Source organism: Ambystoma mexicanum, chromosome 3p (assembly GCF_040938575.1).
Source record: "Ambystoma mexicanum isolate Mex_15411 chromosome 3p, UKY_AmexF1_1, whole genome shotgun sequence".
Taxonomy (NCBI): Eukaryota; Metazoa; Chordata; class Amphibia; order Caudata; family Ambystomatidae; genus Ambystoma; species Ambystoma mexicanum.
The window spans coordinates 174,444,282-174,516,370 of NC_090925.1; the positions used below are offsets into that span (position 1 = coordinate 174,444,282).

At 47.4% G+C, this 72,089-nt stretch overlaps 1 long non-coding RNA gene across 1 annotated transcript; it reads left to right on the top strand.

Moving 5' to 3' along the window:
• The first annotated feature begins 14,635 nt into the window (after positions 1–14,635).
• Positions 14,636–54,418, top strand: LOC138579514 (uncharacterized). The gene is made up of 2 exons (XR_011304032.1): positions 14,636–14,903; positions 53,628–54,418. It is a non-coding gene; the product is annotated as an uncharacterized lncRNA (long non-coding RNA).
• Positions 54,419–72,089: the final 17,671 nt, after the last annotated feature.

Consider the following 72,089-nt stretch of genomic DNA (forward strand, 5'->3'; position numbering starts at 1 on the left):
TGCCCCACACTGCTGGGGGCTGGGTGTGCAAGGGGACATGAGTGGGGGCCTGCTGGCAGGTGCCCCGCACTGCTGGGGGGTGGGGGTGCAAGGGGACATGAGTGGGGGCCTGCTGCAGGTGCCCTGCACTGCTTGGGGTGTGGGGGTGCAAGGGGACATATGTGGGGGCCTGCTGGCAGGTGCCCTGCACTGTTTGGGGGGTGGGGGTGCTGGGGGACATGAGTGGGGGCCTGCTGGCAGGTGCCCTGCACTGCTGGGGGTTGGGGGTGCAAGGGGGTAATGCATTGGTGATCACTAGTGCAAGGTGACATGTGGCTTGGCTGGGGGGGCATGCTCATGGTGGATGGGCTGCCTGCGGGACAGGACCAGGGGTGCAGGGTAGTCCCCTGTGGTGTGGTCTGCCTGCAGGGGCCGTGGAGGGTGTAGAGGGAACACCTGGGAGGACCCACACTGCCAATTCACGTGTAGGACTCCCCTGCACCCTCGAAATACACCTACCCCACTCGCACAGGGTCTATCGCGTGTGAAACTTGCCCGCACCCCAGTAATACACGTACCCTGCTGAAATCACATGTGGAACTTCCTGCGCACCCCAGTAATACACGTACCCTGCTGAAATCGCTTGTGGAACTTCCTGCGCACCCCTGTAATGCACGTACCCTGCTGAAATCGCGTGTAAAACTTCCCTGCACCCCCGAAATACACGTACCCTGCTGAAATCGCGTGTGGAACTTCCCCGCACCACAGAAATACACGTACCCTGCTGAAATCGCATGTGGTACTTCCCGCGCACCCCTGTAATACACGTACCCTGCTGAAACTGCGTGTAAAACTTCCCCGCACCCCAGAAATACACATACCCTGCTGAAATCGCATGTGGAACTTCCCACGCACCCCTGTAATACACGTACCCTGCTGAAATCGCGTGTAGAACTTCCCCGCGCCCCAGAAATACACATACCCTGCTGAAATCGCGTGTGGAACTTCCCGCGCACCCCTGTAATACACGTACCGTGTTGTAATCGCGTGTTAAACTTCCCCGCACCCCAGAAATACACGTTCCCTGTTGAAATCGTGTGTGGAACTTCCCGCGCACCCCTGTAATACACGTACCCTGCTGGAATCGCGTGTAAAACTTCCCCGCACCCCAGAAATACACATACCCTGCTGAAATCGCATGTGGAACTTCACGCGCACCCCTGCAATACACGTACCCTGCTGGAATCGCGTGTAGAATTTCCCCACACCCCAGAAATACACATACCCTGCTGAAATCGCATGTGGAACTTCCCGCGCCCCAGAAATACACGTACCCTGCTGAAATCGCGTGTGGAACTTCCCGCGCACCCCTGTCCCCTGTAATACACATACCCTGCTGTAATCGCGTGTTAAACTTCCCCGCAGCCCAGAAATACACGTACCCTGCTGAAATCGCGTGTGGAACTTCCTGCATACCCCAGTAATACACATTCCCCGCTCGGCGTTTTCTGTTTGGCAGCCCTGTATACTGGTCCAGGGTTAGCGCAGCCCTTTGCGCTGAATTGGGAATTTTGATGGCTTTTCCTTGTGCGAGGGCGTTCTGGGGGGCGTAACTGGCACTGCTGCAGGGTCGCTGCGCCACTCTGCGCCACGGCTGGTTTTGGAGGCTAAAATCCATGAATATGCTGTGCGCGGAAATCGATTCTAGCGCACGCGGCTGGCGCAGACATTCCCACGCACACACTGTGCGCCAGCCGCGTGCGCCACTTTTGTGGGAAATTCTATGAATTACCCTGTAAATTGTGGCTAAGATTTCGACTCAATCCTATTGTAAAGTTTGACTTTTTTAGCAACACTTATAATAATGTGTGCGTAGTAAGCAAAATACAAACTAATTGGTAGAAAATCTAGTGAGGAAACCACAGATTATACTTGCATTTGTAATTGTCCGTATGTGCAACCCTAGTGGGAAGACATGTCTAAGTACATCAATTTGACAATCTTTATGTGTGGGAATATAAATGTGCACGTGGACATCCTCAACGACTTTGCAAAACTGAAGATAGATGGTAAATCCAAAAGAGCTTGGGTCTGTGCCAATGAGAAAAACTGGAAATGAGTCACTGAAACTTGACTGAATGAGATGTTATCATTGGATTCTTTAGAACGGGCTAGGCACAAAGCTTAGGACAAGGACCACTTTATCAAAGTGGAATCAAATGCATTTGGGAAATAATATTCATGTTCTTAATGCTGGGTGGTTGCATTGGTCTTTAGAATGTTACAATCATTTAATTTATGGTAATTCAGTATTGTACGTATAAGCACTGATGGTATAAGACAACAGCGAATCATTCCTAAAGTCTTCAGTACCATTGCATTTGTGTATAGTATGGTTATTTTATTGAAAAACAGTATGACGGTGTTCGTTTAAAATGTATAGTTGCAATCTTACTACGAAAAAAGAAAAAATCATCGAAGCAATGTAATGCAGAGGACTATAATTTGCGTTCAAGATGTGTAAATCTTGGGGGGGATGTTAAATCCAGCTATTAGGCAACCCCAAAAGTTGATAAGATATCTCAGTGGGTTCATGCTTCTTATACTGTTGAATGTAGCCTCAAGGTCACAGGTTTCTGTCCCAAACAAGGGCCTGATTCATGGAATTACGTGCAGAAATCGTTCAATGGCCACGTACCGAAAAGGCCACTGCGCGACCCTGCGTGATTAAGTAAATATGCGCCCAATGGGTATTCATGTTATTGTTTGCGCAAAGTAACCGTATTCACAAATCCCGGCTGGAACACCCCCGATACACCCACCAGCAAAGCAGGAAACTGCCAGATCAGCTACATTTGCACGCTCCCACAGATGCGAATACACACACCCTTCAAACAGCGTGTGGGGTCCCCCGTAACCAGGCCTGCGACTCGGGGAGAATACGCAGGGTCCCCTGTAACTGTATCCAGCACCCCGACATCATGCGTATGAAAAAGCGCAACGGAGCAAAAACTTGGGAAAAGTGCTTGCAAACCCATGTAAAACATTCCTGCACCCCACGGCACAGCGTACGTGCACCCCTACATTAATTCAGAACTCTGATTGTGTACACGCACTCCGATATACAACATGCACTCCCACCTGCGCGCTGAAAATGCTATGTGCAAGTGTGGTGGCGATCCAATGAAGGTCTTGCGTTGGCAATTCCCAGCAGGGACGTTGTGCAATCGATTCCATTAATTCGTCTCTTGCCGTGCAATAGTGGCCATGCAAGGGACTGCCTGCAGGCCATCCCTTGGAACGCCCACATCTTCGCAAGTTATTCCCTATTTCTGGTGCTCAGCTCCCTTGCCTGCCCTATGCGCAGGCCACGGCCAGCCAATGCTCGGAGTCTCACGCAAGGGCCTCGACGGCTCGCACAGGCATGCCAGGCCAGCGCAAAATCCACGCAAATCCAGGAAAAGTCCTGCGCATTCGATTCCATGAATGGACAAACAGAGTTGCTCATACAGATTGGGCGCAAGTAGCGTATTTTCTGAGCGAAAAGTTCCATGAATCAGCCCCCAAGTAGTGAATATTCTTTTCCTTCTAAGAAAGATTGGCTGGGATTTGTCAAGTTAATAATAATAACTATGATACGGTTTATCAAACAACTTAGAACCTTAAGAGAGGTTAATGCTGTATCAGTAAATATCACTCTTAACCCAGAAACCTAATTGCTCAGACATTACTTGTTAAGCAATTCTTCAATGTGGTTTAGTGCTACCGGCATAGCAAGGACGGTGTTGAGGTCTGCTGTTCTGGTTAGATTGCAAATGCTCCCTAAATCAGAAAGGAGCAAGCTGTGCTGACGATTGGTGTGTTCAAAAGATACAAAATGATAAGATGTCTTGCGTCTCATATGTTCCTTCTCTGATGCTCCATTTCTTCCTCCCCTAATTGCTTCCCTCCTGTATTTATTTCTTCCATGTCTCTAACTTTCGTCACTTCTGTCTGTATTCTGATCACTCCATATCTATCCTGATTCATCAGTCACTCAACCACTTTCTTCGTTGTTGTTCACTCATCTTCTCTTTTTCCTTCCCTACTCTATCCGCGCAAAGCACCTTTTTCCAATGCTACCCCTCTCTTCTATGTCTGTATCCCCTTCATTGGGCCTCATTAGGACCCTGGCGGTAGTTGTGCCCTTATTAAGGGCACGGCTGCCGCCGGTAATATTTTTTTTCCAGGGCCCAGAAAAGGGCAATAACCGGGTCATGCCGACCTTGGCGGATCCGGTTATTGCCCCTTTCTGGGCTCCGGAAAAAAACATTCCCCATTCCCATTAGAGCCCCGTAGGGCTCAATGGGAATGGGGAGAATGCTAACAACTGGCCCGTTAATGCCGGCCCGTTGTTAGCATTCTGGACTGCTAGCGGGACCCGCTAAGGATGCCTGGCCTGACCAGGTGTTCCTTAGCAGGTCCCACAGCAGTCCTCGTAATAGGGTCGCCCGTAATGAACGGTGCCGGTCCCGTACCGGCACCGTTCATTACGTGGCCGACTGCCTCCTAATGAGGCCCATAGTCTCTCTTCTGTATCTATCCTTGTCCACATCTGTCATGATGCTTCCTTGTGTGCTCTCCTTCTTTCTCTCTCCCTCTATTCATGATTCTTTCTTGTCTGTCTTACTTCCTCTGGTTCTCTATATTCCTCTCTCCTCAATCTCTTTCTTTCCTACTTTCTACCTAGAGCTGCTTTTTCCTCCTACCTCCCCGTTGCTGACTTTATTTACTGTCGTTTTCTCAGATATAAAGCGTCTCATGTTTCCTCTGCAGCTTACTACAAGGTCTGTCGCCAAAACTGGACTTGTCTGTGGAACAAGTGCTATTATTTTGCAAAGGACAATGAAAAACGTACCTGGTCTCAGAGCCAAGATTTCTGTTCGAAGAACGGCGGAAGTCTTGCAATCGTTCATGATTCGGAGCGATGGGTATGCCTTACTTTAACCATTCCAAATGACGAGGATAATACCTTGCTTACAATTTCATGTTATTTCTAAAATGGTGGGGCTTGCTATTTGTGAATTGGGCTTACCAAAATACATTACTCGGAAATTGGAGTTGATCAAATTGGTTTTCTGTCTTGATTCTTGATAATCTGTTTAATTGAAAAGTGAGCCCATGACAGCTGTTTGGATTAGGATGAAATTTAGAAATGCAAAAATGTATAGTTTCTATTTGTTCCTGCAGGATCGCGTCACTAGCAGGACGGACAGTGAAAGCTACTACTGGGTGGGTCTTCGCCTTTTTAACCGAGAGGACTGGCAGTGGTTGGATGGCAGTAAACACTCAATGGCGTGAGTATGAAGAGCTGATTAATTTCACGTTTTCAAGCTTGTGAGATCACCATCATTGCAGTGGCCAAGCCAAAATTACAGCCTGAGAGCATTACTCACGCCACTGCAGCTTTGTGCATGCCTTTTCCTGATAGGGATACATTAAAGTTGCAAGAAAAATGGAGGTGGAATTCCAAGTGTTGATCTGCATTTGTGTTAGGGAGAATTCTCATTTATGGCTAATTTCCCTTACTTAGTGAGTCCCTCAGCAGCTTTGCTGGATTTCTGGGGTTTATTTTTTCCAGCTGGTAAGAGTGTGAACCTTTTTCCCACTCTTACATGTGTTTTGCCATGTGTATTTCTACTTTTTGTGTGATCTTGGGCTCTGGAGCCAAACCACTCCATGAGCCCAACCTTTTGTGTGTGTTACACAGCACCTTCAGTGCAGTGACACAGGGTAGTCTCTGAGACTTCCCACTGACTCCATTTTTCTGGGGCTGGCTACTGTCCCCCATAAACAGGTAAAGTTGCCATTTACTTTATGTATTCACTTAAACTACAGACCAAGTACACCCCATCTTACATGGAGTATTGGAAAGGGTTAACATTGACCCCTTTTCTGTCTGTACCTCCTGGAGCCTTGTTTCGGTCCCTTAACACTAAGGGCCTCATTGCACGGTAGGTGGTAACCATGGTGCTATTAGCGCCATGGTTGCCGCCGGTATTTTACCGTGTCCGCCTTGGTGGATTGCGGAATTACCGCCCTACTCCAAGGTGAGCGGGGGCGGTAATTCCCCATTCACCAAGGCCCTTCCCCAATCCCATGTTTGCCCCCATAGGGCATAATGGGAATGGGGAAGGCGCTAATTATGGTACCGCAAATTGCGGTACCATAATTAGCACCAAGGTCCCTTTGCGGGTTCATTTTTTAACGCCTGCTAGAAGCAGGCGTTAAAGTACCAACCCGCAAATGAACCTCGTAATAAGGCGGTAAAGGTTAACGGTCACCGGTACCCTTACTGGTGACCATTAACCCTTACTGCCTACCATGTAATGAGGCCCTAAGACTTGGCTGGTGGCAGTGGTATCTACCCTAACTATTCTACCGCGATTATAGTATATAAACGTGGTGCTGTTTTAGGCTATTGTATCAGCCTCAAACATAAATCCGCTTGACCAAATACATTTTATTTTGGCTCTGGTCGGGTTTAATCGCCATTTCTTTTTGTTAACATCCTTCTTGTGTTTTACTTTTCGCGCCAAACCAGGTTTGCCTTCTTTGTTCGCTATCCTTTGGCGGGCTTCTGCGAAGAAGCCCTTCTTTGGCGTCTGGGTGTCTAGGTGGGCTGAATGTGAGGGAGAGGTTTAGTAACCCTCTGCACAGGGTCTCCTTGGAGACCCAAGTCGCACTTTGTGTCCTTTGGCTGAGGTGGTTGTCTGGGCAGGACAACCCCCCTGCTGTGTGAGTGACAGCCAGGCTGTGTGAATGGGGGATTTTGACATAAAAGGCAGGACTATTGGACTGGATGTCAGAGTCGCCACTGGAACTGCAAGAACCAAAGAGAAGCGGAGAAGAAGACGGCTGCTGCAACTCCTGGGTCCCGGTGAAGCCCTGCTGCAGTCCTGAGCTATCTACCCTTCAACAACAGAGAAGATCCAGTCCGGAGTCTTCTTCCCTTCAGCCTGGTGCGATCAACCAGCTCACCTTATACAGCCAGAGAATCCTCTTCTGGTTCGAAAATCGCTGCACAAAGCTGTAGTGGTCCGGATAGCCATCAGAAGAGCCCTCTCCTGTTTTAAAGGAGCGCACCTTTTATTCACCGTTGCTTTGCTGACTCTGGCCTCATCCCTGGGTAGTACAGATCACTCCAGACGTCCTCCTTCTTGTCCCCACGACTGAAGCTCCAGGAACCGTGAGTCTGCAGGAACTATCAGGAATAACTGCCGTAGCACCAGCTTTCTTCATTCAAATAAGGTACTGTGTCCATTTGCCCGTTCTCTCCGTCCGACCTGGAGGAATCGGGGTGAACACTTTTTCCTTGCCGAAGGCTTGTCCTTTCTTCCTTCCCTCTTATAACTTTTGCCTCCCTTTGACAATATCCAGTATTCCTGGCAACGTTAATCTCGAACTGTTCTAATCGTGTGATCCTCGACAACAGAGCCCTGCTCCCTTTGACACTGGCACAGGCCTTTTGACTTTATCTGTCTCTTAGAACACGTCCTCTGATGCTATTCCCTGGTTTTAATTCAATATGCTGACTGTGTTTGACTACGGGTATAATTCTTCCCGCGGGTACGCTTTTCTTTCGTAAGACCGAACTGTCATTACTGTCAAAAAGTGAGCGCTGCTTAACCCCCGGTAACGTCTTTTGTTTCACAACACCAGTCTGTGAAATCCTAATGTACTTACCCTGAATTGACCTGAACCAAAGGAATTGGTTGTGTGTAGTATATTTAGAGCGTGGTTTTGTGTAATAGAAGTGAAGTGTGTTGTGAAATGATGGTTTAAAAATAAATGTACTTATATTTTTTAACCAGAAACCTTGAGTCAGTGTTTGTTTGAGTCACAGTGATTGTAGTGCTTTGTGTAATCCCTATTACTGCTCATTTGCTCTTGAGATAAGTCTGGCTGCTCAGCCATCGCTACCACTTTACTGCATAGTACAGGCTTGTACCAAAGGTGAAATTGTACTACCACTTGTAGTCTTAATTGTCTGTAGTGTTCTCTAAGGGTACTGCAGAGGATTCTGCCTAACAATTGGCCAATGAAGTTAACGTTGCTCCCTAAACTAATTCCTGACTAAAGCTGCTGGTAGAGGAAATGGCCACAATTCGTTCTGCAGACATGTCGTCTAAACCCGGCTTCTCCAATTTTGCCCGCAGAACAAAATTGTCCATTCCATGTGTTTTTTCCACTATTAGCCTCTTTTACCTAAAACAGTTGACCTAATGGACAAATTGACCTTTTTGTGTTTGTTCCAAATGACCTTTTTTTGTGTGGCCTTTTGTTGTGCAGCCCAAATTGTCCTTTTTTCCTCCAATTACCACAATATTAAATAATAATAAACCAATGGATGCTCTGAGAAACAAAATGCAATTCATGTTAACGCTCAAATTTAACATTTAAAAAGAATTCAAAAAACATTTCTTCACTAATAATTAGTTTCTGCAACTTTATTTTCTTCATTCAGTATTTGTTGTAATGAAGTTCACTGCTATTTTTTGGAGTTTTCTCATGTTTTGCATGCCATTTTGCCTAAATAAATTAAATTAGATATTCTTCGGTCAGGTCGCATATTTCAATTGCATTATTTTTCAATCATTTTGTTTTACAAATTTTGCATCACTTACCTTGCTTGCTTTTGTTCCAATAGTATTTTAATTCCATAAACTAGAAAGACTGCAATGATTTTTTTTTTGTCTTCACACTTTCTGCGCAATCACTGATTCATGGAATAATTGTGCACCGAAATCGGTGGCACAAGCGAGAAAAATCCAGCGCACACTTGCGAATCGCACGCAAGCGATTCATGGAAGTCTGTGCGTGTGTTTTTCCTGAGAGCTGTGCCGAAACATGCGTGGCGCACACGTCACTGTGACATCCCAAACGCTGTGCACGACGTGCACTGCGAAAGCGCTCAACGTGTAGCGCACACAACAAAAAGGGGGCGGAACTCGTGGAATGAGGAACAACATGTGAAAATGAGGGCGTAACTGGGGAAGTACTGCTGGGAAATACACGGAACGCCCACGCGCTCGCAAACAACACGTATTCATGGAATCGAAAATGGAAAACCTGCGCACACCAAAAGACACACACAGGCTTAAACACGTCCACCACACAAAGGCAGGTGGAAGCGGCCCGCGCAGTATAAAAGTGCACGCAAACAACAAACACGCATATACAGCTATGATTAAAATGTCCCATTTCTCGCAGCAGTGATCGTGGGACACCGTAGGAGGAGGAGAATAGCCAGGACCCACATTTTGTTGCCCAGGACCAGCCTTTTTGAGATGCCTGATGACGAGGTCTATGGCAAGTATAGGTTTTCACCTCATATCATCCTAGACCTGGTCACTGAGTGGTAGGATGACCTCACATCACCCACCTTGTGCTCCTAAGCACTGAGCCCCTTGGAAAAGGTGCTCAATGTCCTGCAATTTTTGGCCACTGGGTCAATTCAGTGGACAACTGCCATAGTTGGGGGCGTCTCACAGCCCACGCAGTCACGCTGCCTACACCAGGTGTTAGCAATCATGACTGCGCGCCCCTCAGTCGGCAGGCATATATACATGCCCAGAACACCGGCAGAAAGGCAGGCCGTGGTCCAGGACTTTTACAGGGTGGCACACTTCCCCAAAGTGCTTGGTGCCACAGATTGCACCCATGTGGCCCTACGTCCACCTAAGGCCACTGAGAACATCTACCACAACCGCAAGCACTGGCATTCCATCAACGCACAGGTTGCATGAGATGCCCATGGAATCATCACATCTGTCTATGCAAACTATCCTGGGTCTACCCATGACAGTTTCATATACAAAATGTCTGCCCTGAGCCGGGACTTGGAAGCTGCAAAGCATGGCAACACATGGCTCATGGTGAGTAGAAATGTCTGTGCACATGCATGCATGTCACACACAGACAAATACACAAATCCAACTAATGACAACCATCATCACCTCCCCAGGGGACAGTGCCTACCCTCTGAGCACCCAAATGATGACGCCAATACAGAACCCCATCACACCACCCCAGGTAAGATACAGCGCTGCCCATATTGCAACCAGGGTCATAGTGGAGCGCACATTCGGAGTGCTCAAGTCACGCTTACGCTTCCTTGACCGGTCTGGCAGGCAGCTACTATATTCACCCCCAGTAGTGTGCCGGATCATTGTGGCAGCATGTGTCCTGCACAATGTTGCAACACGGCGGGGCTTACCGGTGGACAGGCGCTGCTCATAGGAAGGGAAAGGGCATGTGGCAAGGCAGCCCGGACCCAGCTTGTGGCCACATTTTTCACCTAAACTCTCACCTAGGGTTGTAACGGTATACCGGTATACCGGTATAAACACCGTGAACAATTTAATTATCTTTAAATAACCGTTACCTTGTTTGTAACGGTATACCGAATCCCGATATAAATGATGTTTTTGTAGTGCACTTTACAATGAATGCAAGCAGGGGTGTGAGTCACTGGGCTGGGCTGGCTGGCTTCTGTTCAGCGAGTCTGGGGCTGGAGGCGGAGTTTGCCCAGGCCCAGGCTTCACAAGTCCACTTTGAATCACCTTCCCTGCTAAAAGGATTGTATTTTTAAAAACGCCGCCGTAATTCGCCGATTCCGGTAATTTTCGTTCAGTTTTGCTTTAAGAAATCCCATTCATAAAGCTATTAGTGTGTTTTAAAGATATTACAATTACATTTTATTAACAGTGTGTTTGCTGGTCAGTACTGTTTAAATCTGCGCAGTTTGACTGCATTTTGATTGTTCCCTGCCAGTGCTACCTGGGTTGTGGAACTACACATCCCAGCAGCCTGGTAGTTTTAGGCTGCCTTATTAGTTTAAACCCGGCGCGAACGCGCCGGCGCGAAGGGGGCAAGCCGGTCTGTGCCGGTCCGTGGCCGGACGTGCGGGCGCTCGGCGCAACCTCACGTTGGGACCTCTATCCCTCCCAGCGGACCCACGGGCTCTCCGAACTCACCTGGTGCCCTAGTACCTCGGTAAGTGGGGGCTTGAGACATGCATGTACCAGCTGTAGTCACACATGGGAGCCGGGCGGAGGGGGAGGAGGCCAACAGCCATGAAAGGGAGGGGAACACGTCCGCAGACACCCTTAGGGATGGTACGGAGAAATGGACGTGCCTGAATATTGGTCTGCTTAATACACGCTCCCTAACCAAACATGCCATCAACATTAAAGACATGATATCCTGCCATAATTTCGACATACTCTGCATAACAGAAACCTGGCTCAAAGACCCTGTAGGGCCCACATGTGAGCAGGCCGTTCCAGCAGATTACACTATTTACTACGACAATAGAGTACGGGGTGGGCGAGGTGGAGTAGCAATTATTGCCAAGAACAGTCTCAAACTCTTCAAGGTATCTATAGGCTTTAGCGGGTGCGAAGCATTACACCTCAAACTGATCTTCTCCCCCAACAATTGTCTCAACCTAATAGCTATCTATAGACCACCATCATTAGTCTCAGATTTTTCATCGGAACTTTGTTCCCACCTAAACACCTTGAGATCGGTTAACGCGTCCACGGTCGTCATGGGAGACTGGAACCTCTGGCGTGGTAATAAGAGAGACAAAGGGGCCATAGCACTGGAGAAAGCTTTGAATAATCTCGACTTCAAAGTCCTTAATAAAGATCCCACCACCCCCCAGGGAAACCAGCTGGACTGGCTGTGTGGTCACAACATCCTCTTACAAAACTGCAGCACCACTCCCTGCATATGGAGTGATCATCACTTGATATTAGCCAATCTAAAGTTGCCATGCTATACACACAAGCAAAATCCTCATATTAAGGCAGAAATCAGAAACTTCAAAAACTTAAACGGACTTCAGCTCAAGCCTTGCTTGGAGAAAATTTGGCGCTCTTTTCAGGATCAGGACGCTTGCACCGAACTATTAGATAAATATAACAAACACTTAGTCGAGTTAGTAGAAACTGAGGCGCCACTCACCACCAAACTAACCAGGGGGAACAGCAACAACCAAAAATGGTACACACCTGAGCTTCTTCTACTGAAGAAGGAAAAACGGATTCTGGAAAGAAAATGGATCTTAGATAAATCGGTGGATAGTAAAGCAAGCTGGAAAAGGAAGGATAGGGAATATAAAGAGAAAATCAAGACAGTTAAGGCTAATTTCTTTAATACCGAAATTGAGCATGCCGATAACAACACAAGCAAACTCTTCAACATTTTGAAAAGCATAGAAAAACCTGTATCTCTTACTCCCCCATTCACCCCATCCAAGGAGGACTGCAACATGGTGCTTAGTGCACTCCAAGCCAAAACAGAAAAGGCGAGGCAAAACATTATTAAGGCCAGATCCGCCCCTAACCAGGAGATCCGCCCCACTGAAGGGAATGCACCGGTCAGGGAACAACTCTTTAAATTTGACCCCATCTCAGAAGCAGATATGCTAGAGGTATTGAACAACATGAAACCTACGACCTGTGCAGAAAATGTCCTGCCCCCCAGCATTATTCTTCAACACAAGGATTTATTTGCTCCCATCCTCCGGAGAATAGTGAACGCGTCTTTTCAGGAGGGTATGGTGCCTAAAGATCTGAAGAGAGTTACCATCACTCCTCTCGTCAAAAAAGCGGGACTAGATCCCAAGGATCCCGCAAATCTTCGCCCCATTACCAATTCGAATTTTGTTCTCAAACTGTTGGACAAGGTAGCCACACAACAGCTCCAACACTACGTTGAAGAACAGGAGATTCTGCACCAACAACAATCCGGCTTTAGAGCATCTCACAGCACCGAAACAGCTATGCTAGATTTGCAGAATCAGATGTTGACGATGCTAGACGACAACAAACTGGGGATGCTGATGCTTTTAGACCTCAGTGCAGCATTCGATCTAGTGGATCACAGTCTTCTTATGAAGGCGCTTAGGGAGAGCGTTGGCTGCTCGGAGGGAGCTATTGACTGGCTCTTATCCTTTCTTTCTAACCGCCAAGCGAGAGTTCACTGGGGTAATAGTTTCTCCGACTCTTGCGACATCCTATTCGGAGTGCCCCAGGGTGCTAGCCTATCCCCAATGCTCTTTAACATTTACATGCGCACTCTGTGCACCCTTCTGGTGAATGCCGGAGTGTCATTTACTAACTACGCAGATGACACCCAACTCATATTGGAGTTGGGGGGTAGGAACCACGCCACAGATAGTGAAACGCTCACCAAGGTTTATAAGCTAATTGACGACTGGATGCAGGCAAACTGGATGTGCCTGAACGACTCCAAAACAGAATTGATGTTGTTTGGCTCCAGTCGTCGGTTGGAAAAACTGGGAGCAGAGTACAGCTCTTTTCAAATTAAAAATGCCACTATCCAAGTGGTTCCCAAGGTAAAGACCCTAGGCATGATGGTCGATTCAGTTGTCGACTCTCACGCCCAAACCAACTTCCTTCAAAAAAATTCAGCTTATTATCTTAGGCTCATGAAAGCAATCAAACCATTGCTTAATGAAGCAAACAGGGCAACGATAGCCAGAGCCATCATTCTCTCACGGCTCGACTATGGGAATGCCCTGTTGTTGGGGGCCGCTTCCAAGGATCTATCCAGTTGTCAGGTGATCCAGAACAACGCGGTCAGAATAGTAAAAAACCTGAAAAGGAAAGACCATGTTACTGAAGAGAGGCTAGCGCTGCATTGGCTCAGGGTAGAGGAGCGCATTAAGTTCAAAGCCCTCTGCTTGGTTCACAAATGCCTGTATGGCTCAGCGCCTCCCTATTTGAAAACACACTTAAGGCCCTACAATCCCACCAAAAACCTTCGCTCGGGTGGAAAATGTCTTCTGCTCGTGCCCAAGTTTAAGCTAAAAACAGGGCTGGGCAGATCCTTTCTTGTGCTGGCTCCCAAACTGTGGAACAGCGTCCCTGAATCACTTAGGTCCGAAGTCAGTCACCCAGTTTTTAGGAAGAGGCTGAAAACATACCTCTTTAGATAAGAACCCGTGGGCACAGGTCCTTAGTTAGAGATCGCGTCGCTCATTAGCTAGCTGTACCGTTTGTCCGTCCCATACGTGTTGTCTGTCTTCGGTCTCGCAGTATCGGTGTTCTATGTACAAGCGCCCTGATGCCTGCGGGCTATCGGCGCTATATAAAAACTAAATACATACATACATACAATACATACAATGAATGCAAGCAGGGGTGTGAGTCACTGGGCTGGGCTGGCTGGCTTCTGTTCTGAGCCTGGGACTGGAGGCGGAGTTTGCCCAGGCCCAGACTTTACAATGAATGCAAGCAGGGCTATGAGTCACTGGGCTGGGCTGGCAGGCTTCTGTTCAGTGAGCCTGGGACTGGAGGTGGAGTTTGCCCAGGCCCAGGCTTCACAATGAATGCAAGCAGGAGTGTGAGTCACTGGGCTGGGCTGGCTGGCTTCTGTTCTGAGCCTGGGACTGGAGGCGGAGTTTGCCCGGGCCCAGACTTTACGATGAATGCAAGCAGGGCTATGAGTCACTGGGCTGGGCTGGCAGGCTTCTGTTCAGTGAGCCTGGGACTGGAGGCGGAGTTTGCCCGGGCCCAGGCTGCTTGGAACATTCCTGACGCATGTGTAAGAGAGACACGGGCGGCCCATGCTATCTGCAGCAGAGAGGAGGTTGCAAAAATAAGTTTCTGAAGTTTCTATCAACACAGCATGACTTCAGTCACCAAGAAGAACTCTGAAAAGCCAGGCAGCTATTAGACTGAGCAGGGAGCAGATTTACTTCAGACAGTGCCCTCCTGGATTCTGGAATGGAGGCCCACTGGACCTGCGCAGGGTTGTTCAGTGCCAGAGTTGTGGCCTGCTCCTTGACGATCGTGGTTGCAATGGCAGCACCTGCAGGAGCCTATATACCTACGTACGTGCAGCAGCAGGTAAGGTACCCCTACCTACCCTTCCTTTCCCCCTTCCCAACCCTGTTCGCCAACCCCAGTTACAAACCAGCCACAGGTGTAACTGTAATTCCTATCCTCAGCTCAAACAGGGCTAGGCGCGAGGAAGGTATTGGGAGGGAAAGGGGGCACGAGACAGGCATAGGCAGCCTCAGCCGAGAGAAGAGAAAGTCAGGATGCAGCTTTCCCCTTGTAGTCTGCCGCATTAGACAGAAAATTAATAATGGGGATCAATTTCTGCACTCCGCCTGCAAAGCCCTGTGTGTGTGTAGTCTCTTCTGTCTTAGGGGGCATGGTGAGGGGTAAAATATGGGGCACTGCACTTCTCTCTGATGCCAGTTAGCATGAGAGGAACGGACATGGTGGCGGCACATTATGCGAATGCGCAGGGTTCTCACTCATGTACTGACTCAGTTTTAAAAACTAGCAAGCACGTATCTCTCCAAGACAATGCATTTTGTAATGATCCTGCACGGTTTTTATTATCCCCCTCGCCCCCCCTTTCAAAACTATTTGAAACCCCTCGCAAAACTAAAAGACAAACATTTAGAGCGGCACAGCACACTTCACCCGAGCAAATCGAAAGTGGCCATTTACTGTGTGGCCTTAGAACTGTCTTTTAATTGTACAATTGCTCGGTTATTATGAATGCTATATGTGGCATAGTGCATTCTACCAGAAAACCAGTTAAGTCTTGGAATGTACTAGGGAATGGTGGTACAAAGCATGTTTTGGCCGTACCCTAGCAGTTTACTCTGTATGTTATGTTCTGCAGTGGCGCAAAACCATTGTTCTGATCGGACTCTACCCCAGACCCCCGCCCCCTCCCCGCCAGCCACCAAAATGTTGGGCTATTGATTCGACCTGGCTGACCTAAAGAGCCATGGCCGGACCAACAGACAAAGGGGCTGCATTACTAACTTAACTCATTTCACTGTTAGCACCTGTATTCAAATTCATGCATACATTTTTAGGCAATTGAAATCGTGATGTGGGGTTAGCACTGCGTGCCAGGGGAGTGATTGGAAGTGTAGATGCGCGCCAGGGGAGTGATTGGAAGTGTAGAGGGAGCATAGGAGACTGCTCATTCTCACAGCAGTTCTTAAGTCCTCTAATGACTTGCCCTGTACTTGCCTTTAGCCTCTCAGAGGTCCATCTCTTCTTGCTTGGCCTGTATTTATGCCATGCACAGATCGCCACCTCTGGTGGCTTGGCCTGCAGAGCTGTCTGAAGTTTTTTCCCCAGGCTAACACTCCTATGATAACACGTTTCTGTTGAGAAATTGTGAAACAAATAAAACAACGTGACTCATCGTGATTCGTGTCCCCTGCCAGCTGCGAACACGGCCATGTTACCCTGACAGAGGCAAGAGCCAATTTCAGCTCCTAGAATTTCACAACTGAGTGTTTAGCCCCGAATATAAGAGTGGGCCCGCCCAAGGGGGACGAGAGTAAAAGCAAATAATATACCCGAGAGTTTCTGACAAGCCTCTCTCCATGTCTTCTGACTGTCTCGGAAAGGATACGCCAGCCCATGTCCCTAGAGCAGGCCCCTGCACCCGCCGGCACTGTATAGGTATTGCTGTTGTGTGGCCATATGCAATGCATGACTGACCCTTGGAGACCCAATACGTTGCATGCTGGGACATGTAGTTTAATTGCTCCTACCATAATTACTGATGTTTAAGAAAAACAGGACTGGCTGAGGCTGTACGCAACTAACACAGGGCTAGGCAACTGGCAGTTCTAGAAATGGTATGCTGGGAAGAAAACTCTGTGGGGTCGGTGATGCACCTGCTGCTTTCAGGATCTGATAGTGGGGTATCGCAGCCTTTTGTTATGTTGTGTTGTAAAGCTTTCATGTTGTGCCTTCATGTGTCCACCGTAGTAGTCTCTGAGCATCCAGGCAGGTCTGGAGGTTGGCATATTGTGCGCCCCTTGCCCGGGGTATCCAGACCGTACTCTGTGAAAGGAGAAGGAGTGGATAGGGGCCATTGGAATGGGGGGAGGGGGGAGTGGTGAGGGCGGGAGGAATGTTTTGTGGCAGCAAGGCTGCATGTCCGTCCTGTGGATCTGAGAACTTGTTCTTCAGAAGGGGGATAAGAGACGCACGATTCAAATTAGGTTTCGGGGGAGACGTGGCCTGCGGGGTGTTAACAGCTGTAGAAACCACTCCTGGGCACCAGACGCTCTACTCCTGTTGCCCCAGGGCCAGAAGGCGCTCACTGCTTTGACATTCAATCTTTCGCCCGCTCCCTATCAGTAGGGGACACTCGAACTGTTGACAAAGCCCCATGGGCACTTGGAGGAGAGCGCCTCCTTCCTGAGAGCAGGATGTTGGCCTGGGCCTCTTCTGTCATCGGCACTGGTGGCGTGAAAGGGCTCTTTATTCCGTGCCCAGCGCTGCTGCTGGCAGGGGCGAGTGGCAGCTCTCCAACTGGAAGGGAAACCAGGGTCGTGGGGGATCTGGTACCAGGCCGCCGATCTGACCCGAAGCCATGATGCAGCGAGGGGGTGGCATAGGAAGCGGGGAACCCCAATACTTGGGCAGGGCTAATGGGATCACTGGAAAATAATGCTAGGTGGTGTGTCAGAGACTTGTGGTTGCTCTCCTGCAGGTGAGCACTCCTTAGGGCGCTTTTACCCAGGGGGAGGGTGGTTGCCTCTTTAAACAGGGGATGGCCTACACTGGCCATGCACAGGACTTCAGGGGTCTCGGTCCTTTCCTGCGGCCGGAGATCCCTCAGATCAGGTTCCAGAACTCAACCTCTTCATCCCGAGGTTCAAAAGCACTAGAGCAGGGGAGGGGGGCAGCTTTCCTGTTGCTGCACCAAAAATCTGGAACTGTCTCCCCATGCATATCAGAAACAAGCCATCCCACCAGCGGTGCAAGAGCCTAATCAAAACTTGGCTCTCCAACAAGTTTTAACAATCCATGACAATGAGATCCTCATTCTTTCACTTCACCCTTCAAGGATATTTCCCTCTGCCTGCATTGTTCTATAATTATGTTATGCCCCGAACTGCACTTCCAGTATTGCACTATAACCATGCCATGCCTTGACTCTGAGAGCCTCATTCTCCCACTTCACCCAGCTATCTTCCTCTGTCTATATTGACCTATATCTATGTTATAGCCCCGCACTGCCTGTATTGTATTATAACCATGCCATGCCTTGAACTGTGCCGCTGGTGGCTTAATCAACCACCCTAACCCTCACTGCACTGTACTTTCCCCTGTACCCAGTTAAGCCTGTTCATGTAACCTACGCCGTGATACCTCCGGGTTTGGGCGTATAACAAATGTAATAAATAAATAAGTGGGTGATTTCAGAGGTATAGGGCAGAGTTAACAGCTTTTAGCCTTCAAGCTTGACCAGAATAGTCTCATTGGAATGTGCAAAGAAGTTAGATGCCCCCACACAAGTATGTTTGCCACTCCCCCACATTCTCTGAAGTTAGCGCCTCCACCAACATTTAGCCCCCCCGTCTCCCACCCACCGAAATGTTACCCTAGGCGCACCAGTGGAAGGAGCAGATATGCACACTTGCTGTTGGCAGAGAGGTGAGGAGGGAAGACTTTCCTGAAACTGGCAGCATTAAACTTTTACTCTGTTTGTGCACATGCAGAAAAATGTACTTGCACTAACACAGTAAAACTTGAAAGCTGCTATTTTCAAGACTTCCATGCCCGTCTGCCTCAGCAAAATCAAATGCTCACATAAGCCCCCTCCCCATGGATGCGAGCCAACATATAATGACATTATGTGTACTTTTTCACACCCGAGGTTAGGGTCTGTGCAATTGCTTTTTCTTCGGCATATGTGTTATGTGAATGTCACTAGAATAGCATTTTGGTAGTCAGTCTAGTCATTTATTTCTGTGGCATGACCTTATAGGTACAAGTGTTATCGTGTACAATCTACTTTGTATGGCATGACAGTATTTTACATCATTTGAGATTTGTTTTTCTTCATATTGATGGTCTAATTACCATTAGTGCGACTGAGACATAAGTGACTTCTACTACAAAACTTGCATGACTCCACATTTCTTGACCTCCTACCTCTCTAAACTTCTATAAAGGTTGTATATTGTATGACCAAGTTAAGTTGGACCACCAGGATCCCCGCCTGCTGAGTTAAAGTAACATAAATTTATGTAAGAAGAACTAAGGCAACTTCTTGGTGGAGACTCTTGTTTGTGTTTTGTGTCTTGGTGAAAATGTGTGACTTTCCCTGGCAAAATATTATCTAAGATAATGGTTAAACACGCGTGTGTGCTATACCGCGATAACCACGGTATACCGTCATTTCGCATGCAGGTTATCATACCGTCAAAAAATCAATACCGTGACATCCCTACTCTCACCCCTGCAGAGTGCACACAGACCTGGCACATACCAGGTGACAATCAATGATGACAAAGAGACAGTCAACTGTCCCAACCTTACCACCCTGAGAATGTTTCCATGGAAGTGCTACATTGTGTGCATCCCTAGCTACTTAAACATAACCAATCCGGTGTGACCAAAAGGAACACATGCAAGGTGCATATCCCACCACCCCCCTGCAAAACAGGCCATGAAAATCACTGGTATGTCACCCAAACCCTCCCAACCCCCATTACCCTTGTCGGCCACACCATCACATGGCATGCAACAGCAAAAGAGCAAACCAAATGCACAACACATGACAAATTAGTCATGAAGTGCTACGTGATAAATGGAAACAGACCTGAGACAATCACACCTGACATGGAATCAGATGAAATGACTGACCAACAACCTCCCACACATACAAAGTCATACACAAAAGCATGCCACCAGCGGTACCATCAACAAAAGACAGAATGCCTGTTGGCATGCACATTGGGCCATCCAAATCTGCAAATCCCAAAACCGTATGCTGTGTGTGTCCCCTGCAACACACCGCTCAGCACACAGCACAGTGAGCGGCCATTGTGTTGGGGATACACCTTGTAGATCATATAGAAAAGGACAAGCAACAAAAATTACCCAGTGACGCATGTACATGATCTGAAAATTGTAAGTGATCATGCTCTGCAGGGACACAGCATGGCAGAGAAGGCAATCTGTGTGCACTTGTGGGCATGGATCGGTGGTTGTATGTGTGGTGGTGCGTTGTGTAAGTGTGTTTGTCAGTAGGGAGATGCACTCAATACATGCATGTGAAATGAAGTGACCCTCAGTGTCCTGTACACCTCACATGTGAACATTGCCCATGTGGACACCCCATTGTGTGAAACCACACCAATCCCCTGTCACCTGAAAAATAAACACAACACAGGAACATCAATTGACCAGCAGAACACATCATGTACATAGTACCCCACATTGACAATGTCAGACAGTGACCAATCACTGTAGCCCACGCGTACCGTCAGACAACGAAAACCCCTCCCTCATTTCCTCATCACCTTGACCTTCAGAAGAACTGTCTCTGGGGTCCGTCGGCTTCTTCCTTCTAGTCTACCTGGCTTCAGGATCCCCTTTTTGCTTGGTTTTCTTGTACTTCCTTCCATGTAAATAGGGTCCAGCTCCCTCAGAGGCCACCTTGAGCGGTAAAAATACCAAATCGCAGAGAACTCCAAGGAGCCAAACACCCAAACCAGGGAAAAAGCCTCAAGTCGCCAAAAAACCCTGGAAGAGTCTCCAGTAGATGACTTGAAGTTGTAGAATATGGGCAAGTAAATGTTCAAGCTGAATGATAGAATAACTTCCAAGGTTGCACAGTTGTAGAATGGTTCAACAGGATGGGTAGGAACTTGAGTAGACAATAATCAATGAGGATGCCACAACTGATGGGTAGAGCTGAAACTTGAGTAGAAAATAACCAAGGAGGCTGGCACAACTGGATGGTTGAGCTGAAACCCAATCAATCCTTGATAGTGTGAACGGAGAAAGGCAAAGACAGCACAAGTCTGGAAAGGCCGAGTGAACACGAGATCGCCGGAAACAGCTGACAGCAAGTTGAATAGCTTTGGTAAAGGTCCAAAGTCAACATAAAGGTATGGATGTAATAGATCAAAGATAGGAGGAGCAAGAGAGAGAGCGAGAGAGAGAGATGCTGTGGTACAGAAGTGCACCAAGGCTAACCGAGGCAGCGTACGAGTACGCGGAAAGAACTGCCCAAGGGACAGGCAGACAGATCTGAAACAAGGGCAGTAGCAGGAAGATAAACAGGGACCAAAGGCATCAGAGTGTGAAAAATGAGTAAAAGAGCTGGAGTCCAGTAGGAAAACTGTGCCGTCATGCAGCACCAAAGTCCAAGAGGGAAGACAGATACAACGTGCCGTCCAAACGGAACGGAGCATAGAAGTAGTCTAGGCGGCCATCTCAGGTGAGGACTGGACCGTGAGTTGTGGTTCTTGGGTCACATTCCTAATGCTTCCACCTTTGCCACAATTCCCAGGGAGTGAACCTAACACGTACCAAGTTGACATTGTCACCACCCGGCCCCCTACCACCGTCAGTGTGGCTTTGACAGCTAAAGGGTGCAGGCTACCATCTACAGCACGAAGTGCATCAAGCATGTATACAGGCAAGAAATGAAAAAAACATCACAATCAACTTTAATAAAAGCATAGTTCAAAAATGTACTCACCAAACTTGATTGCAGACATGCCGTGGAGAAAACATCCATAATCCCCACTAGGGATGTATACACAAGTAGTACAGTAGACTGGCCACAGATATGACGAAAGTCCAATGCCCCTGTGTAATTTGCCATCACACCGAACCATCCTCGCAAGCCCATGGAAAGGGGAAGCAGGAGTGGCATATGTGTCAAGACCACAAGCCACAAACGCATACATGAGGCAAGCTTGTATGGGCCCAGCTGGAACACACAGTAGATGCTTTCAAAAGCCACAAAGCACCACACTGTCACAAGAATTCACAATAGACAAACAATATTATTTTTTTTAAAAACAAATGACCAAATACGACCCGGGGTGTGAGTGGGGGCACACAGGAGGGGTGAGGTACAGGGTGCACCTCAACACCCACATGCGATGATGTTGAGATTTAAAAAAAAACCTCCATGGGCTCAAAGCCTGCACAGCCCGACCTGTGTGGAAGATAAGTCGTCATCCTACTCACCCTCTGGATGGAAATCAGAAGGAGGACGTGGTACAGTTGCCTGACCACGCCTATCCACAGCTTGCCCCTCCAGGGCAGCAAGCATTCGGGTCTGCTAAGCCTGGTCCTGTGTGGCAATGGCACGTAGGTCAGCATGCAGCCCCTCACGTGATAAGCGTGCTTCCTCTTGCAAGTTAGCACGTGTAACACAGAGTTCTGCCTGAATGGCCTCACATGACATCTGGAGCACCTCCCGGCATGCACGTAGCTCAGCCGAGATGGTGTTTTCAAGCTGCTCCAACCTCACTTCTGACCGCTGCCTCTGGGACACGTTGAGCACACCCAGAGTAGATCTGAGGGATTGGTGTTCAACCCTCAGGGCCTCCTTGTGTGCCTCTGCCTGAGCAGCAAGTGCTTCGCGCAGAGACACCATTTCAGCCCAGCGTGCCTTGTTTAAGGCCGCCATGCCCAGCCTGGGTGAGCGGCACGTGGACTGCGCTGCCTGCTGCTAGAGCTCCACCTGCCTATCAGGGGGAGCATGGATTGGGCCACACTTTCCATGCCTTGAGCAATCTTCTCAATAGCTGCCCCCTGTTGCTGTGAACTGGCATACATGGATTGCTCCCACTCAGTATTCCCCGGTGGCACACGGCCACCGTGTTGCCGGACATTACATCTGCGGGACCCAAGGAGCCGTGGTCCTTGCTGGATTGGCACCACCTGCGGCTGCAGGATTGCATCCCTCCGTTGACATGATGCCCAGGCACATCAGCAACTGGTGTGGAGTGTGACCGTGCATCCTGAACCACCACAGGCAGACGTTCCAACACTGCATGGCCCCTCAGTGCAGGTGTCGCCGACAGAAGATCATCCGCATCAGGATCACTCACCGGCGACGAATCGTCATGATGTGCATACAACTCAACATTGTGCTCAGAGTGTTCATCAGAGCTTGACTGAATGCCAGCCCCTGACACAACGGTCTGGAGCACAAATGGGTTCTCGTGGTCTACCACCCCATGACCCCCACTTGTGCCGGGTTGCTGATGTAAAAGCAACCCCATGTCTGGAATGACATCACCATCCTCTGGCTCCATTGCCTCATCACCTGTAACGTGAACAAAACAAACATGAGTACACATGTCAGCAGCACATAACCCACACACATAGACATCACTACATCAACAGCAAACACATGAAGCAGACATGCCACACACAACTCAAATTCCGGCATGCATCCAGTGGCATTGATATGCAATGGCATCCCGAAAGCAGAAATGGATGCGTGTAAATTGCGAAGCCTACACATGTACTGAATGTAGTATATCACCTCCATCACACACCACCTCTGGCAGGCACATATCACAGGCAGAAATGACAGATGGCAACAAAGAGATTGCACGTAGCATAAGCATGTTTGAAAAACCAAATGGCCACAGCTGCAAGTGAATCAAAACACACCATGACACATGTAATATGCATGTAGACATGTATCACTAAATCATCATCACCAATATAGCTTCATCGATCTGCAGCTCGGCCCCGTACCAGGCACCATGGGCCCTGAAGACATAGTGAATGTCCCGAGCCAAGCGAGGGCCTTCAATGAGGTATGAGGGACCTTAACGCCCAGTACGGTCCGAGCTGCCGGTCCATGAAGCCTCTAGAACACCCTTCAGGGCCTAATTCAGCACTTGTGCATTGAATGTGCCAAAAACCATGATTCAGTGTGTCAAATCACCACGTCCAGGCTCCACCAGTATTGCTAAGTGGGCATGGGTGTACTCAGACTGCACGACAGTGCACCTTCAGGATTGTGCCGGTTGAACATAACGGGTGCAATGCTGAAATCTCAGCAGCATTTCTATAAAATAACTACATATTAGTTATTTAACAAAAATGCCCCTGATAACACATGTGTAAATAAACACTTTCACACACACCTAAGTAAGTAGCTGCTATGTTGCACTACACAACGTTGAAGCTGCTTGCATATGTATATGTGAAAGTGTTCAAATACACCCATGGTCATATACACCCTGTGGTGTATATGAACAGCATTCCATACAGCAAAGCAAGCAGCTTCAAAGCTGCTTGCTTTGATGTACGTGAAAGTGTACAAATACACACATGAAGGCAGTTCCACAGTAATTACAACCCGATTTGCAGGCTATGATCAATGTGCGGGCTATGCCAGTTAGTACAGGCCGCAGACTGACCAATCAACTTTGCTAAACACCCACTAGGGTGTTTCAATACAGAGTACATGTGTCGCAGGATGCACCTGTGCTAGTGCATTTCATAACAGCGAAGGAATGAAAATCTGAACATACAGCCAGGTCACTTTGACATTGCAGCAGTGAGTAGGCATGTACAACGGTGTTACATGGCTCAGAGGTGGGTGGGTGCAGTGCAGTACATGTGTACGTTACCAACAATCTACATCATCAAGTACATTCTTATGTCAATCACTTAACATGATGGCAGTGTAAGGGCAAGTTCAGCCATCATGTGCAATGTGCATGCACTGGGTTGCATGGCTACAGTTAACCCCCCCACCCCTTAGTGAAAATTCAGGGAGGCATTGCATGGCAATGAAAGGTTGACCAGAGAACTGTGTATTGGCAGACAGTGTTGGCTAGCGTCAATTGCATCATCTCAGTCAACTGTCATCACAGCAGATGAGAATGGGACAGTAAGCAGGAGACATGATGAACCATCAGTAGTACACCCATTCATGCAGAAGGCACTACACCAGTTGAACAGAGTCAGGGGGCCTGCAATACAGGGAGGCCTGTGCCCCACACAGACAATGACACCTTAAGCATGTGCGTGATGAGGTACTGAGCCAGAGTGAGAATGGAATGGATGACTAAATGCCATGATACGTATGTTATCCCAGACACGTACTACAATGATCATCCTGCCAAGGACACATAGGGGCGTGCATGGAATGCACATGGAGCATGAATGGGCACTCATGTCCCTGGGCAGCATCTGCCATCTGCACAGTCCGAGTGAGACACCCTGCATCAAGGACAAAGGATGTACCCCACAGTATGTGTCGGGCAGGTTCACAGGGGGAAGTGTGCATGTACACAGGAGCGTGGAACAGGCCATTGCAGTAGTCCAACATGTTACCCACCAGTGCCATGGTGAAATTGAGGTGCAGGGGGGTGGAGGGGCAAGGAAGCATGCCCGTGTGGAGTACCTGCATACAGGCTGAACACACATGCAAGTCAGTCATGTGATGACAAAGTCTGAGTGTGTAGTTGAAAGACACCACAGGCTACATGCAGACAGGTCAGTGAGCTGGAACATGGACCGGAGGGGCAGCCGGGTGACTAGCATGTGAGTAGGGTGCATGTGTGGTGATGAGGACAGTCCCTGTCTGCTTCACATGTCCAGCATGCATCACAACAGGCACGCATTAGTGAAGCATTGCATGACTCGTACATGGGAACCATGTACACATAGCATGAAGTTGCAGTCAAGCGCAACACATCACACAAGCAAACAACACATGGGCTGGACAAACACGCAACAACACCCACTTGATGGGGCATCATAATCCTGCATACTCCCACTCCTTCGATCAATTTTGGCAGGATGAACTCGGCAGCTATCTCTTTGTGCGGAGTGAGTTCTTCCTCCTCAGGTGCTGGCCCACTGCCAGTCACTTGAGTCATGGCATAATTGGAGGCACGCTTTTGCTTAGCACAGCATCAGACGTCATCCCAACACTTTTTGCAGTCCTGAGCTGTGCCCACCTCATATCCAAATGCACTAACACCATCCGCAATATGCTTCCAGTGTGCCCAACGCTGGGCAGGCGTAGTATGGCAATATGGTCCAACTAGCATATTGGGTTTGTGTTCCGACACATAGCCCACAAGGAAGTCTAGTTCCTGCTTGTTGAAAGGCTTCTTCCTCGACGTGCCAGAGGCCAGAGCTGTGTCTGGGGTCCCAGCCTCTTGCGCAGGAGCAACCTTCCTCCTCTTGGGCAGTGGTACGCAGCCTCACTGGCAAATGCCGCCCTGATCAGTAGGGGCAGTGGCGCTGGTGGACTGGACCAAGGTAGTGGCAGGTGGAACTTGACGGAAGCCCTGACTGCCCCAGGGACATGTGCCTCGGTCAGAGCATCCCTGCATGCACATTGCCTGTGCCTCCTGCCCACCTGGAATTCAGCCTGGGAAACCTCAGGTGCCAATGCATCATGCGCTGCCTGACGCTGAGCCTGGGTGGTGGTCGCCACGGCTGCACCTGTAGCTACCACTACCGTTGGGCCCGTGACAGTAGATGGAACTGGCTGCCGGGTCACATGGGCGCCAGTGTCAGATGCAAGAGCTGCATCTCCCGGAGCCGCAGGGGGTAGTGGCATGACTGCACCAACACGTGGCAGAACATCCTGCCGAAGTGGTGCACCCCTGCCTCTTCCCCCTCTGCAGCCACCCTGGACTCCCCCTACTCCCTGGTCACCCGGGCCACGTCCCTGACCACACCCACCACGAGGAGGACGCCCAACTGAGGCGCCCCTCAACTTTCATGGCCTCCCAACCAAGCCACGGATGTACTAGTTGCAATGGGAGGTGTACACGACAATTGTCCTGGGCAATTGGGGTGAAGGGGGTGGGGTATGTGATGTAAACAGCACCCCTGTGCTCCTGCAAGGCTGTATGTGCCCCTGTGAGAAAATGACAGGTTATGCAATGCTCAGGCACCCCAAATCTGCAATAAAACCATGCATGCAACCCCCAGTAGCCCACGTGTGTGGAATTAACCTCCAGCAGTATGCAGTGGCACCCAGGGGCACAAAAATCACATACGCGTGGGACACTCAGGCTACTATGACCTCAAAAATGGGTACGCAATACACATTTGGACCCGCAGTGGGAAAAATAGCATGTGCGACTCACCGTCTGACTAGCGTGGGAAAGAAAAACATGCGTAGGCAAGACCCCCGCCAAAAGAAGAGGTACATCCTCGATCTGCTGTGAAGTGATGGTACCTGATACAACAGGAAGTAGCAACAAATGTGTCGGTCTCCACGAAAAGCACGTACCGCGAACTGCTGGCCCGTGCTCACCTTTAACCCATGCCGAGGGAAACGCCTGCGCATGTCACGTCACTCACACGCTTATGCGTTAAAGCCCTTTCCTCGAATTACACGCTGATGTGCAGTTTTTTCACGTGCTAAATCACTCTGCATTGAGCTGGCCACGCAATAACACACAGAAGACCACGCTCCTACCCAGAAGGCCATATTCCTGCCCCCTAGAGCCCTGAGCAGCCGCCCACGAGCCATCTGCTGCTGCCTGCCTGCCTGCTGCCCACGTGCCTTGCTATTTGGTGCTTGCAGAGAAGCCATAGCCAGGGATCCTGTACCTGAGACCACCTTTGCTGACCCAGAAGACTCCCGACTGGTGTACCATTGCTCCACAGCCCAGCCCCAGGACCAAGTTGCCCACCCACACCTGCCTCTGGGGTTGCCATGTCTGACTCAACACCATCTGGGGCCAGTGACAACCCCCAGTCAGAGAGGCAGAATGCTGCCAGCTTCACTGAAAATGAAGTTGGCTTCCTGGTGGGGCGAGTCCTGGGGAATTATGATGCCCTCTTTTCAAGTTCATGCCTCGACAGGGATGGACGGAGGAGGATCTGGAAGGACATCGGGAATGCCATCAACGCGGAGGGGGTGGCATCCTCCGACTATGACCGTGTCCTGAAGCCCTGGGAGGACTTCAGGTCCAGGGCCCTCAGGAAGGCCCAGCACCTTATTGCTGTTTGTGGAGAAGTGGGGCTCCGGGACCTGCTGTCCAACATCTAGATGAGGGTCCTGGAGTGAATTAACCCAGTGCCTCACCACCAGGTCCTCGAGATGCAGACCCATCCGGAGTCGAGTGGTAAGTTTCCATGTGTTCATCTCCAGCATCGTGCATGTTGAGGTGTGTCAGGTGCGTGCACCTTGGACGTATGTCTGGCATGCCCCATGTATGGACGTCTGTGTGCAGGGACATGACAGTGAAGCATGTGTGCAACGACAATGGTGTGTGTGTTGCTATGCATGATGTGCACCTGCATGTGGCGACGCACACATGATTGCATGCCTGTGTCTGTACCTGGCCATGTCTGTTGTGCAAATCATGGATGCTGATGTCACCCTCATGGACATGCATGGTGTACATGTGCGTGTTACTGAGTGGTGAGTGTGTGACTGGGAAATGCCATGGATGCATGACAATGACACATGCACATCTCGATGCGTGCATTGACTGTTGTAGCCTAGCTGTCCATGATTGCACTGTGATGGGAGGTGGATACGGACGGATGCATGACTGTGCGGTGGTGTATGTGCATGTGTGTTGCTTGCAAGGACCCGTGTGTTGTGGAAGGTGATGATGGCTATGACATACGACAGTGCCATTCATGTGCATTTGCTTTGTGTCTAGCGTTCATTTTAGTAACCTGATGCTTGTGTTCAATGTCTCCCTTTCCACAGCGGCAAGTGAAGAAGAGGGCCGAGACGGCGCTGTGGAGCAGAGCGACGGGGATGCCTCCACCGGCCGGAGACACAAGGCCCAGTCACCCTCCCAGGTTATGGCATCTTTCGGGAGCGAGGGAACTGGTGCCGTGTCCGCCACTCCGGCCGCAGCTGCCGAGGGGATGCCCAAGAGGCCAAGGTTGAGAGGGGGCTCCTCGGCAGCGGATGGGGCAGGTGAGAACCGACAGGGGCAGGACAATGCCGAAGATGGTGCAGAGGCATCCAGGTTGGTGGTCGGTGAGGAGGAGGCTGCATTAGATCCACACGTGGGGCCTGGTGTGGATGATTTCACTGGTGCAAGTGGTGCAGTCCAGGGACAGGGGCAGGAGGCAGCACAGGTTATCGCAGAGGTGCTTGTGCGTAATCCTGTCCCTGATTCTGCGACTGCATCTCTCTGCAAAAGCAGGGATGCCTCATTCCAGGCCCGTCCGCAGGTAGAGGATGTGTCCACATCAACTGACCTTCCTCTACCTGCGGAAGAGGCAATCCGTGACAGGGTTGAGCCCGTCCTAGTCGGTGTCTCGATGCGCACACGCGTGATTCGTGATAGTGCGCGTGATTCCAGGAAGGACAACGCACATCATCACGAACAGCTGTGTGCCATCTTGAACTGGCTAGGATGGCTCATTGTCGCAGGGTTCCTCCATGTGCTGGCCGCTCTTGCGACTCTCTCCTCCTCTGCACCCACAATACGACAGTCATCCTCCATGCCGTCTTCCGGCCCAGATGCCACCAGGGCACCCTGTGAGCCTGTCTCATCCACCATGGCCAGGCTGGTGGAGATCCCATCCCTGCCAAAGTCGGGAGTCGGAGGTTCAGCAGAGGTGGTCACCCAAGCAACAGGATCCCTGGCAATGGAGGATGTGCAGGCAACTTCCAGCAGGGCACGTCCATGACAGCCCCGGGGGTCGTCAGCATCCCAGAGCAAGTCATGGTGGCACAGGCAGATGACATCAAGGCAGCAGCACCAGGCTCGATGTAGGAGGCATCTGGACTTGGGGCATACAACATCACGGGAGCAGGCATCGGCCGAAGGGCAGGAGGACCCTGGACTATGTGTGTCTTCCGTGTGGCAGCGGATGGGCCAGCAAATAGATGCAGAGTGGCGGCGGGCAGAGAGGGCTCTAGTGTTTCTACAGACTAGGCAGGTTGTCAGCACAAAGCCAACACGCTAATGCGTGATTCACAGTTTTCGATCTAATTGGCCATTTAAACGCTCATGCGGTCACTTTTGTTCCGTACATTTTACCGCAAGCACTTTTTTTCCAATCAAACAACATCAAACCGTTTTTCCACCTGTAGGCTGTATTTTTTAGGTTTTTTGCTCAAAATGTTGGCAATTTAATGGGCCACAAAACATTTCAGCCGATAATTGGCTGTAATTATGTCCAAAACTGCCCAAAAATCACATTTTGGGTGGGAAAAAGAAATTTGCAGAACAAAAGAGGCGAATCAAGAGAAATCTGCCCCGGTGTTAAAATTAAATTTGAGGAAAAGTTTGACGATATATCTTCACTGGTGGTAATTGTTCCCACCCCTACTCTTTACCGCACAATCATGTATTCTGTGACTTGCAAGGGAGAAAACTCTAAATGAGCTATGAGGTCCCCTTTTTTCGGGGACTGTGTGTATGAGGACCAAAATAATAATCTTGTATACACAAATTCCAATGAACGGTTACCCTCCTTCACATCCAAAGGGGGTGACAGACCACACACAACATAGACCAGTGAGAGTGATCTTAGTCAATTAGAACATAAAATCTTTCTAAAAAACATAAAAACACAAATGCATATGTACCTACAATGAATGCATTTTTTTCAACACATAGTTCATCAAAAAACCCTTTCATCTTATTTGAAATGGAAGTGGGGTTAGTACCGGAAGGTGCAGGGGAGATACTACTCATTAACTCTTTCAACAATTCTTTCCCGATCTTAGAATTTTTATATATCTCTAGGTCTCGACACTTAGTGGTGTTTCTGGGTACATCAAAACCACCTATCCGAATCAATCTCAATAATGAAGTTTGATGGGCCTGTCTTCAGGACTTTTCTTGTTGGTACAACTTGTTTGGAACAGGATATGTTACATCACATCTTTCCTTATTCGTGTGAAACACTATAAAAAAAACAAATATAATCTTGGTTACTAAAAGCTAAAAAACATTTTTAACAACTCCCTGTCTAGTGTGTGATGGATGGGTCACTAATCTTTTATTTCTTGAATGGCGTGTAAGGAAACCTTTTCTGACGGCGATGTCTACACGGTAATTCACGTGATGACAATCATTGTACATTCTAAAAAGGAGAACCATATATCAATATTTTGTCTCTCCAATATTAATATAGTGCATTTTAAAAAAAAAGGCAAATACTTTTGTATGATTATTACCAATTTAACCGAATCCGCTATTATTGTGGGGTTTAATTATTTGAACATTCTGTTATTTTTACATGCAATTACCTTGATTTATACGCTTGCACTATTGATGTTTATTTTGAGACTGCGTTTTTCCAGAATTAGGTTCATCAACAGGTTTCTCATATGTTTCACGGCAACCTGTTGTTAAAAAGACAAACAGCGGAAAACACTGTTTGTTGTCTACAATCTCTTTTCGTTCATTTTTTCATAGGTTCTAGCATCTATTCTCGAATGGTTAGTTATTAGTTCATTTACCTTCACGTTCTAGTCCAAACGAACAGGCGTTTGTCCACGGCTTGATTATCACAGTGCTCAGGCGGTGAACACACTAGCCGCACTGCATTCCCATGGGCGTCTTTTGCACAGAGACAGGATTCCTATTAAGGAGGGCAAAGCACACCCGTGCTGTCATTATAACCTTCTTAGAGTTCCAAATACCATTTAGAACTAATTTCTAACTAATGAATCTATGCGGGGAAAGATCTTTCACTTACTTGAGTATCTGAAAGCCTGTGGTCGATTTCTTTCTGCAATCCAAAAAGAAGGCACTTGCGTGATCACGTGTTTTGTGTATTTGTACGTTTTTCTGAAAAACACTACACCATTACAGCACATTACGTATCCGCCATATTGGGTGTATTAAACTGGTTTACCGGAGATACAGCCTTTTATTTTATCGTCTTGTGGTAGATTTAAGTTTTTTGAAAAAAGATTTTTGAGGCAGAAATTTGAAAAGATTTCATGCACTTTAGCGAATATATTTCTCAATTTTTGACTAATGAAATTACAAAGCAGACTTGTATCTTTTACACTAGAGAGATTAAATTTACCCACAGTGATGATTATTCCATCTTGTTTCTTGAAAGGTCACTATTTCCCAAATATATATAAAAAAAGTATAATAATTGTTATAGCCACACACGATAGACTGGCAAGGTACTGAAAAGTGCATTAATTAGTCTACATTATTGTTGGTAAAAGGGCAATTTTTTCATCTTGTCCCTACTACAGATATTCTAGACCAACATGGCTTATTTAATTGATTTTTACAATAAACATTTTTTTTATATAGTGACATTAATGTAATGTCCTTCAACTAATAAAACCAGGGGAAGTTCTGTTTTGCCGTTGTGTCTATACATAATACGAAATTTAGGGGATTGTTGTCATCTCCCGACTAGCACATGAAGTCTTATTAATAAAAGGCCTATTTCACCATATTTCCTATTTGATGATCACTATATGACAGTTGTTTTTATATTACATTATTATTGTAATACCCAAAGGACGCGGTTAATGGACAAAAAGTCCCCATTCAATCGCGATATTCAGACCTTCCTTCACAGAATTCAACTCAAAAATCATTTTTTACTCCAGTCTTCGCAGTTTTAGATCTCAATCTCCTCCTCGGGTATGGGGTTCTAAGGTGTCAATAATAAACCACAGGATATTGTCACGCTCACCTGATTCCCACGGAGGCGCAGGTCTGGCTTCGAGTGCTGATGCTTCTTCAATGGTGAAGCGCAGGACTCGGAGGATGGACAGGTAGGGCCCCTCTACTCTGGCTTCTCTGACTCGCAGGAATATTCCCCTGTGCGTGAAAAGGGAGTATTACCTACTGACGGAATAATGCTCAAGCCACCCACTCCCTTCCAACCCTCCACGAGACCCTTCCACGATTCCCCGTGAAGTCTCACCTTAGGGTCTGGAAGGATGAGTTCTCCATCCTGCTTCTGATGCAGGGACACGTTGAAACCCAGTTACTTCACTGGATTAAGGTTTGATGGGAGTTCAAATAAGCTTGACTATTCAGGTAAGGCGCTGTAAGAGTTCTGTAGCAAGTTCAAAAGTTCAAGCTTAATAATAATGTTCATTGTCTTATTGCAGCAAGCGCTAACGCTTATGTCTTTTTCCCCTTAGGGGCCGGGGTTCGGAATGCCGGAGATATGGCGCCGACCCGAAGTGAAACGTGCAGTTCCAGTAAATGACAGGTAAGTTCTGGATGAGCGTTTGGGTAATGTCTTTGCATTCGCTCATTCAATGTCTTTGTCTTTTTTCCCCATAGGGGCCGGGGTCCGGAATGCCAGGAAGCGGCAGGACCCGAAATGAAATGGGAATGACCCAACAGGTAAGTCTTAGAAGGAAACTTACCTGTTGGGTAACTCACCTTGTGTTCTTGTCTTTTTCTCTCTAGGATCTGGGAAGTGGCTGCGGATCCGGATGATCGCTGCTGAAGATGGAGGTGCCCAGGAAAGGTGAGTGAAATGCAGCGCTGCAGCGATCGAAGCGAAATGCTTTTAAAAATGATGTCTTCCCTTTCAGGATCGTCAATGTGAAGTCTCCGTGATGCAGCTTTAGCAGGTAAGGTCTTCTTTCTCTCCAATTCTCTCTTAGCAGGTGACCCAGGATGCTGACAGGCGTGGCTGAAGTCCAGATGCAGGAGCTGACACGGTGAGCGTCCAGCTGTGAGGAGCAGAACAACGCGAAGCGTGAGTTGCTGATCGGGCGTGGTTTAAATAGCTTTGGAAGAAGTTCCTGGTATGTATCCTTCCACCGATCAGGTATGTATCCTTCCCCGACCACACCCAGGTGGAAAGTAGTCCCACAGGTAAAGTAGTTCCATTCAGGCCTCAAGAGGGCCTGGATGTAGCAGCATGGTCTGCATCAGGTAAGTGTACATTAAAACACTTGAACACATGTCTAGCTTTATGAGCCTGGCGCCAGGACAGGGGTCCAACATGAGCCTGGCGCCTAAGGCGCCAGGACTGTGTCCAAAGGGCCCCAGCTTGGGCCCGCTGGCACTTCCCTGGGGGAAATGATGCCTGCCTCTGAGGTTGCTGGGTCGGTCCTGGCTCCTTGGAGGTAGGCATCATGACAGTACCCCCCCTCAAGGCCCCTCACAAGGTTGTTCCCTCCGGGGGTTCTGGCTTGTTCGGAAATCTCTGGTGGAACCTTTGTATTAATCGAGGTGCGTGAACATGGTTACTAGGCTCCCACGATCTCTCCTGAGGTCCATATCCCTTCCAGTCAACAAGATAGAAGAGTTTTGACTTAAACACCTTGGAGTCTAAAATGTCTTTAACTTCGAATTCTAATTCCCCTTCAATTTGAACTGGGTCTGGAGGCTTGGACAGTCGGGTCCCTGGTTGTACTGGCTTCAAAAGTATGCATGAAAAACTGGATGAATACGCATGTTGGACGGTAAATCCAGTTTAAAGGCCACAGGATTGATTATAGCCTTGATGGGATAAGGTCCTATGAATCTGGGATTGAAGGTTCGCCGGCCCTTGAGGGGTAAATGTTTCGTTGCTAGCCATACCTGGTCTCCTACTTGGTAAGGAGGAGTCTTACTTCGGTGCAAATCAGCGTTTTCTTTATACTTTTTCTTGGCTTGCTGTAAATGAGTTGCAGCTTCTTTGAAGGCTCGGGTTATTGTGGAATGCAAATGATTCACTGCGGGCATTTCCAGGGTCAGAGGAGGATCTAGGTCAGAGGTCCGAGGATGGTGACCATACAAAGTATAAAAAGGAGTTTGTCCGGTTCCAGAATGCACTGAATTGTTGTATACATATTCTGCGATCCAAAGGATGTCTTTCCAATTTAACTCGGATTGGTGTAACATGCACCGAAGATATTGCTCGAGAGTCTGATTGGTTCTCTCGGTTTGTCCGTCAGTCTGGGGGTGGTGGCTGGTGGATAACCGCACATCTATTTGTACCAGTTGGCAACACTTCTTCCAAAAATGGGAGATAAATTGACTTCCACGATCCGAGACTAATATGGAAGGGAAACCATGTATGCGAACTATATTCTCCAGAAATTCCTTGGCCAAGGTGGAAGCTGAAGGCAAACCTTTTAAAGGGATAAAGTGGGCCATTTTGGAGAATAGATCCACAATTACAAGAATAGTGTTGTAACCAGCACAAGGAGACAGGTCAGTTATAAAGTCCATTGACAAGGTGTGCCATGGTGCTGGAGGAATATCCAAGGGTTGAAGTAGGCCGGCTGGGCTTTTCTTTTGACCCTTGTTTTGGGCGCAAATTCCGCAAGACAATACAAAAGACTTTATGTCTTTTCTCCAAGAAGGCCACCAGAAGTGGCGTTTGATTTTTTTCCTCCTTTTTAGCGACACCAGGGTGTCCTTCCATTAATGATTCATGATGATGGGCAATAACAAGTTCTTGCAATTCTTTACTTGGCAGAAACAACCGCTCCTGGAAGTAGGGTAAATCATCCTTAATGGTGTAATGAGGACCCTTTTGACTCCATTCCAGTAAGGCTGAAGAGTCTAGAAGTTGTTTTACTTGCGTTTGGATGTCCTCAATAGTTTGCAATGAAGTTAGGCCTAAGATTCTTTGTTCAGGTATGATTGGCACAGGTTCTAAACTCGAATTGGGTTCTTCCATGCCAATCCAGGATAAGGCGTCCGCTTTACCATTCTTGCAGCCAAGGCGATAGGTAATTACAAAATCAAATTCCGCAAAGAATAGAGCCCATCGGAGTTGTCGTGAAGATTGAGCTTTGGCCATCTTTAAATACTGTAAATTTCTGTGGTCCGTAATTACGGTGATGGTGTGTCTTGCCCCGAGAAGGTAGTGACGCCAAGCCTTGAAAGCAGATTTAATAGCCAGTAACTCTTTGTCTGTAATTGCGTAGTTGATTTCAGGAGGAGAACATTTCCTGGACCAAAAGGCCACTGGGTGTAGTTGGTTAGTTTCTGGGTCTCTTTGCGACAGGACAGCTCCCATGGCCGAACTGGATGCGTCGGTTTCCACAATGTAAGGGAGATCTGGGTGCGGGTGCTTCAATACAGGTGCAGAGGTGAATTTGGTTTTCAGGTCCTGAAAGGCTTGTTCGGCCTCAAGAGTCCATTCAAAGCGTTTGTTTTTCTTTAGGAGAGCTGTGATGGGTTGGACTGTTCGGGAAAATTCCAGGATGAATCTTCGATAGAAATTGGCGAAGCCGAGCATGCTCTGAACTCCCTTCACCGAGCTAGGAGATGGCCATTTGAGGATGGCGTCCACCTTTCGCGAGTCCATTCGGACCCCTTGTGGTGTCAGGATGAATCCGAGAAACTCAACTTCTGTGGTATGAAAAACGCATTTTATGAGCTTTGCAAATAGTCTGTGCTGACGCAATTTCTCAAGAACTGCCCTAACATGTTTTCTGTGATCGGATTCTGAAGAAGAGTACACCAGGATGTCGTCAATATAAACAATGACACAGACATCGATAAGTTCCCGAAGAACATCATTCATAAAGTACTGGAAGGCGGCAGGTGCATTGCACAAACCGAAGGGCATCACCTGATATTCGAAGAGCCCAAATTTGGTGCGGAATGCAGTCTTCCATTCGTCGCCCTCTTTTATACGTACCAGGTGATAAGCTCCTCGAAGATCTAACTTGGTGTACACACAAGCGTCTTTCACCTGGTCGATAAGCTCAGGGATCAGGGGCAGAGGATAACGATTCTTAATCGTTATTTGATTTAGGGCGCGATAGTCTATACATGTTCTAAGGTCGCCCTCTTTTTTCGGCACGAAGAACAGAGCTGAGGAGACAGGAGACTTGGATGGGCAAATAAAACCATTGGCTAGGTACTGATCTAAATACTGACGCAAATGCAGGTTCTCAGGTTCCGTAAGAGCATAAATCCTACTACAAGGTAGTTGAGCATTGGGTACCAGATCGATTTGGCAATCATAAGACCGATGGGGAGGTAACGTGTTAGCCTGTTCCTTCTGAAAAACGTCTTGGAATTCTTGGTATTCTGACGGTAGCTGTACAGGGGTGGAAGTTGCTGAGGCTAGACCCATAACTGGATTTCTTGGATAACAAGTTGGTTCACAATCAGGAAAACTTATCTTCTTTGCTCGCCAGTCAATTCTGGGATTATGTGTTTCTAACCAAGGAATTCCAAGAATCACTTGAAATTGTGGGGCCTTGATCACATCAAACACGATTGCTTCCCTATGTCCATCCTGACCCACCTGTGTCATTTCAACAGTGGAATGCGTTACAGGCCCTGAGGCTATTTCGGTTCCATCTACTGTAGTAATGACATCTTGGGTTACTTTCGGGCGGAGTGGGAGCTTAATCCTGGAAGCCAATTCACGGTCTATGTAATTTCCAATAGCTCCACTGTCGATGTATGCTTTTATAGCATGCAACTGCTGAGGCTGTTTTGGGTCCACGAGCACCATTGGCATGACAAAATGCGAGGTCAAAGAATCTGTTTTCAAGCTCGGCAAGCGGACCCCTACGCTTGTCGGGCTAGGTCGTTTCCCGAATCAGGTGTCAATAAATCGTTTTCAGTGGCTCCAACCACCTTCTTAGGTGGTTTAACCGGACAATTTTGAAGAAAGTGACCGGAAGTCCTGGCAATACAGACAAAGTTGCATTTGCCGCCTTCTCTCTCGTTCCTTCTGCGTTAATGGTCCTTTAACACCGCCGATTTGCATTGGTTCGGATACATCGGTACTCTTGAAGTTGGCGTGGGTTTTGATCGGTACTCGGGTTTCGTACTTCAACCGATCTGCTTTTCTATTTTGAAGTCTGTGATCAAGTTGAACCACCAAGTCTATGTAGTCTGCGCAGACCTGGGGTGGATCTACTATCTGAGCTAGAACATCCTTAAGCTCTCCGCGCAGGCCTCGATGAAACAATGTGACCCTTTTGTTTTCTGGCCATCCAGTTTCCACAACCAGTCTATTAAAGGTGGCTACGTAGGACAGGAGATCCTGATTACCTTGTCGTAAGGATAGCAGTTCGTTATCAAGGGCCTGTCCTTGAGAGTGTCGAGCAAACAATCTTTCCATGCTGGCCTGGAAACCCTGAAAATTCTGGAGAATGGGATCATCCTGATTTACCAATGGAATAGACCAATCGGCAGCACTGCCACTGAGGTAAGATAGTATAAAGGCTACCTTGGTCTGGTCGTTAGGGAAGGCCCCGGGTCTGCATAGAAAGTGTAAACGACATTGGTTCATAAAGACGGCATATTTCTTGGGATCCCCCGCAAAACGTTCAGGTGGGGCCAAAGGCATGTGTCCAGGTAGATTGATTTGTAGCGGGTTATTCAAACCCATTGATGTGGAAGTACCTCCGGAATTAGGTAAAGGAGTGTGCCCTGCCTGGGCCTGCAATAACCTTTTGGCCAGGTCATCTGTTCTTTCCTTGGATAGGATCAGTTCTCTTTTGAGAGCGTTAGTCTCCTGGTGGGCTGAGTGCACTTCTGCCCGTAATTCCCCCAAAAGCTGGGCCAGCTGATCTGTCTCGGAAGTCTCCATAGCGCCCGGGTGGGAAATTGTGGGTAGGCTTCGCGTTCTGTCACGCTCACCTGATTCCCACGGAGGCGCAGGTCTGGCTTCGAGTGCTGATGCTTCTTCAATGGTGAAGCGCAGGACTCTGAGGATGGACAGGTAGGGCCCCTCTACTCTGGCTTCTCTGACTCGCAGGAATATTCCCCTGTGCGTGAAAAGGGAGTATTACCTACTGACGGAATAATGCTCAAGCCTCCCACTCCCTTCCAACCCTCCACGATACCCTTCCACGATTCCCCGTGAAGTCTCACCTTAGGGTCTGGAAGGATGAGTTCTCCATCCTGCTTCTGATGCAGGGACGCGTTGAAACCCAGTTACTTCACTGGATTAAGGTTTGATGGGAGTTCAAATAAGCTTGACTATTCAGGTAAGGCGCTGTAAGAGTTCTGTAGCAAGTTCAAAAGTTCAAGCTTAATAATAATGTTCATTGTCTTATTGCAGCAAGCGCTAACGCTTATGTCTTTTTCCCCTTAGGGGCCGGGGTTCGGAATGCCGGAGATATGGCGCCGACCCGAAGTGAAACGTGCAGTTCCAGTAAATGACAGGTAAGTTCTGGATGAGCGTTTGGGTAATGTCTTTGCATTCGCTCATTCAATGACTTTGTCTTTTTTCCCCATAGGGGCCGGGGTCCGGAATGCCAGGAAGCGGCAGGACCCGAAATGAAATGGGAATGACCCAACAGGTAACTCTTAGAAGGAAACTGAGCTTTTCCTATTCCCTTCCTTCTCTCACCTTGTGTTCTTGTCTTTTTCTCTCTAGGCTCTGGGAAGTGGCTGCGGATCCGGATGATCGCTGCTGAAGATGGAGGTGCCCAGGAAAGGTGAGTGAAATGCAGCGCTGCAGCGATCGAAGCGAAATGCTTTTAAAAATGATGTCTTCCCTTTCACGATCGTCGATGTGAAGTCTCCGTGATGCAGCTTTAGCAGGTAAGGTCTTCTTTCTCTCCAATTCTCTCTTAGCAGGTGACCCAGGATGCTGACAGGCGTGGCTGAAGTCCAGATGCAGGAGCTGACACGGTGAGCGTCCAGCTGTGAGGAGCAGAACAACGCGAAGTGTGAGTTGCTGATCGGGCGTGGTTTAAATAGCTTTGGAAGAAGTTCCAGGTATGTATCCTTCCACCGATCAGGTATGTATCCTTCCCTGACCACACCCAGGTGGAAAGTAGTCCCACAGGTAAAGTAGTTCCATTCAGGCCTCAAGAGGGCCTGGATGTAGCAGCATGGTCTGCATCAGGTAAGTGTACATTAAAACACTTGAACACATGTCTAGCTTTATGAGCCTGGCGCCTAAGGCGCCAGGACAGGGGTCCAACATGAGCCTGGCGCCTAAGGCGCCAGGACTGTGTCCAAAGGGCCCCAGCTTGGGCCCGCTGGCACTTCCCTGGGGGAAATGATGCCTGCCTCTGGGGTTGCTGGGTCGGTCCTGGCTCCTTGGAGGTAGGCATCATGACAGATATCTTCTTGATTATGGTATGCTCGTTTATAGTGAGCAACTAATGGCTTATCAGGGACTGCATTCTTCACGCATGACCGGTGCTCACAAATCCTTTGTTGCACCAGTCTTCTGGTCTTGCCAATATAAAATAGCCCACATGGGAATTTGTTGCCATGAATGGCCCATTTTGTATTGCAGCTGGTGAATGTCCTAAAACTCAATTTTCTACCTTTAAGGTCAGTGCCTTTTATATTGCGCGTAAGTCGGCATACCGAGCAATTGCCACATTTAAAGTGACCAATCACTTGGGGTAAACCCCACAGTGTAGTCTGTGTTTGGAGACAATTTTCCTTTTTTATAGAGTAAGTGTGGACTAATCTGTTCCGCAAATTTGGCATCCGTTTAAATGCGAAACAGGGTTTATTTATCTTAAACTCCTCCGTCGTATCATCCCCCAGTTCTTTAAGATAACTCTCCGCAAATCGTGGCTGATTGGTGAAAAGGTCGATACACATGCGATTTTCTCTTCTACAATTTTTGCCCATTTAACTAGACATTCTTGTATAGTTGTGTGCCATGCTCTTTTCATCGATCTACGGATGATATGTGCAGGGTATCCGCGTTCCTTAAGCTTAACACTTAGATGTCTGCTGTTTACTTCATAGTCATCTTTTGTACTGCAGTTTTTGTCTTATTCGCAAGAACTGGCCGTACGGTAAATTCTCACGTAGGGCTTGGGGGTGAAAGCTGTTGTAGAGTAGTAAAGTGTTCTTGTCTGTCGTTTTTTTTAACAGAGTGGTTCCCAATTTTTTCGATGAAGATGTATATATTTCTAAGTCCAAAAAAGGAATTTTGTCTTTGTTGGACAACATGGTGAAGTTAATGCATTCTTCTTGTGCATTCAACCATTCTAAAAAACTCAACAAGCTACTTTGACTACCTCCCCATAGTCCGAAGACATCATCAATATAACAGTGCCATGACTTTATTTGATGTTTAAACAGATTATCATCTGTGTACACCGTCCTTATTTCCAAATTGTTCATGAAGTGCCAGGTCTGGGGCAAAAGTTGCACTCATACTGGTGCCGTGCATTTGATGGAAATAAACTCCTTCGACCATGAAAAAGTTGTTAATAAGAGCTATTTTAATGCACTCAGCAATAAAGTCAGATGGAACAGTTTTATTGGATCTCTTTTCAAGATAAGAGTGCATGATTTGGACACACTTCAGTTGAGGAATGCTAGTATATAGCGATTCCACATCAAATGTTACTAAGACATCTTCTTCATTTGTCACAAGAGTGTCGAGGATCTTGATCATACTTGTGGTGTCTTGGATGTATGATCTCATTGTTTCTATGAAGGGTTTTAAGAATGTGTCTACATATATCGATAATGGTTCCAAAAGTGAACCTATGGCAGCCACAACTGGGCGTCCAGGGGGTACAATTGCATTTTTGTGCATTGTTTGGAGGTAATAAAAAGCCGGTGTGATCGGATTTTGTTTAATCAGGAAGGAATTTTCATCCTCATCGATCCATGCCTCTTCCAAAGCATAGGTCATAAGGCTGGTGATTTCTTCCGAAATTCTATTTGTAGGGTTGCCCATAAACTGTTTATATAATTTTCTGTCATCCAGCTGTCGTTTGACTTCCATATTGTACAGCGGTCTTACCCAAAGGACAACTCCGCTGCTTTTGTCAGCCAGCTTAATCAAAAACATTCTGTTGTCCTCAAGATTTTTCAATGCACACCTTTCTGCTTTCGTCAAATTATCTATCCAAATATTTTTAGTTTTTAACAAAGAGTTTGCTTCTCTTAAGATTTTATTCTCAAAACTAACAATTTCAGGAGAGACCATTGTTGCTAGAGGAGTAAAATTTGACAGAGGTTTTAATCCTGGCGCATTTTGTCATTTTGGGTCTTTATCTTTTGCATCTTTGAAGAAGTACTTTAATCTTAAAATGCAAAAAAAGTTTTGTAGTTCAATTTCAGTTTTAAAATGATCTGCCTTCGAAAGAGGGACACAAGTCAGTCCCTTACTTCACAGCCCAATTTTGATGGGGGTTAAGACATGGGGCCTCATTACACGGTAGGCGGTAAGGGATTACTGGCACCGGTAAGGGCACCGGTGCCGGTTAATCCTTACCGCCCTACTATGAGGTCCCTCAGCGGGTCCCGTCCTTAATGTGTGGTCAGACCACACGTTAAGGACGCGACCCGCTGAGAGACTTCAGAGCTTATAACGGTACCGCTAATAGCAGTACCGTTATTAGCTCCTTCCCCATTCCCATTGAGCCCTATGGGGCTCGAATGGGAATGGGGAATGGTAATTGGCATGGGGACTTACCAGGTCCTCCAGGGTGGGAATGACCCGGTAAATCCCCATACCGCCTACCCGGTCCCAGAAGGCTTTAAGGGGGTGGCCATGGTGCTAATAGCGCCATGGTTACCTCCTACCGTGTAATGAGGCCCATGGTTACTTAAATTAAAGATGGGAATTACCAAGTATGAGAAGGCGGCTGCCATTGGCGTGTTCTCATGCTGTGATTGCCTGGCTGACGGGTTTTGCCCCGTTTGCCCTGTCCTTGAAAAAATGTACCTCATCTGGCATTTCCTCCTCTGTTTTTTGGAAGACTATTATTAGACCCTGAATCACTACTGTTTGATGAATTGGATAAATTTACAAATTACCTATAATTTCTGACATGCTCCCCCCCTCACTACCTCACCCATTAAAGAGACCATCCACACAAAACAGATGGTGGCATTGCCCTCATATACAAAGATTCATTCCCACGCAATAAACCCACATCCTAACCACACACTTGCTTTGAAGTCCTCTCTCTCAGTGCCAATCCCTCATATACACACCCCATACCCACCTCATTCACCACTCCCAACACTCAATTACAACTTACACACCAAATGGTCTGACTTCACAACCAACAACCACAGCTCCCCCTGCATCAACAGCTACCTTGATGATTTCAACCTGGGTAGTTTCTGCCCAATAAACAAATCCACAGTGAACAGTATCCACACTCTAGCCTCACACTATAACTTCAACAAGCACATCACTTACCTCACATACTTAGCTGCAATCATCTTGACCTTTTGATTTCTTGTGAAAATTCTGTTTCTGTGCAAAATCAAATCTAGGTATCATGGTCGGACCACTTTGCTGCCCCCTTTACTCTCACTCTCCCACACAATATCCCCCCACCCACCGCACATCCCATCCACCTCCCAGCCAGTGACACAAAATACACCACAAACACGGCTCTCATACCACTCATACCACCTCCTGCTTCCCTCACAATCATCCAAACTACAATTAGAATACCTCAATTACACAGGCACTGACCCAAATATCCACCTAACAACCACAGAAATCCCCCAACCAACATCCCAAGCCATGGTTTAACAATTCCCGTTTGACAACCAAACAGGAAACTAGGAGCTTTGGAAGAGCATGGCAGAATAACCTATGCCCCTCCACAAGGACACCCCCCAAAGACTGATGCTTGAAATATAGAATGGTGTTAAGTTAAGATGGATTTCTGAACTCTGACCTGGTGAGCAGAGGTTCAGAAGGCCAGCCTAGTTTCTTGGAACAGGGTAACCTTCTGGACAAGCCAGACCAATCAAGGTAGCATTGGCGGTAGTGAAGACTGTGGGCCTCATTACACGGATGGCGGTAAGGGTGAACGGTCACCGTTAATGGTACCGGTGACCGTTTACCCTTACCACCTTACTACGAGGTCCCTTTGCGGGTTGGAGACTTTAACGCCTGCTTTTTGCAGGCGTTAAAAACCAACCCGCAAAGGGACCAGGGAGCTAATTACGGTACCGCAATATGCGGTGCCGTAATTAGCACCTTCCCCATTCCCATTATGCCCTATGGGGCAAAAATGGAAATGGGGAAGGGCAATGGGGGAAGGGGGAATTACCGCCCCACCAACCTTGGAATAGGGCGGTAATTCCCCTTTTCACCAAGGCGGTGCCGGTATTTTACCGGCATGGACCAAGGTGCTAATAGCACCTTGGTCCACCGCCGTTCGTGTAATGAGGCCCTAGGTCTCACGAGGGGTGAGGGTTATTGAAAGTCCACAATGAGCGCACTAAGTAAACAACACCACAAATCTAACACAGTTCTTTATATAAATAAGGTTCACGTTATGTAAACAATCACAATAACACACTTTGTGCTCAGACAATTCTAAAATGATAAATATTTACAGTCTCAATGTGGTACCACAATTACTCTTGATTCCATTAAAATGTACCAACTGCTGACAGTTTCAAAATGGCATACAAATCAATATAGCAAAGTTAACCAACAATAGACTTAGGATGAAAATAAGTTGGTTAGACAATTGGCAGAATACTGGGCCCCTACCATTAGGCATAGTTAAGTGTGAGGATCCCCCCCACCTGGGCAACCTGTAAAATAAAGTACATTGACAAGGCCAGTCCATATATTGTCTATTAGAGTCTTGTTTCCTTCTATAAAAGTTCCACCACCACAATGTACCTGGTTTAGTAGAGTTCGATGTCGGGTCGTCGACGGATCCTTTTGAGTGACTCCCTTTAAGGCAGGAGCCATGGATCGTCGAGATCCCACGAAGAAAACGTGAACAAAGGCGTTGAGGCAGCAGCTACGGTCGTGGCGGTGCTCATCGATGATCGGTCGTGGACGTCCTGCGAAGATGAGGCGTGTGGTGCACCTCGATGACAATAGTTTGTTGCCACAACAAGCCAATGAAGAAATTTGGCCCAGCAAGGGTGCTGGGTCGTCGGCGTCTGGTGTTGGCGAATGGGATGTGACCATGGCTGGCTTCCGGATCTTTGTCGGCATCTCTGAGGTCTTCGGGTGGCGGGAAACCCACCGGTGGATTCTCCTCGGTTCGTCAGTTACCTTGACTTTCTCCGGCGGGACAAAGCATCGACGGTGATGAGCAAGGGAGTCATTGATTCGAATGTCTTAGGCAATGGAGCGTTGCGGCTCTGATCGACAATGATAGTCATTGATGGACATCAATGTCCGGGTGCTTCGCTTCATGATTCCGTGGTGGTCCCTGTCTCCGGTCGGCAGCCTTTCGAGGACTGACTTCCAGGGAGCTTTGGCGAAGGTTAGCTGGTGTACGATGATCCCTCGTAGCTCGAGAAGAGGTCTCCTAGCCGGGTCCTCTCTTGGATCAGTTCCTTGACGGTCACGCAGCTTTCAGATTAGCAAAGGACAGCAGCAGCATGTTTTCTTCTTCCAGTGGGCCACAAAGTTAAGCATCCATTTCGACTTCAGCTCCTGAACCATTTCCATCAGTGAGAGGTCCCCAGATATACTATTTGGTCTCTCATTCACTCTGATAGGTCATACTCAGGCAACCATCATTCAGAAGCGCATTCAGGCAGGCAGGCAGCCAATCAGGCTCACAGTGCATTCAAGCCATTCACTTCCCTCCAGATACTAACAACAAGGAATGTGTATTGTGACAAGTACCCAGCCATTCAGCACTCCACACTGCATTCATACTGGTTTTGGGCAGGGCAGTCTCAGTCATTGTGTCACACACCAGAAACTGGACACCCATAACACGAAGTGCATATTGGTTACACACTCCATTCACCCAGGTCCCACCCCAAGGGTGTACCCACAACATACAGTCATTGGGAAGGCTCCAGCCAGTCTGGCCTGGACTCCCCCACAATACCATATATGGAACATCCTCCCAACTGCCATTCAGGGGAAGGGGCAGAGTCAGGGCTTCCCGGGACTTCATGAAAACAAGGTAACAGGCGATAGAGAGCAACAGGCCACGGGGCCATCTTGTCCCTATCAGGAATTTCCTGATTCCTTTGGCAGGGTCTGGGTATCCCAAAATGGAGGATACTCTGAGCACCTGTCAAATTCAGCATGGAGCTGCCACCAACCCATACCTTGCTCTGTGGGCCACACACAGGTACCCAAAAACATACACTAGGAGTACAGGGTTGTACTCCCACCCATGGGTGCCATATGGGTATCCCAAGGGTCTGTTCACCAAACCAAAAAGAGTAAGAGCCGCACCACCAGGAGTCCCACATGAACTCCTGTGCAGAAAACAAGACAGAACACGTGATAATAAGAAATAAAGGACAAGGATACGGAGGCCCTGTCCCTCCGATGCATTTCCAGCACCACAATTACACAGTACAGATCCACAACCTGCAAAGAAAGGGGTCACACAGTGAGAATATCTTATAAGCAGTCCTTCACAATTCAAACCCTGGCTAAAAGGCAGTCCAGTCCCTGAGATGAGTGGAGCCTTGAGCTCAAAAGTACATTTGGTGTTGGCGCAGGCGATCATGCGGTTACGTTCAAAACGGGGTCTCTTCAAGGGGCTGTAGTGACTCAGGGAGGTGGGTGAGGCAGTGAACAATAAGTTCCCACAATTCGAGGAGGGATTTCCCAAAAGGGCAGAACAGGATCCAAGAGTTGGGAATATCTCTGTAGCACATGCTCCATCGATAAAGAAGAGGGGCCCTCAAGGGACACTCGTGCATAAAAGTCTATGGATGCGCCAGGGGCCACCGGTAAGGGTTGCAAGAACTTACCAACCCTCGGCACACTCCAGACCAAACTTCGGCAGTCGAGTCCCCTTCGGTCGCAGGTTCAAATCCTGCAGTTGCGCGGGTCTGCAGCTTTCAGGGACTGTATTCTGAGAATTATTCTGTGGCAGGACAGTGGCGAGTTCTCTGCTCCTGGTGAAGGGATTAGGTCAGTTCCACTCCAGCGAGTCTGAGGGAACAGAGGGGCACATCAGCAAGGCACACACGAAGTTCATCACCACAGCTGGACGACACAGTGACCACATATGCTCAGGTTCAGGCGTACACTCCTAATTCTAGACCTAGTATTTTGTTAGGTGTACAAAACTCAGTGGGAGAGTGCCTTATTCCCAGAGCATACAGTCTCCAAAGGCTCAAGTCGAAACACAAGGCAGTGGCGATTGCAGGGCAAAGGTCCTGTACAAGCTGGTCAGTTCACTGGGTGGTCCAGCAAGTCTTCCGAAAAGGATCGCTTGCAGGTTAAGCAGGAGGTGCTGAGAATAGTTGGTCCCACTATTCCCATTGGTCGACGCGCCCTTGTAGGCCTTGTGTGTTCGATCAGAAACAGGGGGTCTGACGAGACAACAGTGGGCTCAGGGTGCCAAACCTTCCAGCGGGTCACCAGCGGTTCCACGGATCTGCCTCTTTGGTTCAGGACACTTGGCTCCTTTACTAAGTTTGGTGTGAACTCAGAAGATCAACCTGGAATGGCTGTAAGATGCATTCTCTTATCCAAAATCTCCTTCGTGCCAAAACGAAGAGAAAACAATAGCAGATCTACTCACATACAGCCATCCCAGACGTGGACCAATCATGGACGACAGTGGTCCCAGTCATCCCAGCACACCAGACATCCTGGTATCCAGGATGTGTATTGGAACTAGATAGCTCCAGCCCACATCCTGGGTGCACACACACAAGACATGCAGAAGCCCGCAAAAGCTTCGGTTTGTGCCGGGTCTGCATGACCAAATAAGGAATTTCCCGGGTCTGCTCAACCTGGGGAGGGCAAAGGGACACGATGGCCAAAGGACAGAACGAAGGAGCTCGTGGCATGGCCATTTTAGGCACTTGCCACTGTCCTGGGCCAGACGTGGTAAATGCGGTTAGGACCATAGAAAAGAGTTGAAAATACATACAAAATAACAGCTGCCACAAGCTCTGTCCAAGGCACACCTGTACATTCACAAAAAATCCTTCAAGGGTGTCTAGGGCCTTAAAACTTAAAAAGAGACCCCAGCGCTTCTTACTGTAAGGTACTTTGTGCACTGATAAAATGTTACTAAGAAATAGCAACACAGTGAAAGACTAAGGGAAACAAAGTCTCCCAGTACTGACATTCTTAAGGGCATGTCAGTTCCCCATAACAAAATTAGCAAATGCCCAGCAGAGTACAGCAGAAGGCTGGGCTCCACTGGTAAAGGTCAGGCTAGGATGGTCAGACAACAGAAAAAAGTTGGGCGGTTCACAACTGGAGGGAAAACAACCCATACATGGAAATCTTTCCTAACAGATGGCCATAGTGAAAGATCAACTACACGTTGGAAGTATTTTGTACTTCTTTTTTAGTTTATTTTCAGTGCCACACAAGCATCTCTCTCCAAACGCTACTGCTCTCTCCGCTCTTCTACTCTATTTATGCCCTGGCCTCTCTCTCCTGCATTCCACAATCCAAACCTTACTCACAATGCCAGGCTACACACCTCCCTTCTTTATAATAACAACACTACACACACACTCATAAGTGGAACAACAAACTAATGAAATGCTATGTACAGTAGACTTTGCCAATCTAAATCCTTAATTTGTTCAAACACTTATAAAACTATTAATGGATCCTGAACATCCAACCCTCACTCAACTCACATCCTCGCTAAGATAACGTAGTTTGCAACATTCTCTCCTGGGTCTGTCTTTTGTTCTTTTACAGTCACTCCTCACTACGGAATTCCTACTGAACCTGTTTACATTCCATACCTTGCCATTAGAAGTTTTAACTACTATGTGCTGTTTCTTTATCACTCTAATGGGTTTGGACCAACTCAGTCCTGATCTTTCTTCCCTGGTGGAAGCTTTACATGTACTTAGTCTCCTTCCTTGAAACTGCTTTCTTTGGTTGCTTTATGCAATCAAATATCCCTTTGTTGCCCTCTTGTTTACTTTTGATTTTCTCACAAACATCATCTAAATCAATCCTGCTCATACCAGCTCTACCAGCACAAGGTGGACAGAACCTAGTATTTGGCTTCCACCCTCTAGGCATTTGAAGGGAGATACTCCTGTAGTGGAATGATTGAATGATTTGCGCAAATCTAAACACAGCTACCGTGTCATCAATGGCATTCTTCCAATCTGTCCTTTCTGATATCGCTCCTCGTATGCTGTTCTTGATGGCTTGATTAAATCTCGCAACTTTCCCATTTGTTTCTGGGTGATATATGGAACTGGTTTGGTGTTCTTTATCATTTGCCTTTAGAAAACACTCCATCTCTTCAGACACCAACTGCACTCCATTATCCATTACTATTATGGAAAGATACATCTCACTGTTAAAAATGGCATCTAAGAATTGAATGATATATCTGGTGCAAATATTCTGTACCAAGATGTTTCTACTCACCTAGATAGCATGTCCATTAGAACAACGTGATACTTCAAAATCCCTTGATTATGGAGGGAATGGTCATTAAAGTCATTGGGTTAGTTCTGCAGGTACACCCTTTCGCGGAATTCTTACAAATGCTGCACTCTCCAATCATCCTTTCCACTTGTACATCCATCCCTGGCCACCAATAATCTTGCTTAATCAGTTGCTTTGTTTTGGACATTCCCTGGTGGCCTTCTTTTGCCACCTTTAAAATGCAATTCCTAACACCTTTGGGGGGGGGAATCCTGTCACCTTTAAACACCACCGCCCCTCACATATACAGTTCATCATAGATCATTCTCACAGCTTTAGAAAGGTATTGAACGTATTTTCATGCACAATCTTCATGGCTAGCAACTCGGTGGGGCTGCTGGTCCAGTCCGTATGTCGCTCATTAAAAACGTAAAAATGGCACGGCTGCCGCTGGAGTCATTTTTTTTGGTGCCTGGCAATGGGGACTTACTGCCCCGGTGGTCCCGGTAATTGCCCATTGCATTCATGAATGGTGCCGGTGCATCTGTCAAGGTCTGGGAGCGGGCGCCGTTCCAGCGGGCTGAAAGGCACCTGCTTGCAGAACTCAGAGTATGCCCGGCCAGTAGCAATGGTGCCGGTAGCTTACCGGCTCCGTTGTTACTGGACCGGCATACTTGTAATGTGGCCCAGTGACTTTTCATGATAGATGAACACCTAAAGGAAGTCTATCCAAAACGTTTTCTGGTGGTGGCAATGAAACTCATAAGTAATAAATATCATTAGGTGGTTAGAAACTTGATGGATCAGAGCGTTTTCCAATGGGATTGTGCCATTATAAAACACTTCCGTGAATCTGTCCCCATGTGTCCTGTATTTCTCTGGTAAACCATGTGGGGAGTTTAGGTCAGGTTTGATGGGTCATGAGCAGATTATGCTTATGTTACGAAAAAAGGATGGGGATATCTGAGTAGACCAAGAGACATTGGGCCTCATTCCGAGTTTGGAGGTAGCCATGGTGCTATTAGCACCATGGCTACCCCCTTACAGCATACCGGGTCCGGGTTCCCTGAATGGGGACTTACCGGGCCATTCCAACCTTGGAGGACCCGGTATTTCCCCATTCAGGGAAGCCATCCCCATTCCCATTCGAGCTCCCATAGGACTCAATGGGAATGGGGAGGGAGCTCATAACGCGCCCGTTAATAACGGGCCTATTATTAGCACCCGGGTCCCGCTAAAGGACTTCGGAATGTGGCAGTAAGGGGTTAACGGCATCGGCATCTTTACCGGCGCCGTTAACTCCTTACTGCCACACTCGGAATGAGGCCCATTATCTCATTGTTACACCATGGGTGGGGTCGGGATAACCTTAATAGACCATAAGAGCTTCTATCTCATTTACACCATGGGGTGGGATACCTCAAGAGACCAGAAGACTTTCTTTTCCTGTAGCACAGTTTGATGAATCATGGGATTCTATCACTTCTGCCCAATGGGGATCTTATCCTTGTGAGGCTTGGAAGGTGAGCCCGCTATACGCTATACAATACCCTCCCTAGGGGTAGAGGCAAGCAGGCTCACTGGGAGATACTCCCCTTTGGGGACACAGGGCCTCATTACGCGGTGGGAGGTAAGGGATTACTGGCACCGGTAAGGGCACAGGAGCTGGTAATCCCTTACCTCCCTACTACGAGTTCCCTTTGCAGGTCCTTCCTTAATGCCTGGTTTTTGCAGATGTTGAGGACGGGACCCGCAGAGGGACTCCAGAGCTAACAACGATACCGCAATTTGCAGTACCGTTATTAGCACCTTCCCCATGCCCATTGAGCCCTATAGGGGCTCAAATGTGAATGGGGAATGGCCCTGGTGAATGGGGAATTACCGGTCCCACCGACCACGGAATGGACCGGTAATTGCTTCATTCACCAGGGAGGAGTCGGAAGGGTTTTGGAGGCAGCCATGGGGCTAATAGCTCCATGGCTACCTCCAACCTCGTAATGAGGCCCAAGGACTCCTTTTCCAGTAAGGAACTCCCTAAAATAAGACCACTATTCCTCTTCAATAAGATCCTATGAAGGAAGACATGAAGGACAAATAAAAGTATGTTATTGTCAACCAAGTGTACCATTAATATCTATGAGAGAAAAAACAAAAGGAACAGGGAAGAAGATTATTTGAACCATATTGAATCGGAATCTAAAAGAAAAGAAGGACTTGCACATTGTACCAAGGAAGCCCCAAAGGAACGTCATAAAACGAGAAGGCGGGGCACTGGAAAGAGAGAGAAACCGCACATTTCAAATCAGCTGGTGCTGCACAGCTGAGAGAGTCCTGGATGCGTGGCGTACGATGCGAGGAAGAGAATCCGGCGAAAATACCAAAGCAACACTTTGGGAAGAGGAAAATGCTCTGAATGCTGAAGTGAGGAGAGAGTATCCAAAGTGGCACAGAGAACTGAAGCAAGTAGCCAACGCATCGTGTTCGAAAGAAGGAGAGACCAAGAACGCTAAGAGAGGACCTACCGAGATACGTCCTGACCCCGAAAGGAGAATAACTGGTGGCATGACCGCAGCAGAGACGCAGTGGACCTATTGGTCCATGAACAACACTGATACCACAGATGAAGAGTTGTAGGAGAATGAAGCAAAGGAAAGACCAGCAAAGCAGCAATCCAATCTGTCGCTAACGAGGGAAACTGTTCTGACACGAAGAGAAGAAGTTTCCAGTCCATACAGGACCCCAGGGACGTTACCGCTATACAACACAAGTAACTGGGAAAAGGAGAGACCCAGGAGGGGGAGAGAAGAGAGAGATAATCATTGCTGGAATGCTCCTACTCGTCCCAGTCAACAGGAAATTTTGAAAATACAGAGGGCCTCATTCCGAGTATGGTGGTAGTCATGGCGCTATTTGCGGGTCCGGGTAGGCGAAATGGTGATTTACCAGGACATTATGAACTATGCGCACCCGGTAAATCCCCATGCCGAATACCATTCCCCATTCCCATTCTAGCCCCCATAGGGCTGAATGGGAATAGGGAAGGTGCTAATGACGGGCCCGCAAATAGCGGGCCGTTATTTGCTCACTGGTCCCCTAACGGGACCCGCTAAGGACGTCTGGTCTGACCAGACGTTTTCAGCAGGTCCAGCTTGGGAACCTCGGAATAGGGCGGTAAGGGGTTACCGGCACCGGCATCCTTACCGGTGCCGGTAACCCCTTACTGCCCACCTCGGAATGACCCCCTGTGTCCTTCTTCTGACCTGCAACAACAGTGAGGTGGGAATAAACCCAACAGCACATACAACCTTCTTCTGTCCTTGTTACACAAAGGGGTGGAGATAAACTCAATAGACCACAGGACCTGCTGTCTCTGTTGCATCTTGGGGAGGGGGCAAACTCAAGAGATCATTAGAACCTCGGTCCCTTTGTCACCATTGAGTGAGTTTACAGTCAATGGGCCATAAGAACCATAGGAACCTCTATCTCTGTCACCATGTGCTGGAGGTGACCTTAATAGAATATGATCATCTCTGTCTCTATGATACCATAGTGTGGGGATAGAATCAATAGGCCATAAGCCCTTCTGTCTTCATTACACCATGGGGATGGGGAAAAGTCAGTAGACCTTAAGAACTTCTGTTTCTGTTACACCATGGTGTTAGGGTAATTTCAATATGACATAAATCCTTCTGTCTTTATTAGTCCAATCATTTCGGATATATGGTATAGGCATTAGGCCCTTCTGTCTCTGTTACACCATGGGGTGAGGATAAACATAACAGATCATAAGCATCACTGTGTCTATTACTCCATGGAGGGGAGATACACTCAAAAGGCAATAGGAACCTCTGTCTCTATTCTACCATGGCATGGGAATACACTCGATATACCATAAGCCCGACGGTGTGCTTTACACCGGGCTGTGCCATGGTTGGTGGGTATTAGACAATGCAGTTGGGACCAAACTGATGGATTTGTCTTTGTTAAAACATGTGGAGGCCAACTCAGTGGATTATGTGTCCTTCTGTCTCTCCTCCACATTCAACAGGCACACACTCACACAACTCTTGAGTTCCTTTTGACGCTGTTACTCCATGTGGCAGAGACTAACTTAGTGAACCACATAATCCTCCTGTTTCTTTATCACTATGCAGTGGGTTCAGATTGAGGAGTCGATTATTCTCTTTCTGTCTCTGCTGTGGTGGCAGACTGGATTACCTATGAGTCCCCTCCTTCTTGATGTTACACACGTCATGCAGTTGGGACCGAATCATTGTTCCATGAGTTGCTTCTTTCACTTTAAGATCATATGGTGGGGGCACCTCAATGCATTATGAGTCTTTTCTGTTGTCATTAGACACTGTGACGATGAACATCTCGCTAGATAATAATGATAATGCTAATGATGTGTTATTTATATAGCGCCTTAATCCAAAGCGCTTTACAGAGCACATATTTACATACAATATCAGCCAACCGAAATTGGTACTAGATCATCAGTCCCTTCCCTCTATTGCACCCTGCGTTAGGGCCAGACTTGATGACCCAACACTCCCTTTCACCTGTGCTATATCATGTCATGGGGCTATCCCTGGTCTCTGCAACACTGAATTAAATCATTAAGGTGGGAAAGCCTGGCTTTTTTACTCACCACTTCGGCTTATGTTTCAGGTATCAACAGAGACCATATCTGTTTCCTTTCAGCAGAAAGTTTCAACCAACCCCGTCCAAAGACCGTGCTGCCCTCAAAATGAAGAGTCTTGTTCCCTTTGAGAGCATCATGAAGCACAGATGGATCTGCGAAAGCAACGTCAACCAGATCTACATTCTCTGGGAGGGCACCCCGACATCTGAGGCCGGATCCTGCTGCAAGTCTTAGAGTCTGTTTGTTTAGTGTAATTCTTCCATATATACTTATATGTGGGCATCTGTGAAACTCTTCATGTGTTGGGAACAGGAAGGTCATGGTAATTCAGCATTTCATTATTGCATGTTGAGTTCACTGATCATGTGAGGATTTCCAGGTTCCATGTTCATGTCTCCCTTCTGACTGCCATTCTCCCCTTTTCGCTTTCTGTCTGTATCAGAGGGTGCCTGATGGCAGTCCCTCAGATTTTCCTGTGTGAATGCTGATGTGAAAAAGAAGAGGGGGCAAGGCAAGCCTGCACACATTTGCTTCTTTATAATATGTAGTCCACTGGAAGAATGCCCAGGCTCCTGCATTGAAGAGTGTGTTCAGGTGTGGCGGGGGGAACCTGAGGGTGACTGCACCCACATAACAGCTAATCAGTGGAAGCCAGTGCCATCTTTCCTTCCAGGGAAAGTGGATTGCCTAGAACCCGCTCTACTTATGCCTGATCCTCTTTTATCTGACACACTCTAATAACATTGGAAAAACATCTTTCACTGATCTGTTTTGAAGTCTTCTGACATTGTGTATTACCAATAAAAGTTCAAATCAATTAACCTTTTTTTTTGTTTTAGCTGAAAATTGGTAACACAAACTTGCCAAAATATTTCTGTGCTGTATTGATTTATTTATTTATTTTGGAAATTGATATAGCGCAACCAACCCGGAGGCATCTAGGGGCTGTTCTTGACAATAGTAAAACAACACAATAGTTACATGGTTACACATATACGTAGAGAGGTGCATTACAACCGCCATCTTAAGTTACAGTGTTCATTTAGTTGTTAGTAAAGTACAGATTGTTGATGGAGAGTTCTTTTAGTAAGTCCTGTGTGAAGAGCCACGTTTTCAGGTGTTTGCGGAAGGTCCAGAACTGGGGGCTTTCAAATCTGTGCACAGATAGAGCAGTAGTTTGGTTTGCTGTTTTCTTCCTAAAGGCCATTAATCTAATCAGATCAGACAGCATCAGGCACACCTTGATTCGGTGAATAATGCTATCACTACGTTCATAACACTACCTCTGTTCCCCGTGCCCACACCCAAGCCATTAAAAAAGGACAAGTAATCAGAGTTGTCAGATTGGGCTAATATTTGTACACGTGGATGCCTGAAAACCCTGTGACTCAGGACAAAGTGGGTGTGTTGGGTTGTCCATTTCTTGGGCTATTTTTCACCTTTAGACAATTTGTAGAAAAAAATGATTCCTAATCACTCTTGTGGATGTGGAGGAAGTGTAGGGCATGCAGTGGAGGTGTAGGGTTGGGGGATGGTCAGTGGAAAGGGATGCAGTAAGAGATGTGTCATTTAACAGTGGGGCTGCCCTACAGCATCAATGCTTTCAGGGCTGGTCTCCTGCTGCTTTAGGGGTGCCTCACTGCATTGTATCTTTACTTTGCTCAAGTCCCCATCAAGCTAAGGCCTGCCTCCATAGAGACCGCAACATACAGCTCGTGCAAGTGCTTCACTTCAGTACAGATACACAGTTGTTTTGGGGAGATTGGAAGTGGACACAATAGGGTACTGTTATATTTGAGGATGGAATTCGGCAGGAACCAGGTTGAGAATATTGCTGCAGCTAAGTGTCTTGATTGGCAACTGAGTAACAGGAAGAGATGAAGCAGTAGGTAAGTCTAAGGAAGGCAGAGGATTGGGCATCAATCACCCAAGTAGAGCATATGTAATTTCTCCAAATGACAGGTGTAGGGAGAGAACAGTAAGAGGTAGACACAATGACATCACCCGCACTCCACACTGATCCAAGGTCCCATTCACGATAGGCACACTGGCAAGAAAAGAAATAACAAGTAACCAGTTTGGCATATAAAGGCTGTGCAGAAACATCTCTATTCTCAGGCCAGAAACAACTAAACTGATGTCCCATAAGTGATAGAGAGACTGTAGGTTAAGGAGGTCATTTAAATCAAATGTCTCTCAACAAACAACATGGTAAAGGTTGCTGTCTCATGAATAACCCATTAACACTGTCGTGTTGGGCTGAAATGGTGGATTTGTAAACTGTCTGGTAGGAGTATGTTAATGTTCTATCCCTAGAGAAATTCACCAAATCTACCTTAGTGTCCAGTTTCTGAGGTCTTGAAGAAAGTCTGAAGCAATTGCAGGGTCAAAAATGCGTGAACTCTTTCATGAAATCTGAGCAACAAAGCAGACTTGGAAACATTGTCTGTATTAATAATAAGAGACGGTTCTTCACGTCAATATGTTAAATCGAAATGACCAGATTTCTCAAATCGCATATTAATTTCCCTCTTTTTTGCTTTCATCTTGGATTAAGGCTGGAAGTCTCACTCTGGGTTGACAAGTATCCGAGGGACCCGTGGAAGGGAAGTCGGGCCTTGGAGCTAATTTCTAGAGCTATCAGTTCCCATGCATGAGCTGACCAAACCACTCCCTAGCACAAGTAATTTCTTTTATGGGTGGGTCTAAATTAGAACTATCGGAATGAGTGAACAATGAGTGAAAGTGTAATACAAGTCTACCCCCAGATCAGAAAAAACATGTCCAGTGCAGCAGCCTCTGGGTCTGGTCTCAAGCTGAAAAATCTTTGATCTGAGTCTGTAGCATGGAAGCGAATGAAGCTATATGCGTGCATCCTCAGCGGGCCAGAGAACCCAAAGAATAGGGCAGAAAAGTAAACAATCACTGGAGTCTCTGACCTGTTTTACGCACCTGTCTGCCACAGTGTTGTGTGTGCCTGGCAGGTGATATGCAATGGGAGAGAACATCCCCAGAACTTCCCTGCCAAATCGGAAACAGTTTTCTAACGAGTGACCCCTAAATCGGTGATAAAGATTACCACTGAGACGTTGTCCCTCCTTAAGGTGACAGAGCAAATGATCCTGTGTTTTGTGAAGCATTTTATTGCATGTTGTATGTACTCCCAAAGAGGCCCTAGAGCTCCCAAACACATAAAAAAGGATGAGTACAGGAGAGATTTTAAAGTGATGCCCATCATAGAGAAAGTTGGAAATACGGATGAGTGCAGTGTCGGTGAAGTGTTTACTACGTCACCCTGATTTAATTGCGTCTTACAAGGCCTTTATCTTTCAGCCGGTTAGTGATCTGGTCACAGTTTCTCCATTTCTCGCACCTCATGACATCAGGATGGCTACAGATTCAAAAAGTAGACTCTGGGAAGAAATGAAGATCACTAGTTAATTCCATGCTTCTATTTGGGTGAGGCACCATTTGAGCTCTAATTTTGCTCCTGTCATAAGGGTCTGCATAAGTCCTTTCCTGACGAATGCAACTGATGTTAAGACTCTTTAACGCTCAGTAATAAAGCAGACCTGGAAACATTGCCTGTATTTATGATAACAGAAGTCCCTTCTCTTGTCGAGACGTTCATTCGAAAAGACAAGATTTCTGAAAAGACATACATTTCCTTCTTTGTTGTTTTCATCTTGGGATGGGGAAGATGAAACAAGGAAGTCTTTGCCTCGATTATTTATTGGGAATTAGCCTTTTCTGACTTTTCCTGATTTGTGATAGCCCGAGTTCCAGTAGATCAATTGCAGCTGTTCCCGTACCAGGTCGCTCGAGGACACCATTATCCAACGGTCATCCAACTATATCCCATTGTCTCTCTGCGCTGTTATTCCACCCGCTATCCTCTTTTCCTCTGCATGTTCACTGTTTTCTGTGCACATCACCTCCGCCCAGGTACCAGTGTTTTTTCCCAGTCATGTGCCCTGTCTCCCCCACCCGCGCCTCTGCTTGGTTAAGTGCACCTCACTCTCTGCAGTTTTTTATGGCGCACTCTATCCCTCCTATCTTCTCAAACTGCTTCTATATCTCTTATCCACCCCACACTAAATCCGACAGGAAGGAACTCAAGAAGGATATTCTGGGCTCTAACCCAGGCCTTCCTATCGCAGACAACTACGTCACTGCTTCTGCCAGAGAGACTCTCACTGACATCCTCTTTGTTGTTCCCTCACCCGACTTACGGACTCTCAATATGATCGCTCTTCTCTCTCCTTTTTCTTCCTCGCCCATTAATGGTGGCAACCACTGGGAGGTCCTTCTTGCCCTCTTCTGTACCTCCAGGGTCATCATCAATGTCTACTGCAATGGTACCATCATGGTACAGGGTCCTCACCCCAACCTTCTACTCTTTGATAGGCTCCCCCCTTGCCTTATCAACCTTCTCCTTCTGCACCAGCTCCTTCAGCATCCCTGGCTCTCTTGCCAGCTGTGCCCACCTTGGCTCCCTTGTCGCCTCCTAACCACCCTTCTACCCTCGCCACGGCCTCCTTGCCACCACCCCCCACATTGACAACCTCATCAGCCTCCACCTCTTTGGCGAACCTGCTACCCACTAACAATGTATCTGGGGCTTCCTTGCCCCCTGCGGCCCCTACCGCACTAGCTCCCTTCTCACCAAATGCGGTCCCGGCTCCCTTGGCAGCCTTGTCAGCCTTGGCTCCTCTGATCCCTTCTACCTTTCTCCCTCAGGCACTCTCACCACTTCTGCGGGGGACCACTGTCCCCTGCTCCCTCCCATAAGTCTTTCACAGATGGTAATCTGCTCCACATTGCCTCGCTTAACACTCGCTCAGCCGTCAAACACTCCTCCGACATCTGCAACCTCATTGAACTCCTGGATCTTGATGTTCTTGCCCTCACTGAAACTTGGTTCAAGGATAGCTCTGTCACAAGTTTTGACACACTTCTCCCAGAAGGCTACAAGATACTCTCTCTGCCTAGACCAGACAGACCAGGTGGGGGAGTAGCATTGATCTTCCCTTAGTGGATCCCTGTGTCTGTCATTCCCACTCAGGGCTACTCATCATTTGAGTGCTTGGTCTGCAGGCTCTAGCCCTCTCTTAATTCTTCACTCCTGCTGGCCACCTTCGATTAGACACCGGTCCGCCCTCCCTCTTCGTTTCGGAATGGGCTGACATGGCCTTCTCTCTCCTTTCCTCCTCTTCTCAACTCCTCCTACTGGGTGATCTCAACATCCATCTCGATTCACCTGATTCCTCAGGACCTTTCCGCAATCTTTGCAACTCTCTCTCTCTTTCCATCTTACCCTCTAGCCTAAAGCACACTGCTGGCCACACCTTGGATGCTCACATCTCAACTGACATACCTCTATCTATCCCTCTCACTACTTCCCTCTCTTGGACTGATCACTCTCTGCTCTCTTCTCACTTGAAGCTCTCTTCTCCTCTTGCATTGGTAAGCCCAGCACTGCCGCCCGTTTACAAGGTCATCCGACCCATGAAAAGAGTGTCAGTGTCTGCCTTAGCCTCTACCTACTCTGCTCCTTCTACCCCTGCGGCTGACACCCACCCTGACACAGCCCTTTCTATCATTAACCTCTCCGTTTCCAACACTCTTGATATTCTTGCCCCTGCCATGAGCCTACCAAAAAGTGCAACTCTTGGTACGACTCCAAACTGGCTGCCCTTAAATGCAAGTGCAGGGCAGCTGAACGAACATGGGATTCCTCGGGTGCAACCTCTGACATACTGGCCTGCCGCCTCCTTCAAAGGCAGTATAGACTCTGCATCCACTCCAAGAAAAGAGTCCTTATTCAAGCCTGCATCCCTGCGGCATCCAATAACATGGCCAATCTCTTCAAAGTCTGCAAGGAACTAGCCAATCCTACCGCAGCCTCCTCCACCATTGCACCCACCCAGGCCCCTTGCTCGGCCTTGGCTGCACACTTCACCTCAAAAGCACAGGATATCCTATCCTCTCTCTCTTCCTTACCACCTCATGCCCCAACATCTCTTGCACTCCCTTTAGCCACCCGCACCTCCCCCCTTCTCCTCTCTACTCTCTCCCCTGTAACACCTGAGGAGGTTACTAATGAGGTCCGGTCTATGAAAGCCTTCTCCAAACAGGTGGACCACTGTCCCTCTAAAACCATCAAGGACAACATTAACTCTCTTGGCCTTGCCCTGGCCGACCTCTGCAACCTCTCCTTTGCCACTGGAGTTTTCCCCACTGCTCTTTAGCATTCCCCTGTGCACCCTCTCCTCAACAAACCTTCTGCTTCCATTCCAGCAAACTATGGCCCAATCTCTATCACTCCTTTCCTGGGCAAACTCCCGGAGAAGTTAGCTATCTCTCAGCTTACCTTCCACACTGAATCTGTTGGTTGCTTCCATGACCACCAGTCTGCCTTTAGAGCATCCAGAGGCATGGACAACGCTCTTTTGAACTCCTGTGAAGATCTGCTCTCAAATCTTGATTCTAACTCTCCCTCTGTCCTCATTCTACTCAACCTCTCCTCTGCCTTCGTTACAGTGACCCACAACACCCTGATCGCACGTCTCTGTGATACCATGGGCATCACTGATCAGGCCCTGGCATGGCTAACCTCCTTTCTCTCTGACTGCCCATCTCAGGTGGAATTAGGATCCTTTCTCTTCCCTTTCATTCTCTCTACATGCAGTGTACCCCAGGGATCTAAACTATCCCCTTGATTTTTCAGTGGCTACATTGCCCAACTGGCCCGAATGATAGTCAGCTTCACCTCCAACTTTCAGTGTTACGCAGATGACACACAGCTCACCTTCAGGCTACCCTCAGCCTCTTCCTCTTCCTCACTCATACCTGACTGTATGTCTGCAATTCAGTCGTGGTGTGCTGCAAACAACCTCTGCCTCAAATCCAGTAACACAGCGATTATCCTCATTTGTCCCCTGCTCCCGCCTTCCCTCTTTCTCTCTGTCTGTCCTCCCTTGGCCCTGCGCCTCCACCTTCCGAGGCAAAAAATCTAGGGGTCATCTTCGACTCCACTCTCTCTTTCTCGTCTCACATCACGGACATCCCACTACCAACTGCACCTTCTCAGGGGTATTCTACCTTTTCTCAATTTCCCCTTAAGGCTTACCGTCTCCAGAGCCCTGGTCCTCTCTAGACTGCACTACTGCAACAGCCTCTTTCTCAACCTTCCCTCTTCTACCGTTCCGTCCTCTTCAACTCATCCAGAACAGAACTGGAAGACTTATCCTTGCCCAGGGACTGCATCTCTCCAGCACTGTAATCCCTTCACTGGTTCACCATGGCTGCAAGGAGTAAGTTCAAGACCCTTTACATTGTCCACAAGGCTTTTCTGGGGCCTGGGCCCACTCTATCTGCAGTGCTCTCTTCCCAAATACTCACCTTCCCGAGCCCTCTGCTCGTCTTCCTCCAACTCTCTGCGGCTGAGCCGCTTCTCTAATCAGAGATTTGGGGGGAGAACTTCATCCACTGCAGGTGCCTCCCTCCGGAACAGCCTCCCTGCCTCTCTCTGTTTTGAGCCAGATCTCCTTAAGTTCTCTTTCCCACTCCCCTGCTATCTACCTCTTTCTGCTCAGTTTTGCTTGCTGGCTGCCTGGTGTACCTTCAGAGCCTCACAGGTCCAAAGCTTTCCTTGCCAGTCTCCTACACTTGCCCCCGAGCCTTGCACTTGCTTCAGCACTACTGCACTTAGGTTACGACATATGAGAGTGGTATCTCTCTGCACTTACCCTATGTTCTGACGGGACTGGGCGCACTTGGTCCCTATTGCCCCCCCATCCACGCACTTCTTGTTCTGTGCACCTGCATGATCTGAATGTAACATGCCTAGTAAGAACGTTTGTCTTGTCGTCCTTATGTCTTCCCCTCCGATGCATGGTTGTGCTTTGAAACACTTGTGTATAAGCGCATAGTAAATAAACAATCAATCAATCAATCCAAGGGCAAATCCTTTGGCTCTACAAAGCCATCCCTAAGGGTCTGTTGTGAAACGCCATGGGACAGATGAAAAACAGGAGAAGCATGCAAACTGAAATCCTGTGCTGCCCAAGCGAACTGCAGAAACAAGCAAAAAGCTGCAAAGAGAGCAGTGGAGAGGTGAGCATCCCTCAAATCTGGGTGGGCTAACCAGTCCCTTTGTTGTACCACATTTTGGAGAGCATAAGTTGCATCCATTTGAAATGTCTGTATAATGAATTTGTTGACAGCCCTCACTTGTATCACTGGTCAAAAACCTTTGTCTTTCTTTAGCACAATCGATAGAATGCCCAGAATGCCTGACTGAGATTAGTGGGTTTGTTCTAAGGCCCATTCGTGTAACAAACATTTTATTTCTTGTGTAATAACATGCTGACCTACTAGTGAAAACTGGATTTTTGTGGCACGTTTGTTTTCAAATGGAGAGGATAATACACACTCTTAACTTTAACCAATTGGAAAGCAAATAATGAATGCAACTTCCAAAGGAAAAGGGGGAGGGTAACTTACCATTATACTTCCCAGAATGGTGTTGTCTCCCAGGGATGTTATTTTCTGAATAAATGCACATGTTGGAGGAAACCTGGGTGTGTGTTGCCTGCGGCTGATCAAATGTTTCTCTGCAAACTCAATTGTAGATTAGCATGATTGGCCGGACAGGGGCACCTAACCTGGAACCAATAGAAACATTTCTATTAACGTAGATGATTTTCTTCAGTGTACTTTGGCCAAAGAGGAGAATGTTATCAGATACGTGCTGACATCCTTGACATGTTCTCCATATAATAGAACTTCATTATTGTGTGGTTCTTCATCGGACATACTACCTAGTTTTGTAATGTATTTTCAGTGAAATCTCTTGGTCTTTCAGCTGCGAGGGACAAGTTAAGGCTGCCCAAAAAGCATGGAGCTCTTTGGCTCATCCACTGAGTATATCTGAGTTTATTTTGGAACCACACTGTTGGCTGTCTCAGCCATGTCCAGGATCCAGACCAGTGGTCAAACAGTATCAAGCAACTTATCATGGAGATTATACAAAGCTTGACTGACTACTCTGCCTGCATCAGTGTCGTATTTTGACGTCCTAATACATTGTTCTGGAATTGGGGGTATAGGACATTTTGATCTCATCCTACCCTGGAAACCCTATCTGGTCTCAAATATATATGGTTTTGAATTTATTGTGCTATGTGTGGTAGGGGGATGCTAGGGACAAACATAATTCCTGCAGCGGGATCTTGAATGGCACTGGTACTCGGAGCATCAAGATCAGAGTGAGGTTGATCGGTATCCAAAATAACTACCTTATAATAGATGGGGGTAGTCCTGTCATCATTAGGGTCTTATTGCAGATTCAACAGAGCTGGACAAATCCCAGCTCTCCTAACCATCTTTTGTAACTCGATGCGGCCAGAGGGTCTTTCAAGAAAAGTACATTTTTTGATGGATCAACCCCTGTCTTCATCCCGGGTGTGAGAGCTTGGGGGTGGGGAGAATGGTGGGCAGAACCCGGAACCCTATGCTCTCAGGGTGGTTCCTCTTTGTTTTTCTCTTGCTGAACCTTGAGGATGTACACCCCTCATTAGCTTGTGAACCTTCTGGGTCCTTGTTAAAGAATTAATGGCAGCTATTAAGGCAGCCTGGGCTTGTGATAATGCTGCAGAAGTAGACCTCCCAATTGCTGTAGAAAACCCACCACCAATCAGATACAGGGTTGTCTATGAAGGAGAAATGGTCCCCTGTCCTATTGCCTGGTGGAGCTACCCTCTCTGGAGTATCATAATATTCCACAGCAGTGGATGCTTCTTCAGTCTCGAATTACATTCTCTACAATGCAGGTAAAATGCTGCTGCTTTGTTGTTTAAATAATACTCTCCCAATCCATAAATCTTTGTCGTCACTGAAGCCATGATACAAATGTGTCCTGTTATTAGTGTGACGAATCAACTTCCAGGGCACAAGTGCCCCAGGGATGAATATCGGTTTCTAAACCATCAATCAGCACCACACCTCTAGTACACCAGGAGGGATCAAAACATATTGGAAACACAAGTCAATTATAAACCTCCTTCTTCAATTTTGGTAACGTGGATGGAACAGCAGGCTTATCTCAGCAAGGTTGTGGATCATTGGTTAGTTGCAACACAGTGAAAATACAATTATTACCCAATGATAAAAGGGACCGTCCAGTCAAGGTTGTATACAAATATCAAATTTATCATTATTTCAAGAGACAGTTCTAGCACACTACAAAATACAACCCACCGTGTAAAGGAACACAGAGGGCATACAGTTTCACGAAGGAAATGGTTGCACTCTCGATACTGACAGGAGATTAGTTGGTAAAGCTATCTATCTTAACTGTTTAAGGTTATTTGGATTTGGCACGAAGGGAGCGAGGGGTCGTAAATGTCACTAGGGCCTTCTGAGAAGGACAAGGGGGACAGAACCACAATGTACCTGGTGCTTGAGATGATCTTGGTGCTCGACATGGTCTATTTGGTTCCAGGATACTCTGCAGCTCCTGTGCCAGAGTTCAAGATGGGAGACAGCTGCGGCTATCAGGTGGCAGGCAGTTTGGCAAGTGAAGTTGGATAGACGGCTGCAGGCTTGCCTATGTGGCATCTCAGGGTCAAGAATCATTGCCCCTGTGCTGGTTGGCGGATCTGGAATTCTGGTTGAGGCATCTCGGAAGGCTTAAATGACTGTAGTGTGACAATAGTCAGTGGTGCAGCCGGCAGCGGTTCGAGGGCTCGACTGCCTCGAAAATGTCCTTAAAAGATGGACACTGGTTGATACTTGTCGTATCGTCCCTTAAGACAGAGGGCCCAAAACCGAGGAGAGTGTTTGCAGGTAACGTCCTTGTCCTTTGTTCAGAGACTTTCTGGCACTTCCCACCTAGGAAGCTTGCTGGCAGAACCTAGCAGGGCACGCTGTGTGCTGGCTGGAGACTGGTTCTGGAGCTGCATGATGGGTCCTCTGAGTTTGGTATCTCCCTCTGTTTCCTGGGAGATGTTTAGGGGACGGTTGCTTCCCTCTTGGAAATCCTGGCCTTCCTTCACTTGCGGAAGCTATAAGGCAGACTGTACCTTCAGCCAGAGTCCAAATGAGTCCTTCTTCTTACTCCTTTCGAAGTCGTCGGATGATCCCCAAAATGGTCCGCAGTGATTTAACAGGCTAAGCCTACCTTAATGAACCAATCCTGGTTCCCCAGCAGCAATCTTCTGTTATTCGTGAGGTCATAACCAGAGTGCTGTACTACTAAGTCCCATCCATCTTCCTGTCAGTTGTGGATCAAAGGGTCTCTCTGGTTAATTGAGCTCTCTGTGGCACCTGATCAAAGCGCAGGTCTCCCTTGAAGTTATGGCGAGAACAGAATTCTTGTCTCCATCTAATCACATACTCATACCTTCCTGAATGGGGGCCACCTGTGGAGATGACCACTGTAAACAGTTGTCACAGACATGACATTCATTGCCCTTCATACTAAAGTGCGGGAGTTGACTTCAAGTTGAAAAAGATGCGTATACACAGGGTGTTGGGGTTACTGTCCCCTTTGTCAGACCTGCGACCAGGCCTCCCACATGCCTGCTTCAATTAACTCTCATAGTATGAGCTGCCACCATCAAGCAGACAAACGATAGGGCCGATCCATTGAGCCTTTGATGTTTAATTAGGCTTGCCATGGCAGGAGGAAGGTGTTGCCTTCCCCCATCTTGAGATGCTTTGAGGCACCTGTGGCTGTCACATTTCAGCTGAACATGACAGGAGGATTGCGCCTGTAAGCTGTGTTGTCCCAGAATACATGTGACTATAGGCCACACTATGAGTCGGCCGTAACCCTGCCTGTGCTTCTGGCGGGTTATCACCAGACTCATAACATTTTACCAGCACCTAGCTTCCCAGTGCCACTGGGACATTACAAGTCCCAGCTGACCGGGAAGCTGGTTGCTGGAAAATGTTAGTCCCCATTCCCATGGAGTCCAATAGGGAAAGTCTGTGAAGGAGTAATGGTCCCCTGTCCTATGTCTTGAGTCCGATAGGACACCACGGGAATGGGTTCATGGAAACATTGGCACCATTACTAACGGTGCCAATTCTTCCGTGATGAGTCTGCCTGCCGGGGCCACTGCGCCTGGCAGGATTAGACCAGTTGGTCGCATCGGCCCCTGCAGGCAAACTCGTAGTGTGGCGTTCTGGAAACAATGGAGCCAGTGAGGCACCCTTGTTTCCAGATGCCACACTCCTAACAAAGCACTATATGTTTGTTGTGCAGCGAGCATAGGAAAATATGTGCGGATTAGACCCACAAATGTTCTGGAGGTTTATCTCCCAACATTCCATTTCATTACAAAATTTCAAAAAAGCTCAGGCAAGCGCTCACTCCCTGTGCGGATGGTCGAATTCCTGAATGTTGGGGTCATCAATAATACATGGTTCAGGGTGCCCTGGGTATTCAGCATCACCCAAACCGAAATAACATGCAAATGACTTTGGGAAATTGTCCTGCAATCTGCGTCCATGAGCAGAGCCAGTATCAGCAACCATTGTGCAGCGACCAAACAGGGAAAAGTTTATCTGCGTGTCATAAACTAATGTATTTTGTCTTGCACCAAAGTAAGAGCCTCCTACTCCTGCAGCTCAGAAAATATCCCTGGAGTCACACCCAACCCAAGAAGTTTAAAATAAACGATGATATTTAATTTAAGAATGCAGCAGCAAGAAAAGATGATGGCCTAAGCGGGAAGGATAGGGTGATCAGATTTTCAAGACAAAAAACTGGGACAGCCAACAGAAGAGAGGGACTAACCAACTCGCCCTCTCTCCCATCCCCACAGTATCCGCATACAAATTGTGCAGCTTTGAGTGTTGATAAAAGCACGTAAAGAACAGGCATGATATACTTTAAGTAATGCTGATTGAATTATGTATGTTAATGTTATATGTGTACTGTGAACTTGCTTTTTATTGGTATCTAGTGTCAAAAGTTGAACATGTCAACTATAACACGCTTTAACTTACAAAAAGCATGTAAATATGAATAACAAAGGTGCTTTTGCACTGTTTGACATTACATGCCTTGCTATGTACTTTCCATTCAGCCTGTGGCACAAGCAGTTAATGCATCAGGCTGGGGGTTCGAGCACATCCTAAGGTGATAACATTCTTAAAATCGAATGATGTTTATTTAGTTGATAATTGTTGGTGATTAAAAACACCAGGATTGTCACTTTCCCTTTCCCCAAAATCGGGACGGGGTATTTAAAACAAAAAGCTCTCGGGGTGGTAGGAAGAAGTCCCAATCCCAGGACAGTCCGGTCAAAACTGGGACGTCTGTTCACCCTAAGGACTGAGCCTCATATGGAGCTAAGGGGCCAGTGGGGACACCCCCCTCTCAGTGGGTTAACCAGGTGGATTATGGGAGTTCGAGTTATTGAATAATATTGACAAAAGAATAATGTATTTAAATTCCCTTGCTTCTGTCTAACATAAAAGGGTTATAATGCATAATACAAATCCTATGTGTCTTGCCACAAATGTGTCATCTATACCCGGTCATTTGAGGCTTTCTCTTTGGTAAGTGAGGGAATTTTATGCCGAGCGTTGAAGAGATCCATAGTCATGCAGGCTTGATTGGCATGGACAGCAGGTTCCAATGTAATGGGGCAATTAGGGAGAAAGAGCGGAAGTGAAAGGAGACCTGGGGGCATGGGACACCAAGGTTGAGTGCAGAGAAGGAGTAGAGGGAAAGTGATGGTGAGTAGACAGATACAGTCAGCGAGGTGCTAAGGAACAAAACCACTGAAAGCTTAGTAGACTAGGAGAAGCAACTTGACAAAGGATCAGTTGTGGATTGAGATCCAACCTGCCTTGTGTTGGTATGTAGAAGCGGGGAGCATCTAGGTAGGTTATAAAGAGTGTGGGTAGCAAAGTTGAACACCTTGTCTAGCATGAAAAAGAAGTTAAACGGAGGATAGCACGCGCTGGTCTTGGAAGCAAGACCATGCAGAGCAACAGAGGTTCGATTCCCAGATCTGCGCTTAAAACCAAACTCAGGTATGGTTTTAGGCACGTTATAAAAAACAAAAGGCCAGGAGCAGTAGTTGTTTGCTGAGCATAATGGATGGAGAGTAGAGATTTCATAGAGTGGTGAGTAAGTAGTGGACAAATTTTCCAAATGTTGAGAAGATTAATATTTGCAGCACAGGTGGTGGCAATGATTAATTGTTGCAGTCAGAGGTTGCTATGAAAAAATAACCACAAGGATGGCAAAAAATAACCACAAGGATGGCAAGCCTTGAGTGAGGCAGCAAGAACGTCAGGTGTGAAAATAGTTGTTGGTTAGGGGGCTGGCGTTGGAAGCTGGGAGAAAGATTACCATTGTAGACGTTTAGTAGGCTAGGAGGAGGGTGGGAGTCAGCATTGTAAGTCACAGTGCATGTTTGTTTTGAGGGTCTGGATCTCAGAGGTGATCCAGGGTAGAGACGTGACAGGAAAGTGTGAATGCACATGGGAGTCATAAGTGCAAATTGAAATTCAGAAACATGAATAGGGGAAAGAGATCCCTGTAAGCGGGAGGTCCTGAAATCATCAATGTAATGGGACAAGAGAGCCCTGCCTGAGGTTCATCCTGATGATTGAAGAGGTGAGGGAATGAGGAGAAGGTGACATTAAAGTGGAAAGTGGGGCATCAGAGGTATAGACGTCAAGGAAAAGGTGACAGGAGGAGAGGGGCGTACAGAGATAGTGGGTAGGCTGGTCGTGGAGGTTGTAGAGGGAGTGTTCATATCAGAGGGAGTTAAGTTCAAGGTGGCTGCAGAGGGCTTGGGGAGGTTAAAGCTAACATAATTGGAAATGATTACTTTTGCTTTTAAGTGTTAAACATCACCTATACCATGCTGACAGGGTAAATTGTTCAAAATTAATAAATACTATTTGTAAAGGTGAAGAGGAACTGACATCTTTCCCCCATAATTATTATGCTTCGATTGCATCAAGGGTTGCCTCTCAATATGTGACTATTAATTACTTCCTAGCCCTGATGGATTTTATGGCTCGAAGGCTGTTACCCTGCCTACCACGTGATTTCCAAGTGAGGATTTCTGGTAAATCAAGAGCTTTTCAAACCATTGCCCAAAACTCAAAGCCAGATATCTGGTACTACTTTGAAACCTGGGGGCCTGGAATGTATTGTATTTTAGTATGAGAGAATGAGGACCTACTCTTCCACTCACCTAACAGATGATTCTGGAGCTGTCCTCATGTTATTCCGCACTTGCAAACTAGTATAGATCTAGTAAGGTAATAGGGCCATTTGCATACAATCCTCCAGATGGTCTGTGCAGTGGCATGTCTACTAAGAGCTCTTTCTAGCCACACAACAATTATAAGCTCAGTAAACAGATCTAAACCCTATATATAATCATCCGAGGAAATGACTTACCTTGACTCGTCTGAAGGCAGAATTCCTTCCTAGTCCGCCTACCTAAACCTTTTCAGCTAAAATTGAGAAAATAAGGTCGGGGGATCATTGTTACTAACTTTCTGTTATCATTGTAACTGTTTACTGATCTTATTATGAAAACAAATGGCTCTTGGTTGGATCTCAGCCATACATTGGTCTTGAAACAACACACCAAACACTTTGCACTGTTTATTCGCGATATAAACCCTCACTCAGTTAGAACAAGTGTAATAACACCCACTTTGAACCATGGTCTGCTGCAGCCCCTCTTAGAAATGTCTACATTTAGATGCTGATATTTTAGCCAACTTCAAGCACATTACTATCATTAAAGTGCTGCCAAACTCCATACAGTATGGAGATTGAATGTTGGGCAGAGGGCTACAGTTTAGGTGTGTTTTGTGTGCTCATCCAGCTCTGGCATCCGGCATGTTGTCGAATTATTGTACAAATACAAATATATGGTACCCAAGTACATGCCAGGCTTCTCATGTCCTGGTTGAAAGAAATACACACATTGGATTTTGGGGAGGGCTAAGACGTGACCTGCTATCTTTCGGTCATGGTGGTAGTGGGCCTGCTTGTTGTTTTGCCCTCTTTTTGGTCTTGCTACCATGCACTAAAGTGTTCCACTTCCAGATCTTAGTGAGTGTGCTTGACAGACAATGTTCATAGATGGAGGAGTATCTTTGCCTTTCCCGCTTGCCCTTGTATCTGTGGCACCCCTCTTTGTCAGTGGTTGTCAAAACCATGCGTTGCTGTTGACTATACTCGAATTGCATAGTCTATAGCTAACCCGTCATCACCATTATTCTTAGACTCACGGAATGAGAGTGGGTGAGACCAATAGTTTACCAGATCCCGGTCCTCTACGCTGTCTCCTGTTTCTCCGTGCTCAATCATGGCCCTCTACAGTGTGTGATGTTTTTCATCATCATCATCATATTAACTCTATTCAGCCAAAAGGCCATCAAAGTATATTGATTACAAATTACATAAACAATTACAACAACTCAAATTACAATCCATCTCAAGGGCTTTCCCTCATGCCATCAGGCCCATGTCCCAGTCAAATTAGTTAAATTAAGTGAGCAAGCATGGTCCTCGCTTCCACCAGTAAATCCCCAGGGCCTTTTCCCCAAGGGAATTACATTAGCACCAGAAAGCAGTGGATGATGTGGCCTGATTTCCAGAGGGTTTGCATCATTATGATCGGGAGAGGTGCTGATTTTGATCCTAAGTGATGATGGACAGAGTCTCCTGGCAATACCCACCATCTGCATCTCTTTGATCCCTCAGTTCAATTCAAATGGAATCTAAGGCACTCCTCTCATTATGATATGATATGATATAGCATTTATAACGCCCACATACACAAGTGTTTCAAGGCGCGGCAAGACAAGGGAGTGGGAACAGAGGGAAGACAGAGACAACGATCCTACTAGGCCAGGTGTCATTCAGATCGTGGAAGTGCATGGGAAGGGGGAAGGTGGAAAGTGCGGGGCGAAAGGGGAGGACACAGTGCAGTACATGGGATGCATAGAATAAATAAACAATAAATACAAATATGGCCAGCTGGTGGCAAGTGCAAGGGTAAGTGCAGACATCAGGTGTCAAGTGCAGGTAGGGACACAGAAAACAGTCCCCAAGTGCAGGGGTTTGCCAGGAGGCAGTTCAGGTGTGGAACTGCGGGGAAGGTAACCTGGGCCCGAGATCATCGGGTGGTCAGGTAACCAGAGGAGTTTCAGTTTCAGCCAGGAATTCAGCAGGGGAGAGGAGGAGAGAAAGCAGAAGCAAAGAATATAAAAGTAGCGTACTTTCTCACAAAGCTGAATCATTTAACAAACGCATCTCTAATGCAGCATCGAACACTAAAGAACTATTTTTGATCATTAGAGAATTAGAATCCCCCATACTTCCCTCTGGCCCCACCAACACAAGCAAAGCCAAGTGTACCACCATCCAGGATGCATTGTCTGCTAAAGTAAATACACTCCAATACAAAATAGCATCGCAAAAAAAAGCTTCTAGAACTCACAGCCATTTCTCCCCATCCCTCGGGCACAAATGCTCGATCTGATGTACCCGAATTCCATTTCGCCCAAGTCACCAATGACCAAGTCTTCAAAACTATAGCAGCTCTAAAGCCATCTAACTGCAAAGGCGTAGGTTTCCCAGTATAAAGAGTGAAAGACTGCGCCAACACGCTAGCACCTATCATCACCGAAATTGTGAACTTGTCCTTCAACACTAGTGAAATACCAGCCTCCATCAAAGTAGCTTGGGTTACACCCCTTCTTAAAAAACCTACCTTAGACCCAGAAATCCCCACGAACTACAGACCCATTACCACAGTGCCTTTTCTCTTGAAAATCATCGGCAAAATAGCATATACCCAAGTGCAAAACCACCTAGAACAAAACCACCTCTTAGGAGACATACAATCTGGATTCCGCCCTAGACACAGCACTGAGACTGCCCTCCTGCACTTAAAAAACCAAATGGACTACATCAGAGACTCAGGTAAACTATGCATCTTACTACTACTGGACCACTCAGCGGCCTTCGATTTAGTCGACCACAACAAACTATGCCAAACACTAACGACCAATTTTCACTTCTCTATGAAAGCCACCACATGGATAAAATCTTTCATTTCCGACCGCACTTCAAGTGTCACCCTAGGCGGCAAAGCCGCCGACCCATCCCAGTACCTCTAGGAGTACCATAAGGATCCTGCCTCCCCCCCACCCTCTACAATGCCTACACAAAACTACTCTTCGCGGCACTAGACACCATGGGAGTCATCTATACTAACTTTACCAACGACACGCAATTACTCATACCCATCACAGGCGATCTCGAACATGACACAGCTTCCATTAATAAAATGTACTCTCGCATCCAAAACTGGGTGGCTAACAACACTCTGTCTCAACTGAGAAAAAACTAAGATCCTTATAGTCAGTTCCTCAGCCAAACTCAGCAAACTCCACCCTGACTACTCTTCCATAATGATAGACGG